The following is a 72089-nucleotide window of genomic DNA, read 5'->3' on the forward strand; positions in this document are numbered from 1 at the left end:
TTTTATATTACGACGATATACATCTGTATTTTAACATAAGTTTCATTTGTACATGTAAAACACTTTTACATTTATTCGTTTGAAAGATTGATTAAAAAAAAAAGAATAAAATGTGAACAATTAAAAAGAAATATATAAAAAAAGGACAGACGTCTCGTAGTAATCATAAAATTTTCTTTCGTTTTATCGTAAAATGTATGTGACCGAGAGATTCTTCTTCTCGTTCATCCGATAACAAGATAAAAATTGTTCTCTTTTGCAACGTAACTACTTGCGGTCGGTCTCAATACCAAGTAGATGTCGTTCTCTCTTTTCCTCGCACACACACACACACACACACATAAAAACACATACATACACATCTCGATTTATAGTTTTATACCTGTGTGCCGGGAAAGAAGAGCTACCTCTCCTAGACAAGATTTACTGCGGCACGCCCGTCTCAATTGCGGAACAAATTTATCTTCTCTGCGGTCAGCAGCCTCCCCATTGCTTCCTAGCCTCAATCTTGGTTCCGCTTCTCCTGAAATATTGGCTTACACCCGAGCTCGAAAGTTACTTGACAAACGAATCGATGTACCGACAACAGGGTGGGGAGTCGAGGGGAACGGGAAAGAGAAGGTAAAGCGTAAAGGAGGAAAAAAGAAAGATTGACCTTACCCGCGTTAAAGAGAGAACTTGAAAGAGAGAGAGAGAGAGAGAGAGAGAGAGAGAGAGAGAGAGAGAGAGAGGGAGAAAGGGAGAAAAAAAGGGAAAGGGAAAAAAAAGAAGGGACGGTCCCTACGGAACGACAGACAGGCCTGTTGTAAACTTTCCCGCACCGTGATGCGTCGAGAAAGGAGAACTCTCGCAGGAGAGGACGACAGGTTCGCGCCTGTAAATTGTGTTCCCGACATGCAATTAGCTCTCGACGATATCTACCTCGCGCTTTTACCTCGACGAGGACGAACGAACGAACGAAGGAACGAACGAACGCATGCACCACTACTATAATATACTACACTCGAAGCCCGTTCCTTCCGAGTCGAGGTAACTCGTAAAGACCACGAAAAACGTCTCTGAAGAAGAAGAAGAAAAGTGGTCGACGTATTTCAGCACGGCAACGTCGATGTGTTTCAAGCCGCGTCAAAGGACGAATAAACGTGATGCGATTAATAGCAACTTCGAAACCGGAATGCGGTAGTAGGGTCTCCCGATAAGTTTCTACGATGCTTAGAACGTTTACTAAACCTTTTACTTCGAGTTTTCTTTCTTTATTTCTTTTTCTAATCTTTCAATGTATTTGTCTTTCTTTTTTTTCTTCTTCTTCTTCTTCTTCTTTTATTTCCTTTTTTAGACATCGTTAGTCCTTATCGTTGTCGTCGAAGTTTGTACACACGTATAATACACACGTAGTATTCTTTAGCAAGCATATTGTGCTACTGCTATCTAAGAGCAAAGGGAAGAAATGAGAAAGAAATAAAGAAATAGGAGAAAAGAATTAATGGCTCGTGTTTTTCTTACCTTTCGGAGGAAGGCCAGGGCATTTCGAGAAATTACCGACTATCTTCCCCTATTATTCCAAGCTTGATATTGTAATTTATTGTATTATGTCCTCTGCACGTTTCACTCACGTGCTCTGCGTAAATTTCTGCGAAGAACCTTTTCATCGAGGACCTTTCTCGAGGAAAACTGGTCGCAATATCAAGAATTACCTGCCACTTGATGGATGCTCTTGTTTCATCGGATCTAAACGAGTGATTGTTCGCTGCGCTTCGAATAATTCATCTTTTTTCTTTCTCCTCCCCACCCATATTTTATTTTTATTTATTTCACATTTTTCCCTTTTTCTTTTTTTTCTTTTCTTTTCTTTCCATATAAAGTCGATTTTATTTTAAAACAAATTGCGTTAAGTTTCTTCTATCAAAATGACGTCGAGTTAATGGATTCTATATAATACTGTTCCCCATAAACAGAGGATATATCTAAGCGTAAAAATAATGCGAAACAAAGGAGTAATATTTTCCGAGAATATTGCGTGTCAAAATTCGATAATTTTTTTTCGTTTTCACTCGTAGCATTATTATATCCTTTTCCCTTACGTGTCATCTCAGATAAAGTGGACATTTCAATTCGTCGCAGTTGAGATAGACAGAATAGTAACTCTTTCGAATTGATTGTGACATACTGTCGTGTTACGTGTAAAAGAAAGAGAGAGAAAGAGAAAGAAAGTAGCACTTCCACAAACATAAGCTTGGGAACGGTCGTTCTAAGCGTTAAAGCAAGGCAGGTAAGCAAGCAGGCAGGCAGGTAGGCCCAAAGACTTTATTTCTTTTTCGTGACGTGCGTTACGCGTACTTAGGTATACACTAACTATACTAACGTTCGCGCGTTCATTGGCATTCCGAATCATTCTAGATTCTTGGAGTTTGGCGCGGACGCGCGTTGAGAATGATACATTATTTCCCATGCGAATGTTTCTTTACTACGTAATGGGCAATAAATAACATAAATTAATGCCTTATTCCAGACATGTCGGTTATTTATACCCCGGAATAACTTTATCCCCGGCGCGTGATTACCGGCAGGCACGCAGCCCTGCGATTTACTCCTTTCCTTTCCTTTTTTTTTTTCCTTTCCTTTTTTCTTTTTCTTTTTCTTTTTCTTTCTTTTTTACTTTCTCTCCCTCTGCTTCACTCTTTGTCTCTCTTTCTCGTCTACCTAACTTCTCTTACTCTCTATCTTTTACTTTTCTCGGCTTCCCTTTTCTGCATTAGCGAGCATGGTGCACTCCTATGGTGGCAACGTTTCTCGCTGTTGTACACAACACGCGACACTGACCAAAGCTCGTTAAGCTCTTTGAGAAATCATATTTCCTTTATCTTATTATATCTATTTATCGAATTTATAAAATGTTATAATTATGATGGAAAATTTTTATTCGACCTAACTTTTTTTTCGTTTACAGTTTCTTTTTTCTTAACGCGTGAGAATAAAAAAAAAAAAGAAGAAAACTTATTATTCGTCAGTGACTAGGAACGTTAAAACAATTCAAAATATTAATAGAGTACAGTACTGTGTATTAATTATACTTGAAATAATTGTTAATTAATCGAAGGAAATGTGTATTGTAATTTAAAAGCACTATGTATAGTTTGCACGCATCGTTTTGGTCGAAATTTACCGTTGGACTAGTTTTTTTGTTCTCTACGAAAGTTCTTTTATCGAATGTTGTTTACATGACTTTCCAAATAAGGAAATTCTATCTATTACGAATATTATTCTCGTTACACACATGCGCAACGTTTGGAAGGGCACATAAACAAAATTTAATAAAAGAATTTTCATAGAAGAGAAAGTGCCAGTCTCAAGGTGAATTTCGAGGAAGACGGTTGACAGAACATATACTCCGAGCTTTTATACAACAATAAACATTTCTATCGATTAATTAACAATTATTTTAATACTCTAATACACTCTCTTTATATTACTGATTGTTTAAATTTATATATACTGGTTAAAATATTACATTACCTATTAACGTATTTTAAATGGAAAATAATTTTAATATGTTTTTTTATTTTGTTTTTAGTTGATTGTTTTTAATTCGGTTCCATTACTTGGCTGAAATATAAACATAACATATTCCGATTATTTACATTGTTTTTTAATTATATAACTATGTGTATAACGAGAATAATATTCGTAATAAATAGAATTTACGATTATAATGTTTGAATTTTAGCATATAATTATATACTTACATTGTTTTTACATAAGTCTTTAATATTGTATCACACACGGCTAGTTTGATAAATGATAAAGTGATACAAAGTTCGTGTCTACGACAGTCAAGTATTCGTAAGTGTTGAGAAACATTTTGTGTATTAAAAAGTTGTGATCCCGATATTTCTTCGAAATTGAAGTTATATGAATACCGAGACGTACAGTTTGGTAACTTAATTCTGGCCATCTGTGTGTAATTCGTCGTGGAAAACAGACGATGCTTGGTAAAAACTTAATAACTTTTTATGTTTCTTAGAAATAGGGCAAGATAAAAAAAAACACAGTGTGTCAGTTTCAATCGAATACTTGAAAAATCTTGTTGAATGGTTTTGAAGGTTCGATTATACGAGTTGATAGAAAGTATCTTTAGATGGCAGTGAGTACGCCAAACGTTGAACAGCCGGTAAGACCGTTATCTACTTTCCTACGTATAGTGCATCCCCTCGGTGTTTAATGCACTCGTCGTTGCATACAAGGAGAGTCGCGAGAAACTGTATATCTGAAAATCTCTATTAGATTTGAAGATACGAAATATAATTCAATCGGAATTAGAATATTATTTTTCTTTGCATAATTGTAGCTAAACATCTAAACGAGTTCAACGGTGTAACATTATTCTTCTTTTTTTCTTTTTTTTTTTTGTATTACCCTAGTTAAAGTATATACCTTTTTTTCATACTTGAACGGATTATACATGTTAACATATATTTAAATGGCCATTAAAATTTATGGGAAAAAAGATGTAATCGATATACCGGATGAATAGAATAAATGATCGATGTTAAAGAACCACAACGTTGTTATTAAAGACAGTACACTTTAACGAACTGAAGAAGAAAAAGAAAAAAAAGAAGAAGATGAAGATGAAGAAGAAGAAGAAGAAGAAAAAAAATGTCCAACATTTAAATTACTCGATGTCGTTCCAACGAAAGCGTCTATATCATCGGTCAGATTAATGTCACTTCAAATTGAACACCCCGATGCCGACAATCGGCGCACGCGACTTATGCGTGGCCCGACGGACTCTCCCGCATATCTTTCCCGTCAGTTCGATAACCATGAATATGTAGAAACTACTCGGCCGAGAAGAGTCATGTGAATTTAACGATAAATCGTTCAATAAATTATTCATTTCTATTATAAATTTGTATGGACAATACAAATTCGAGCTTGGTAATAATTAGTGTAGTTAGGTATTATTGTTATTATTATTATTGTTATTATTATTATTATTTGATTTTTTTCTCTAGCCTTTTTTTTTTTATATATATATATATAATGCAGGTCGTTTAAGCAAATCAGCTATGCTCGTTAAGTATATCTCTCGTTATGATCGTTACCATATATCTTCCTTCATTATACGTCTACAGTTTGAAAAGAAACGACGTTACGTCGAGATGAGGTATATCGTTAAAAGGCCGTTTCGAAATACTTGACGCGTATGTAGATTATAAGAGCTCCTCCTTTAAGGGTTAAGCGTTAACTGCATATTCCATTCGATCTAACCGATAACGAGTCTCTCTTTCTCTTTCTCTCTCTTATATATCCAGACATATAGTATATGTTATTATACATAAATGTGTTTACACTTGTGCCATAGATAAGAATAATGAAAAATCAGTTTGATTTAGATCGATTTAAACGATCTATCGAACGATGAAAAATTTTCATTCATCTCATTTTGAATCGAACGGATCTTCGCTTGTTTTTTTTTTTTTTTCTTAAACATTTGATAATGATACGAGAACGGGGAAGGGGGAAACTTAGTTCGTGTTTCGTATTAGTCGAGAAAGAGACTTCTTTATGTGCGGCCCTGGATTTCGACGGTGAGTTATGGACTCAACGGCTCAACGTGCACGTTGCGGCATTAATTCGGTCTATCGCTCGAACAAACACATGTCGGATTACTCGTCGCGCTCTGTTGGTGTCTACAAGTATGTATATAACGACGAGGAACCCGTGGGTGGAGATGAAAAGAGGAAGAAGAAGAAGAAAATACACTCCAATGGTAGGAAGAGAGAAGAGAAGAGAAGAAACAAGAATAAGAAATAGAAGAAGATGAAGATGACGAAAAAGAAGAAGAAGAAGAAGAAGAAGAAGAGAAATCGAACGAAAAAGGAAAGCGAAGAGATCGAGACAAGTCTGTTCTTTCATTAATCAACGATTAAGCCTCTAGCCTCGTCCTTTATGAATTATTATGATACCACATCTCACGACATCGCCATCAGTCACGACCTGTCGTGTATCTCAGTAACTATCTCCCGGGCCGCCTGGCAGACGTGTTTACATTTATCACCGTCATCTTTTCAGCATGCTTGATTTATCTTCGGAGCATTATCATCTGGCACTTTGACATTTTGTTTAAATGGATAAAAGTGGTTAATGTCGTTTCTCCTTGAGAGGGATGGAGCTTTGCGGCTGGAAGATTGCGGATATAGTTACTAACTCAGTATGTGTGTATGTATCTATGTATGTATGTAAGGTTTCTCTATATGTTGATACGTATTTATTATATTATAATATGTTATATGATTTTGCTATTTTGATAATGGTTTACTTTTTTTATTTTTTTTTTAGCAAAACTATCGATGCAACGATTGCATTTGTTTTAAACGCGAGCTAATTTTCTTCCGTATATTATTATAATTCTAATTGCATGTGCAATCATCCTAATAAGCCCCCCTCTCTCTTCTCGTAAGTAACATATGTAATTCTATTTTCGTTTATAATCAGTGTAAATATCATTTTATTATTATATTATATTTATTCTTGAGAAAACGCATATTTTTTTTACAATTCTACATGTTGGAAGAGGAAATAATATAAGTTAAAAAATATAATACCCAACGAGTCATTCTTTTTAATGTTATTTTAGGATTATAATTATGAAAGAAAATAAAATTGGTCAAGGAATAATTATAGTGCAACATTAAAATGCAACTATAATATATAACTGCGATAAAGGAGTTTTAAAAGCCATTAACAGTAATTTTAAAAAGCTATATTGTTCTTTAACTTATGCATACACATGCATAATAAATTTTACAAAATTATTATAACAATTTTCTTGAATATTATATTATCTTGATTTTTATAAAATAAACTTAAGTATTTTTAACAAAATATCGCTAATTATACGCGATAAAATTTCGCAGTAATACATTGGCCGTTTATATATTAAAAATTGAATCGATATTTAAAAAAGAAATGTGAAATATATTTTCGTGAAACACGAAGGAGAGAAGATACGTCATTTATAATTCGTAATAAATTGCCCTATTTCTTTAAAAATATCACACATTTCATCGAACATTTAAACCATTAAAATATACATTTGTATTTACATCTGTGTTCGATGGAAAAAGATCGAATGAAATACTGAAACGAAGATAATTTGTAAGAAGAAACGTATTATACTTTGCCTGTTAGATTTTTATGCAATTTTTTTTTAATAGAGACTCATTTACCACGATACGTATCACTATGCGTCAATACAAATCGTAAGGATAACGCCATTAATCGAGTGCAGTGACGTTTTGACGCATACCGATACAATATTTTTTTTCCCGTAGCGTAATCAATATCCGTTGTCAGATCAATAATGTCGCTCGAGTCAATCAAAAACTTTAGCATCCATGAGGTCGGTGATGACGTTGATTGCTTGGATTTCCTATCATTACCAAAGTTTTACGTCACACGTGAAGAACGAAATGCAACAAAACAAAAAAGGTTCGATCGTTTATTGTCTGATTTAAATTTCAAAGTTATTTCTATATTTATCCATTAAAATATAAATTTATCATCAGTTTCTTCTCTCTTATAGTGATGAAATGTTAAGAAATCGTGTTGTAGTTTGTCGAGAATAAAATATCTTTATCGTGTAATATATATATAAAAAGAAAAAAAAAACAGAACGTCTCTACATTAATCCTATTTTATTCGACACAGGTATAGTGTATTATTAATATTATTCTACTATATTTATGAAGACACATGGGTACTATATAGCACATTAAAAGTTTAAAGAATTTATACAAATTTCAAATTAATTGAATTTTGTATTTGTATCTATAGAAGCGTTGAATTTTAAAATATTTTGACTGATCGCTAACTAAATGAAAAGGGTTAAGATTGATAAATATTCATGCATTTTAACAAGGCTCATTGACGATCGTGTTAATGCTTTCAAAATGAGTAAGAAACGAGTTAAACGACAGTAAAACATTCAACGCATTTCGATAGTTCGATATTCCTTTTATACGCAATGTCCAAAATATTTTAGATATCATCGTAAAATTTCTTCCATAGTTATATAGTCTTATTTTTTCATTGACTTTCACGCGGGGGGGGGGAGGAGAGGGGAAGGGGTTAGGAAGAAGTTAACCGTGAATTCAAATTCGTGTTCTCGATCGAATTTATACGAACCCTATACGTTTACGTTAGCGTCTTTTACACAGATACACATATATATACATACACAACGGTTTTATTCTATACGTTTCGGATTTTCGTACCGCTGCCCGATAAATCTGTCGACATTAATAATCATAAGTGTAAGTTATTGTCGGACCAATGGACCAATAAAAGCGACGGAGAAGTTAATGCCGGGACCAGCGGAGTGGGGATTAATGCTAATCAAGAATAAATTATAATTATACTAACACCCTCCGCATCGAGTCCCTCGGCCTCTCTCTCTCTCTCTCTTTCTCTTTTTTTCTATCTCTCTTCTTTCACTTGGAGGTTTCTCTGGAGGTTCCCGACTTCGGGTCTTTACCGAGAGCTCGACAAGTTAGCTAAAGAAGGTAGGTAGGAGAAGGAGACCATGGGAGAAAGGGGAGAAAGGAGGAAGGGAGGGAGGGAGGGATGGCCTTAATTTATTGGACGACCGAAAAGACATTGCGCGTAAGCGCATAATTTGTGTTTATCAGGATCCGGCCATTTACTCGTGAAACATATTACCGGTTTATCTGCCGACTTGGATAGCTATTTTATTGTAGGGATGTTTATCGTATATGGCAGCCTCGGAATATATGTACGATGACGGTGCACGCGCGTATGCATACATACATACATACATACATAGATACATATATACATATATACATACGTATATGAATATCTATACACACGCGTAGAAGCATCTCGTAGCAGAACGCAGTTAGTCGTATAAGTGCCCGTGGGGCACTTAATGCCGCTTTTAAATGCCGTATATATTTCCGGCTCAAAGCTGTCGAATGCGTTTTACCAAGTTGAAACTTCCCTCCTTCCCTCCCTCCCTCCCTCCCACCTACCCTTTCCTCTCTATGCGATATCGCGGGTTTGCCGCGTTTAGAAATTATGTCATATTCAAAAGGATAATCTTCTTCTAAAACGACGTCGTATTTATCGTTTAATCTTCAATGCGAATTCATTCCCGATTCGTTCGTGCGATTTTTGTTTTAAAGGAGAAATACGTCCGGTGGGAGGAGAGGGGGGATCGGTTGATTCGATTATCTCTAGGCGCCAATGACGAATAGAGAGGAGGGTAAGCGTTTTAATCTTCTTCTTCTACTTCTTTCATATTTCCCAACATCCACCACCATCACGACCACTTAACGTCGTCTAGGCGGAAATGAAATTTCGATATTTTCCTTATTTCATCACCAAAGAACCTTAAGTTTGCTTATTTTATCATATCCGAATCCTATTTACATTTGACGTTTTTTTTTCTAACGATTGTCGGTTATTTCAAGAAAAATTAGACATAGATAAGGACTGTGTCGAGTGTACAAAGGTTATCTAATCGACAGTTTTTCCGAATTTATTTTTTACGAATTTTCATGCAGCCTTTTTCTACAGTGGAAGAGTCGTAAATTATATTTTAATTAATTAGATTGATATTTCAAAATTGTAATACATTATTTATCTTCCCTTGTATCATTGTAAAAGAAACAACATTTGATCTTGTTGCGATCGATTTTGACTACATTTAAGTTATCATTTTCTAATACAAGACATATATTATATGTTATCTATCTTTACCTGTCATCATTTTACATTCGCAAGAAAGTTGCCAGTATACCAAGGTATCAGCGGAGTTATCAAAATATATCTATCAAAAACAATACTACAGCCGCATGCTACAGAGTTTATGTCAGTTATTCGAGTTGCGATAACGGAAGGAAGGCAAATAGGAAATAACGAAATATCGCTTTAACCGCGAGTGACGCTTTTATCAATAAAGACAAAAAAAAAAGAAATGAATGAAAGAGAAAGAGGAAGAGTTTGATATGAAGCTTTCAAGAAGCCCATTTCATTCATAATACTCCACACATCAATCGACCGATCATTTTTATGTCTCGACGATTGATCAGGACGTTACCCCGTTTTGCGTATCGCATCGGACCGTGATGAAAATTTTCATCATAGAATGCACGGATTGATTGGGGTCAATCATTGTACGAAATAGAATGACTCGTTATTTATCTTGTAACAAATATCCTTCTTTGATATATAAATTCAAGAAATATGCGAAAATTTTGTTAGTGTTAATTTGTTAGTCGTAATTAAAGGCTTAAGACTAATTCACATAGTTTTCGATAGATAATTATGTATATCATATACGGTTATCTCTCGAATAACAAGGTTGTTAGTTTAAAAAATAGTTGTATTATAAGAAACAAAAAATATATTAGTATTACGTAGATGTAGCAGACTATGTATATTTTGTTTGGTTGAAACTAGGAAAAAAAAAAAGTGATAGGAAAAAGATAAATTGTTCAAGGTAGACTATACATCACGATTACATAAATGTTATACTGCATCAACGTAAGTACGAACTTGAAAATATGAAAATGCATGTCATGTGTTAATTATTTGACATTTAAAAAGTATTAACTAAATAAATGAAAAATGTTAATTATTATTTCTGGACATATCATAAAAGCGATAAGATGATACGTGAGGTCGTTTTTACAAAGTATAGAGGTTGATTCATATTTCACGCGATTGTGCATGCACGTGCATTATAACAGAAGTTCTTGTACTTTTTTATTTGGCAATTTCTTTTCAAAGTCGCAGTCATACTATGCGTGTAACGTTGCAAAACTGATTAAATGAATTAATTTGTTAGTTTGACTATTATTTCTACGATCCTTTGATTCGTTTAATAAAAAAAATAAAACCGATAAAATATACGAAGTATATCGCGAAAAAGAATCTATTTGTGCAATTACAATGTATAAATAATTATGCAAGCGAATTAAAGTGACGTCCTCGGATCGATAGAATAATTAAACACGAAATAGATAGAAGAAAGTTAACAATATGCGATATATCATGAAATTATCATTTGACGCTTACGAAGCACGATAAAAAAGCACTTTTAGGTCAAGCTATGACATAGTTGCGAGTCTCAGTTTCTAAATCGTTCGATAAGAAAATAATAATAATAACCACACGTTGCTTCTCCGTTTGTATATAGTATTTTTTTTATTTTTTAAATATATATATATATATATATATACATATATTTTTGTTTCGATAAGAAAATTACTTTATACGTCCCATAAAAAAATCAGGAATATCGGGATAAGTTGAACGTGAAGATAATTCAAAATTGCGTCGAGATCGGACGTCGGAAGGTAAAAGGTTTGCTTTTATATAGTTTCATGCACGAACTTGAGGAACGAACAAGATATTACTCATACATCGCGTTGAACCCGGTACTGCTGGTGCTGGTGCTGGTGCTAGTGCTGCTGTCAGTGGGGTTGTAGTAGTGATGGCGATGGTGATGGTGTTGGTGTTGGTGCTTGGATCACGCAACGCCGGCTTTTAGAGAGTCTTAAAGAGTCGTTGATCAGAGGCGAGGTTATCTCTTGTCTCTCTGCGAAAGCCGCTCGAATGAAAGGCACCGACAACGTCCAGCAGCGGGCCATACATCACTCGAGTCTTGTGTAAATAAGCTCAGCCCTGCTCGCGCCTTTCCCTCCTTCTTACGATCTTCCCTTCCTCCTTCTATTCCTCATCCTCCCACTCAACCTCTATCAAATAAGAGAAAGAAAGAAAGAAAGAAAGAAAGAAAGCGAGACAGAGATGGTCTCTCATCCCCAACGGAAGTAGCGTAAACCTTCCGTGGCAAGTTCGTTCCGTACTCGTACTCGTAGGTGAATAAGAAAACTTATTTGCATTTCACGAAACATACGGGGAAAAAAAAAAAAGAAAAAAAAGTCTATCGTCCTATTTTAAAGATACCGTGTCTGTTTTATTTTAAAATCAACAAATTTTTACTGACCGTTAACGTTTCAACAGTTTACGCAACAGATTCTAATAACAAATTACTGTTCATACAATGATAATGATTGTTCATCGCTATGTCAACCGATTAATAAACTATCGATCGATACAATGTTGAGTTAAATTATTAATTTTTCTAAACGATCGTTATTTCATTTGAAACAAAATACTAGGAAGACAATGTGGGTAATAGTAAATATCGGAGATACCGGAGTCGGTTTATCGGCTACTCGAATTAGCCCACTTTCGAAGGAGTTTCGTAGGATGCAAATGGACTGACGTGAGTGAAAGGGGTTGTGAAAAGGCGTTAAAGGTTAAACCGCGCTAGATATCGTTCAGAAGGGAATAATTGGAAGCGTCTCGCTCGATTCGAAAACCACAGAATACATTTGGACGAACTCGTGGATGAGTGGCGAGCTTTCGAGTCTCTGGATACGTTCAGTAGAGTAGCACGGCAGAGCTCAACGAATCTCTGCCGGGTTTGGAATTTGCGCGTGGTTCGGGGGCTAGAGATATAGTAGCTGGAACCAACAATGGAACTGGGAGCTGTTAGAGAGAGAGTGAGAGAGAGAGAGGGAGAGAGAGAGAGAGGGAGAGATACTCGTGCATCGAGAGGACTCCGCAAGTGGTCCCACATTCCAGTAACGTCGAATCGACGATCGGCAAGAGTGCCAAGGGGTACAAGAGGGTGAGAGAACTCGAAATGCGAACGCTTATAGAGAAACGGGACAACGGGAAGAGACCACGAGTGCGGTTTCGCGCCACCGTGTGCATACCATTTCTCTCTCTCTCTCTCACTCTTTAGGTTTCATCATAATCCTTCTCTTTCTACCATACCGAGTTGATTGTAGTCTCTTTGGGCTAACGGATCGGCCAATTTTCGAGATATGTTAAGACCCTCCACAATGTTATCCTGTCGAAAGCTACCTTCTATCTCTCTTTACATTGGAATATGACACCACGAAGCGGACCTTTCGAAAGCGGTGCTGCGCGCATTATCAAGTCACCGAATCGTATTCCATGTTTCAATGCGTGCTTCCCAAAACCAAATTCTGATCCTTCCGAAGCTGGTAGAGTAATAGTATAGCGTTTAAGCTTTCGACTATTCGATAGGACTACACGAAGAACACGTCGTTTCATTTGCGGATATTTCAAGCTCGTTGTTACGTAGAATATATGGATACATAGACGCATAGATATGATGATGTTGGATTATGAGTTAATCGAGGAATCATTGACGTTTATTGTCTTCTATGTGTGATTCTCGTAATATCATTCGAGGATTGTGTTGGTACCCCACGAAAATCATTAGAAATAATATTATTTGACATAAGAAAAAAAAGGGATTGATAGTACAGGTTTTAGTTAACTAAAATAAAAGATTAATCGGGCAACAAAGGAAATAACCATATATTGCCGAATACTCGATGTAGAAAGAGTGCGAATGTATATAAGAAATGTTTTTCTCTCTTTACTCTTGGTAGTAGTTGGACATCGTTCGATCGAAGGAAAGAATCGGAAAGAAGAATGGAAGGTTCGCAAACGATCATTGATCGTCGAGAGTCAGAGCACGAATTTCGATCGAAACTGGGCGGCGACGACGACGAAGACGACGACGACGACGAGGAACCCTTTTACCCGTGCATGTTACCAATGTACGTCGATGAGAAAGAAAGAGATAGCGTTAGGGAGAAAGAGAAGTGGAAGAAGCGGCTTCGATGAACAGAGGGCCGTATTGTTTGTCGCAAGAGGCATTCCCCGATGTCGGCCGTCACCGGAAACATTCATTACAGCGCGTCCCCCGCCAGGAATCACTAATGTATTCGACGTCAACGACGTGGACGTGGACGTGGACGTGGACGTGGATGTTCGTCCTGTTGCCAAGCTTTCAAGGACCCACGGCGCTACGCGGAATCGGGAATTCATATTAGGATAAAAAAGTTCAGACCGCTGGACCCGGCAGAGAGCTCTTGTTACATGACAAAGAGAAAAAAGGATTAGAGAAACGCCTAAACTTTCGATCCTCCCTTTTCGCGTTCCTTTCCACGTTCCATCGTTTTAACTCGAATTTTGTTCGAACTCTTCGTCATCGTTACTTTCGTTTTCTTTCATTCACTCCTTCGCATTCAATTGCGAGATTATGCAAGAAAACTGGTTATGATTGTAAGTGAGCAATATAAAAAAAAAAAGAAAGAAAAAGAAAAAGAAACGAGTGCATTTCAAATAAGGGATAGGTATTTAAATATTCCAATATGTAGATGCGAATTTATGAAATAATTAAAAGTAGGCAATTTCAATCTTAACAACGTGTTATTTAATACACGTTTCGCGATAACTAAATCACGGAACTGTGATTATTTAAAGTACCTAATATGTAATATACATATCTCGAGAAAAATACATATTCATGAAGGAATCGAGCTAACGAGACGCAATTATCATGGAAAAATATTAATACTGTTTCTTTGCGTTACATTGCCATAATTACATATTGTTGCTAATGGTATCTTGATAACCCACGAATAGCATTTTGACTATATCTCGACAATGATCTTTTCATAACTCGTTCAAATATGGACTTGATAAGATTATTAATAAAAACTTACTGATTTATATATTCGAATATTATTCTTGGAATGATTCGTTCAATGAAATGAGATACGCAAAGAAAAAGTAGGTCACGACGCTAATAAAATATATTCATGATAAAAACAAATTCTTCATAAATAAAAGTATCCTTCTTAGGACTTAGAAAGTGTTATATACGTAAGATTTGAATGCAGTTCTTGGTAAGTTGTCGATCGATAATGTTTCAAGTATTACTTATAGTTTATTCGTTTATTCGTGCGCGCGGGCAAACGTACTCGGTATCATCCAATCGTCCTCGTTTTCGTCCTCGTTGTGTCGTAGCGCCTCGGCTGAAACCTCGTAAAACCAGAAACGACCAATTAAACGAAACGAGGAGAGCACTGATGCATTCTCTGGCTGGTTGCCTGCCTGCTTGCTTGCCTGCCGCCGGCATTACCTACAGGTTATACGACTCGCAGAATTACCCTCAAATTACACAGTTGGTACCGATGTGTGCACTTTGCCTTTTTCCTCTTCCTCTTCCTTTTCCTCTTCCTCTACCCTTCTCGTGTCCTGCCCTGCCTTTCTTTTTCGCGTATACTTACGCGTTGAAATAACAAACGACTCGCTAAGATACAACAATACTGGCCCAGCACCATCACCTCCGCAATTTTCCCTGTCATCTCTCCTGTCATCCCGTTTTTCTTTCCCTACGATCGAAATACGTGCGAATAAGAGAATGGGGAATGTGAAAGAGAAAGGGTGGAAACAAAAGAATGATCGCTCACTAGGGTGGTGCATACTCGTGTCGGTTAACTACTGATGAGTGATCAGTTACGAAGAAAGTGTGACGGTTACAATGAACATTTCGTACATTTCCGAGCACTTATTCTTCGATTTGGACTGGTCGATTTAACGGGAGAAGTCATAAAGCATGTTGAGCATGCTTCGAAAGACTCGACTTCGGTCGTTTCTCTTTGTCACGAAGAGAGGGAGATAAAAGATAGATATATAGGAATGGTACGAGGTGTTGCACACTTTTAGCAGTCTATTTTATATACCAATGAAATAATTTATTTGTTCACACATAGGATAATAATTTCAATGAAAAATATTTCCCCCCCCCCCCATTTAACATAACATTCTTTAAGGTGTATAAAAAGAAAACAAAAAAAAAAGAAAGAAAGATAAGGAATAAAAGTAAAGGAAAAGGATATATATCGTTTGCGTCATAAGGGATCTAAAGAGAAATTATTCATAATGTAATTTGTATAATAATCTATTTAATTCCATTGACAAACTATCTCGCTATTACTATGTTACGACAATTATTACAACCTAATGGGAAAAATATATACATATGTGTTTCTATCTTAATCCAAAAGCATTCAATTTAATATCATGACTTATGGCTCATTAATATATCATAAAATGAAATGAATGATATTAAATGCCTGCATGCTAAATAGGATCGTATTTCTTTGAAGATGGAGCAATGATGACGAAACGAGAACGAGCTGGTGGTGGTGGTGTTAGTGGTGATGTCGGGGAAATGATCGTTCATGCATATCGATTTAGTTATCTAAGGAAAATCGATCGACTCGATGATAACGCGTATGTGCAAATTACGATCAGCGTATCGGGGGAAAAATAGTACGGAGTTGAGGAAGTCATAAAGAAAAAGCAATGAGAGCACATTAACATGTCGAGCAATGGTGGTGGTGGTAGTAGTAGTAGTAGTAGTAGTAGTAGTAGTAGTAGTAGTAGTCGGCTGACTTTAATAGGATCGTCGATAAATCATCGTCGTCGCCCCTAACGGACGCATAAACTCCGACTCTCGTCGAGTCTTCACCGAGAGTAGCGATTAATTGTAGGTTTAATGATTCGTCGGTGCTAAAACGAGCCTCGTGTGCACGGCATAGTGTTCGTTCGAAACGAAAGAGGATATCCGCAGTAAGATGTATACATATTTACGTATGTATCTATTACGTGCGTATTGCATCTAAATTATGGTTTTTGATAGAAAGAAAGAGAGAGAGAGAGAAAGAGAGAAAGAGAGACAGATAGTGACAGGATAAATATGATATTTCAAAAAGTCTATAAAACTTGTACTTTTCAAACTAAGATAATCGTAGCAACCTATTATATATCGTTCCAATGTAGACATCTTTCATAATGTTTCTTGGTATATAGTAAGAAACTGAATATTCTTACGATGCCAACTACAATCGAGGACAATAGAATGATATTTATTATACTACATCGACTTCAGTTATCTAGTAGATGTGCAGACGCTCTGGAACGAGTAGTACGATTGCATGTTAAACAAAGTAACACGAGAGTATTGATATTTTATTTTTGAAATAAAATACGAGACGTGTCAAAGTCAAAAACTATTGCAAGAATTATGTATCTAAAGTAATGAGAAAATTTTAATAATAAGTGTAATTGTTTGATATCATACGTTTGAAAAATGATTCAATAGTGAACCCGTTGAAAAGTATTTGATTCTGTAGAATCGGTAGCACAGGTTTATCCAGTAAACCCCATAGTTAATACAGTTTACAAAACTCCGTTTGGTCGATGGGTTTTCTTGAAGCATCTCTCTATGTAGACGCTGGACATCGATCATTCCGCGAAGCTTTCACCATCATCGTCGTCGTCGTGATATCGCTTGTACACACCCGCTTACTTACACGTAGACACGTTAGTAGAATACGCATAAGAGAACGCATTCTACGTACATACGTACATACGTAGGATATACCTATGTATATATGAACGTAGGAAACGCGAGCAGAGGGTTTAATATTGCTAGCCGAGATAGAAGCAATAAATGCTTGTCAAGTAAATCAGGATGAAGCACCATCGAGGAGCGCGTAATGGCCGCATTAAGTGAATAACTCACGGTTGCAGTGTCAGAGCCCGGGCGCAGTGTGAAGTGTGCGTTGGACTGTTAGGAACGGTTAGGGGTGATAGCGATGCCATCAAACAGCTTTACGGCGTTAAGTGCTGCTGCTGAGACCGGTCGCTGAGGCATTACCAACCTAATTTCTGCCAAATACCAGGCGTATGTCTGAGCTCTGCCGTTTCGAGAAACTGCCGTCTAACCTCCTTCAGGATATTCTCATTTGATCTGTTAAATGTTAGAATGAGTACGGAGAACCGAAATCAATTTCTAACGAGATTTACAAGGAAATATATATATTTATTCTCATCTCTTTCTATTTTACCTATCCTTTCATTCGATGTCGTTTCAAAAGACGTAGCACATATGCATTACATTTCTATATCCCGTTCCTCTCCCCGCTTCACCATTCAAAACGCATTTCGATGTTTATGACGCGCTGGTAATGACTCGCGAATAGAGTAACGTAATCAGCAAAGTCCCGGTGAAATTACGCTAAAGAAAAATATTATTTAAAAAAGATGCAATAAAATTCGAGGATATGCGTAGAATAATTTTTTTTAGAATTCACGTATACATATATATATACTTTAGTTCGTTAAACTGAAATTGTTTTCAAAGAAATACATATTTCACGTATTTTAGCTCGATATTTCTATTAGAATTCTACAAATTCGCCGGTGTCGCATAAATTACACGGGATCAAGTGATTCGATTAAAATAAATTACGTCGATTGGTTTAAATCCATTACGTTAGCACAATTATTTAAGTGACTTTCTTAAAATCTATTATTTTTATCTAACTATAAGATCATTCTCTCAATTCGCTAGAAAATTTTCGTATATCATTAAATAATGTAGTAGAAAAGTGTCTTCAGTGCTTAAATATTTAAAAACGTTTGAACGATAGCGAATGAATTCGCGGTTGAATTTATGATCGGTGGAGTGGAAAATATTTCCACTCGCTCAATTTTTCCTTTCATTCAATGTTAAAAACGAAAATAGTTGTGTGGAAATAGTCGAAAATTTTCGATTCGTTTATTTCGGATAGGTGCACGCACAGATTCGCGAGAAGGACACTATCTGCGTTCACCCTTTTGGATTCGTCTTTTCACCTTTGTCCGGCTCTTTTCTTCTCTTCTTTCCTTTTATGGCGTATTTTATGGTGTAGTCGGCGAACGACTGTGAGTATCATCGCTTGTTTCCCTTCGTGTTGTTTCATATATTCTCATTGGAATAAGCCATCTTGCAATGTTAGTCGGGGTGTGCTGGCTAACACATGTAACTTTTTGCGTTTGTATCGTCGTTGTATTCTTTTCCTTTTTCTTTTCTTCTTCTTCCTCTTTTTCTTCTCCTTCTTAACGCCGTTGTCGTTATTGGCTGCTATCTGTACTTGCAAGATAAGGTTTCCTTCGTGGAAATTCAGCATCGTTTCTGAGTACATTACAGACTATCGAATACCTACTTACCCCTTCGTTCGAGTGCACTCACCGTTCTTCTTCTTCTTCTTCTTCTTCTTCTTTCCTCTTTTGCGCGTCTTCATATCGGTTTCTCCTTATAAAAGGAAAACATGATTTCTAAAAGGCAAACATGATTAACGAGGCAATAAATGACGAGACTTTTATTTCTTTTTCTTTTTATATATATATTCCAATACGAAAAGAATATTTTTCTAAAGATGTTACCGTTTAATTTTACAGATACATAAGTATAATGAAAAAAAAAGAAAAGAGAGAAATAAAACATATATATATATAAACGAATGCTTGTGTTAACGATATTTTATTTACTTTCATTTCAGTTAGGTACTCCGTGAGTTTCATTTGAAACATTTATTGGCACTCCTTTAAGACGTCTTAACGTTTTATCTTATTTTTCATTCCGATAGTTCAGTCATCGTTTAACGTTACCAACGTATTAATCTGTCGTAACAGGTTACCTTATATCGCGATTGGAATTTATATACGAATTCTCTTTTTCCGTAATATTACGATAGATATGAAATTTTCTTCGCGCGTATATCAACTTAAGGTTTTACCGTTCTTTTTTAAAATCCTCTTAATGTCTACATTCCGATGCAATAATGGGAATATTCCATCGAATTTATGCAGCCTCCGTGTCACGTTATTGAGATATTTTTACACGCTCGTTAATATTTCCCATAACCGATATCAACATCTTACATACATTTCTTTTGTTTTTTTTTTTTTATTAATTTGCGTTTAAAATGATAAAATGTAAGATAAAATATTGTAATAATTACATAAGAGGTTTTTTTCCGAACAGATGAGAAAATACGTAATAAGTATATAATAATATATTACATTTGGTATAGAAAGTAGAAAATTCGAAAGGGTGTGTAGATGAAAAAAAAAAAAAAGAAAAAGAGCACAAAAGTATATTAGCAGGAAGAGATAGGTTCACTTAAATATTGGCAAACGCATGCGTGCAGTTACACGCAATAACGCGTTCTACGTTCTTAAAGTAATAAATTTCCTAGAGAAAGATCACCGAGTTTAGATTAAAAACGATTCGTTACTCTACGAAACACTACCACCACCATCACCACCAACTAACCATAGGTCGTTCAAGAAAAATTTGAATAATATCGAACATTAGCGAGCAACGTGGGTTTACACGAAAGCCAGTCAGCCAGTCAGCCGCTAGGATGTTGCATCGAGTCGCATCGTTCTTATACTTCCATTATACTTTTTTTATTTTTTCTTATTTTCCCCGTTCCATTTCTTATCCTCTCGTCGGTCTTTCCTCTCTTTCCTGCTTTCGTTCAATCCCCGTTCCCTGCCGCCGCCCCAACTGCCTCGTGGTATCAGTGACACGGAAAACATGGCAGTTCGACGGCGCGCAGAGAGAAGTCGATGTAGCAGGAAAACAAGCGTAAGAGCGCAGGAACCGTGGAATATATTTATAGCCGCCTCGAGCTATTAAGATAATTTATCGGGGCCATTACCGAACAAACGAGAGCATTAATCTATTCTAGCTTCATAAAGAGAACTTCGTCGACGATTTTGTAGCCCGCGCGCCAAACGAGCACTTCGGAGTAAATTGATGGATCCCCCTGACCTGACGGAGGACCCTCCGTAAATTGCTCGTAAATTTTTATTTATTCCACCACAAATAAAAGTCTCTCGTAAGAGAAGTGAGTGAGAAAGAGAGAAGGAAAAAAGAGTGGTGGGGTGGAGGGAGGGGTTTGAGGAGGAGAAGAAGAAGAAGGAAGAAAGAAAGGAAGGAGGGGTAAAAGATGGTTCTTGGACTCCTGCTAGGACGATTCTCATAGAGTGCACGCATACGCACGCACACGTATTAGCTCTCTCTTTTTCTATCTTTTTTCTTCGTAGATCTGTCTGGTGGAGTTCGTCGATCGACGATCGTTAATAGAAGTCCGAGGGTTCTCATCCATCGCGAGTTCTCTTTCTCTCTCTCTCTGTTTGGCATGACACCTCGACTTTACGATTCTTCGATATTTATGTCGAGCGTCGGGTCGCCCCTGTCTTCCGTTTGAAACGTACTTTATGCGATCCTCTAGCGCAGCAGCCGTCGTTTTAACGAACTTTACGAGCGAAATGTGTCTGGAATGTATAACTATAATATTATAACGCTGTAAGCTCGGATCCACCGTAACAGTAGTAGGTTGCCAAGATAATTTGGCGATGAAACGATGCGTCGGATATCTCTTTCCTTCGATAGGGAAGGGATGGGGGAAGGAGGAGGAGGGAAGAAGAAGAAAGGTGAGGATCGCAATAAAATCGTCATCCTTGATCTCTTTCTTAAGAGATTAGCTATTGAATCTTCCTAACGAAGTCGTCGTCGAGAGCCAAACAGTTAGGGAGAGAGAGAGAGAGAGAGAGAGAGTTTCTAAAGACACCTAGTAATCGAGCATGTACTGGAAGTCAAAGATGGCCGACGTTAGGAAAAAGTGGAAAGTGGCGCGACAGGTGATGGATCGTGGCATCGTCGTTAACGCGTTCGCGTTGTCGTCGTCTTCGAAGCTAAATCCGTTACGCAGGAAGCAAGCTCGATTATTTCTCGACGTACACACACATATATATATATATAATATATATATGTATACGTAGACACGTAAAGAGGAATCCGCGTAAGAGAGTCGTAGGCACGTAGGCAATACATCCGCCTACGGCGACTATCCGCAACCATGACGCCGGAAAGGATCGCGTTGAATCCCAGTGGCGTGACAGGGCTGCCTACGCGCGGCTGTATCTGCATTGATCAAAGCAGCAATTACTGTCATCGTAATATTACTCGGGACGTTACTCACGTCGCGGGGGCACCGAGAGAAAGAGAGAAGGGGGGTGGGCAGAACTACGACGATAGCAGCGCCACCGAGAGACCGAGCCGCGAAAAAGCTGCTGCTGCGCCAGCACCGCGCGACAATGCCACGTTGGCACCGCACACACCACCACCACCACCACCAACTACTGCTGATCGCAGCGCCAACTTCCAAGCTCGACTTCCTCCAGCCAGCGAGCCAGCCAGCCAGCCAACGTTTAAACGCTACGCCGCGCCGTATGTGTGTAAGCCTTGGGCGTAGACCGGGTAATGATTTCCCGGAATCCGCGTTTGATGTGGCGGGGCGTTATTGGTTTTCTCTGGAAGCACAGCCAATTTTTCACGCAGCTCGTTTCTGACCCCGACAATGATTTGCTGCTGCTGCTGCTGCTTCGCGTTTAAGAGCCGCACGAAACGGCTGCGAACCCGCTATATCCTCTTACATTTTTTTTTTCTCTTTTACTAAAATATAATATAATTGTATACCATGCCACCAGTACCTACGATCATTCTTTTATATTATTCTAATTGTAATTTTGGACGCGTCATAAATTTAAACATTTCTTGACAGATCATTCGTCAAAAGAAATGGTTAGTAACGAACGATTTAGATGACGTATAGGATCTAAATCTATTAGCGATAGATTCGCTGAAAAATGTAATCATTTCGAATATCCACATCTATTGGGGTAGTTCGACGGTGATTTACGATCTGGAAAACATAAATATCGCTTTCTTTCCGAGCTAGTATATGACCGTATAGATTTGGAACGGTTTGTCCAATCTTCTGAAAACTAACCACTCGCCGCTCGTGACTGGACTTTAAGCAGAAATGGCAAAGAATAGATCCAAATGGTAGGTAGGAATGGAACATTGGAAGTATTGCTGATGTTAGATGATAAATTCGATTCGATCGGGATGAAAAGAAGAGGAATACGATAGGGACATATGGTTGGTCAATATACGTCAAAGTATGGTCGGAGTTGCTTTGCTCGTTCAACGTGTGCTTTCATGAAATTCTTGCGGAGTAAGCTTGAAAGCTGCATCTAATAATGGAATAGTCGCACGGGGTCAGATACGTAAAAACACGCCGAAGATTTATGGAGCACCACGCTTCGCTCAGCGTGATGCTCCATGGGATCCCCTGGAAAGCTTAGTCCTCGGTCTGTTCGTCGTCTTAGTTGTCGTCGTTGTCGTCACAGGACGTCAATGGCAGCAACAGCAGCAGCAGCACCAGCAGGTTCTCTCTCAGTATCGGTTACAAACGTGCACTACCGCATGACAGAAATAAATAACGTTACAAAAAGTTCTTTTTTAAAGACGAGATTCATGGTTCGGAACACAGGCAGGGGGTACCAATTGATTTTTTTGACTTTTCGGTTTTTTCCTTTGAACCATAGTTATCCGATATTCGACGGTTCAAATGAGGCAAACAAATGAGAAACGCCCCTTTTTTTTTGATATTTTTTATGCTTAAGCATCGTTTTATCCAATTTTCTTTTGTAGACTACGAATATATGGATTAGGATTTTTAAAGATTTGCTTTCTTCGCATACAAAAGAGGAAAGCAGAAAAAATTGTCTTTTATTTGCATTGCGAGAACTAGACGGAACCTTTCCAATTTGAAGAAAACGATATGTCTACCTATTATTTTAGGACGATATTTTTTGAAGGGAAACAAACATTCTCGAACGCGACCGAAAGAACATATATTTCTTTCTTTGAACGAAAATAATAAATCACAAGGGAGACACTTCTTTCTTACCATTAACATTCGACAAATATTTCTTTCGGGGAAACTTTGAAAAAAAAAAGAAAAAGAAAAAAAAAGGCGAAGCTCTTAATCATCCACGTGAAATGTTTAAATCCTGACGAAAGTAAGATTCTTGTAAGAACGTGTGTTTAAGACGGGAAGCAACAAACAGGTCAGCTCGATGATATCTCCCAATCGACAGCGGCATTACAAGCACGAAACACGAGTTCTCCGAGAGAGTCTTGGACAACTCGCGAGAAACTGGGGATACAAAAAAAAAATTAAAGATTGTCGGCGCGCGCGCACGTAAACGAGCTTGTAAAGTGTACTTCCGCGAGCGGTATATGCCGGAAGGTTGATGTGTGGTGTGTGGTGGTGCGTGCGTCCAGTTCGCGTCAGCTTCTTGAGAAACATTGTCCGGGAGTTATGCGTTGGCAGTGTAAGAAGCACCGAAGAACGAGTGCTTGGATTCTTAAGATTCTAGAAAGGAGCCGAGCTCGGATCTTTCGCGCTTAGAGTAGTAGGTATCCTATGGCGTGGGTTCGCTCATACCTGTGTTCAAGGAAGTCACGAAAATATGTGGGAGGTCTTTATTCCTAAGGTAGGAAGGTAGGAAGGAAGGAAGGAAGGATAGAAGGATAGAAGGATAGAAGGAGGACGATGCCATCGATGTCGCCGACGACGAGGTCGACTAGAAAGAAGAGAAACAAGATAAAACGAATGGGGGGAGGATAAGATGAAGAAAAAGAAGAAATACGGTCCGCGCTTGTAGCCACGGGCATGAAGGGAACAGAGATATGTTCTCTCTCTCTTTCTCTTTATGTATAAAGCGCAGAGAGCTCCATCTATTTTCGCCTCTCCCTGTTCCAAGCAGAAGCGGGATGATTTATGCGAAGCGAGTGCCGCGGCTCCGCGCCGCGGGAGAATTCTCGCTTTCTGCTCTCCACCCAGCCATGTCGCCAGGGTGGCGGACTGTGTCCCGGACTTGTGTCCCGGACTACGTCCCGGACTGTCTCACCCTACGTTGTGTTTCTGAGCGCGCGCGCGCCCGCGACCCTGCCACACACTCTCACTATCTTCGGTTCTCTCTTCTCTCTTTCTTCTTCTTTCTCGGCATAAGAGAGACGATTACGATGCATCTTTCTTAAATGACGTGCGACTACCGACCTTTCCCTCCTTTTTATTTTTTTTCCCATCTTCCTTTCGCACTCTGTCCCTCCTTTCCTTCTTTATTTTTCACCCCCTCCCTACCCCGCCCGCCTTTTTTTCCCCTCTTGCTTTCATAAGCAAGCAAGGGGAAAAGAAACTAATCAAAGAGCAACGGCGTAGTCTTTTGAAAGTTCTACGTCTACAAGGAACGACACCCGGAGGGGTGATATTTGAAAAATATGTTTCCGGATAGGAAGAAATTAATGGTGTTAGATTAATTGGATAATGGTGAAGGGTAATTAGAACGACTCCGATTTTAAGAATTTATTGTCGTTGGGAATGATATTTTGGTCATTTTTTTCATTGCAAAATATTTGTAATACCGAATTCATAAAATACTTCAAATTGTTGGTAAAATTCGTTAACGATTTAGAATAAAAAATATGGCAACGTAGTAAACTTAAAGATTAAAGTAAATGTTGGGTACGCGTGGCGCTTGTATCGTACCTAAGGCTATCTTTGGAAAAGAGAAGAAGCGCTCTAAATTACCTTCGATGAGTAGACCGGTAACAAAGGCACGTGTTTTGCTTCTTCACTCCGGCTCCATTTATCTCCAGGAACACAATGCGCCTCGGATTTGACACATCTATCAGGACACAATGCTTGGCCCAACCCGCCCGATTCTTTACCTTTCTACCCTCCTTCCGCTTCTTCTTCTTCTTCTTCTTCTTCTACTACTATTACTTTTCTCTTCTACTTGCAAGAAAGACCTAGCCTTACCAAGAGAATCATCTTCCTCGAGCCTGAAGGGAAGACCACGAGCGAGTGACTGGGACAGAAATTATGACCGATATCCTTGACAATGTTTCTGCCGTAATTGTCCCTTTTTTTGTCCCCAGTTACCCTCGATCAAGCGGTATCAACGAAATAGTACACTCGAGTAAACCATTTCTCAAAGCAAGTTATAATGACTGATATATAACGTAACAAGTAGTTGCGTGCATATTTCAAAAATTTAATACTTTTTCTATATATATATATATATTATATATTTGGGGAAAAAATAATCCTAACGTTTAATATCATTTTGACGTAGACTTGATTTGAAATAATTTGACTATTTTGAAAAAATCGAAGATTTCGTGTTCTTGATTAGAAATCAAGCATATCTGAATAAATAAGTATTCTATTTTATAGATAAATATATCTTTATAAATCGTAGAGTATTATTTGTTCTAGAACGACGAGGAAAAAAAATAATATGATTAGAATGAGTAAAACGATTTTATCGAGAGACATCGACGACTATTATAACGATGTTGTCGTCGTGGTAACTTTATCGAAAGGGTAGATGTAAAGATACCAACAGGGGAAGGTTCGTAAATTAACGGTAGTTCGGGTCAAAGCAAGCCGCTAAGCCGGTGAATCGTCATTATCGCGCTCACGAGTGGTGACGCTGATAGATGCCGTCTCTAAATGATGATGGATGGCTCGTATAACTGTCGCAATATACAGCTACCCGACGTGCTTCGTATCTTGATTTACTATCCGTTCTTTCGCCATTTTGCAATTCCCCATACGCAAAAGTACCTACGTCTGCCACTGTCATTATCGTCGTTCGCTTCTTTCTTAATTAACTGCGACCTGTCACGGGAAGGCGGAGTTACAAAAGGAAAGAGGATGAATGTACGTGTACATATATATGCACTTACGTGTGTATACGTTAAAGAAAACGAAAAGAAAAGGAAAAGAAAGAAAAATATGCAAGAAACACGACGGCAATGACGTCGTATCCGATAAAATAAAAAAATCACCAAGATAAAGTTGGACTCTAAGAGGCAGGCAAGCAGGCAAGCTGGCAGGCAAGCAGGCAGGCAGACGTTACGTCGTTTCTTGTCCCTTTTCTCGCGACTTAAAAGAAGGTAACGCGTCATTTCCGCGCGAGAATGTTTCACCAACGCGTTGATCGCTAAATATCCTACCCCTACATCCCTACGAAAATAGTTTCGTTTACGTTAATTCATTCAAACAGATATATTTATTTGGATCTCATTAAAAACGAAAATGGTCTGATCGTTTTTAAATTTAAACGAATGAACCCAGGGATCCTCGAATTCGTCGACGAAACTAAACGAAACGAAACGCGACGACAATTATAATGACGAAAAATTTATCCGAATGAAGACGTTCCGAAGGATGGTGGTGGTGGTGGGGGAGGGTTAGGGGAACTCGTGAGAAATGAATGAAGTCTAAAGTCGTTTCGAGAATGAGAAATCGCGCGAATTCAAGATTTCACGAGGATATTTTGTTCGTTTTATCGGCATCTCGGCAAGAGATGGCAAGAGATCTCGTCGTCCCGGAAAGATGTATCGACGCGATCCGTTCCCGGATAAGCTTTCGAAGAAAGCGAAAGAGAAAGAAAGAAAGAAAGAAAAAAAGGGGGAAAAAAAATCAAAGGAGAGAACGGTAGATAGAGAGTTGTTCGACGCGCAAACGTCGTAGGGTGGTAGGAGGAGGAGGTGGGGGGTTTGTAATAAACGAGAGCTTTTTAGTCGAAACGGCTTTGAGGGATCGAGCTGATTCGCGTATCGCGTGCAGATGCTTCCCCTTTCCCCCGTTTCCTCCCTCCTTCTGCCCATCTCTGTTCCTCACTTGTATTCCTCTTTCCTCCCTTCCTCTTTCTCTGTTAGTCTCACATATCGGTCCCTTTTCGTTTACCACGCTCCAACCACGAAACATCATTCATCATTCTGATGCATAGGCTTCCATAACACTCGACGGCGACTGGTCAGGCAGGCAGGCAGGCGACCGTGCCAACCCGCAGATATTTCCTTCTCGTGGCTGCTAAATTAACGCCTCGTCATTAGCAGCTTGCCGGTTCGAACCGATCCGCCCAAACTTCGTCCCACGCTTTTTCTCGTACTACCTTAACTCTCTTCCTAACCCCTCGTGTTCTCTCATTTCCTCTTCTTCTTATTATTATTCTTATTTTTATTCTTATTCTTATTCTTTTTCCTTTTCTTTTTCTATTTATTTGTTTATCTATATCATACTTTATAGTCATACTCTCTTTTATTATAATCCGACTGGAAGTCTAAAGAATAATTGTTTCAAGGAAAGCAGCTTTTACGACTTTATCGCTTTTCCGAGAACATGATTTCTTTTTCCTTTTTTTTTTTTTACATTTTGCAGTACCAAGAAAAATCATTTCTATCCGTTTGTTATCCTTAAACGAGCGGGAAACACTTATATAACAGGAAATAATACGCTCGGTTGAAACTCATTTACGCGAATGTCTTTTCTACTTATTATCCGAAAGAATTAATAGATTGTAATAAAAATATTAATGGCAATTTTTACAGACTTGTTTCTTCATAAAGGGAACGTAAGGTATCGTCGTGTTAACATTTTATTTTTTATTTTTATTAATACGAATATAACAAAGTTAATATTAAAATTGAAAGATTTTGGGGACAAATTTTTGGTTCTTTTTATTGAAGTAAATGGATCGTATGATCGTCTAGCATATGAGAAATGCCATAAAAATCGTAATTCATGCATATGTTCCCTCGTTCGTTCGTTTACTGGTATTTGTGAGGGTAGGTAGTTGGTCTTTTCCGATTTATCGGTCGCAATAATTTACGAAGAGAAGGCAACTAAGCAGACAATGTAACAGTCCAGTGATCGATCGTACCGCAGTGATACGTCGTCGTGGGATTAGCTGAGACGTCAAAATGGACTTACCGGGTACTTATCTCTTCACCCTGAAACTCAAGGATTACACTGGAAAAGAATATAAATGAGAATGTTACCTCCTCTCCTTTCTTTCCACCGTGTGCTTTCTCTTATCTGACGCGGTTATTTTTCTTCGAGCACACCAGGAAAGATGCATCGTCGAGGATTCCCGTCATAAAGAACAGGCCGATTACGAATCTCGACGCGTCGTCGCATCCACGACAAGGTTTAACAGCCGGAACGGACTTCGAACGACTATGTAAAATCGAGCCTGGATCTGGATATGATGCTCACGAGGAAACTAAAGAAACAAAATATATAAATTAAACGAAAAAAAACTTCGTCCCTCTTATTGCATTCGTTTACACTTGATCTATGATATCAACAACAAAAATATATCTACCAATAAAATGATCGATTTTTTAACTTATAATTTTACAACAATTTGTATTTAGTTTTGAACGAAAAAGAAAAAACACAGTTCGAGATGAAAATCAATTGAAAAATCGAAACTTGAATGAATTGAGAAAATTGGAAAGTATCTAACTAATATATTAAAAGGGTAAAGGAAACATCGAAAAGATAGATTTCACTCGCTAATGATTGTCGACGGTTCGGCAGCAAGAGATTAACATCAACATCATTCACCTCCTTTGTTTTTTACTCGCAATCGATAGAAATTTTCGACGAGAGAAAGCGGATTCGGTAATATAGTCTTGGAAGGAACGTTAAAGTACATACAGACCACCACTACCGATCGATAGCGGATCGATAGCCTATCGATAGTCGATCGATCTCAAGAATCGATCTCGGGAAACGAAAGGGGTTACGTTTGGAAAGCCTTGACCTTTGATTTTCTATCGAGCCGCTTTAACGTCAATCGGTTGGCAAGAGACCGAAGGAGTAAGCAAGCAAGCAAGCAAGCAAGCAAAGCAAAGCAAAGCAAAGCAAACGCTCGTGCGTTCTCTGGCTGTCCTGATCGGATGCTCACCCGTCCGTCCGTCCGTCCAGTCCGTCCCGTCCTGTCCGTTCGTTCAGATTGGAATCTGGTTGGGGCTTAATGACGGCTCGAGACGGACAGGTATCGAAGCGGCAGCAACAGCACAAGCCGGTGCAGGAGTTCTCTAGCAAAGGAAAGAGAGAGAGAGAGAGAGAGGGAAAGAGAGAAAGAGGGAGAAAGAGGGAGGGAGACGTGTCACATCAACGGTGCCGCGAGATCTACGGCCGCGGTTTTACCGAGCGAGGACAGGCGATGAATTCTTTTCGTTTTGGTACCTCCTTCTCTTCTTCCTGTTCTTCCTTCCTTCTACCAACTGTCTCGATCTGTTTCCGGATAACGACCAATGCTGATTCGCGACCTAACAAAGGTCTTTACGTTAAACGAAATCAAACAAGAGATCTTTGAAATTATTCGAAGTTTGATTATTTTTTAAAACCCCCCCCCCCCCCCGACCCTTTTCCAAGTCAAGATTTTTTTCTTACATACTTAGAGAAAATTAAGGGGAAATATTTATTTATTTATTAAAGAAATGTACTTTGTCTATTACGTAGAGGAGGGCTGAGAAAATTCAGAGCATACAATTAAGAGTGGGTGCAAATTTTTTGGTGTCAAAATTTTGTTCTTCTAACTTAAGAAAAAATAAATCAGAAGTATGACTTATTTATTAACGCAAGTGATGAACCGATATTCTACGAAACTAGTAAAATACGATGTCATTGCTAAGCTTAGAATTTCTTTAAATAGTGTACGAGTTTGTAACGTAATTCAAACGTCGAGCGGACGATAAAATTCGTGTAAACGTTGCTACTTTCAACGAGTCTGTTAAATAGCGCCGCTGACAAAATTACTTAAGGCTTAAATGATTCTCTCAACGCGTCGCGAGGTAGACAGAGAGACGGAGAGAGATAGAGAGAGAAAGAGAGAGATCGTATTACCTTTTTTGTAACTACGGACATTGTAGAATGTTGCAAGAAACAGATTGGAGAGTGTGTGAATGAGAAAGAAAAAGAAAGAGAGAGAGGTAAAGGCGATAAAATCATTAGACAAGCTCGATACCTAGCACCTACCGGTGCTTTTCTATTTATGCACGATGAGAGAGAGAGAGAGAGAGAGAGAGAGTAAGAAAGAAGAAGAAGAAAGGAAGGGTGGGAGAAGGGATGGTGGTATCTACGTCAATCCGTTTGCCTTAGACTTTACTCTTTCTACGAAACACGCGTTGGTAAGGACTCGTAAAGAAAGAGAAAGAAAGAGAGAGAGAGTCAGAATTCTTCCAAAGGCGCGAGACAAAGAAGAGAAATAGAAAGAGGAAGAGAAAGGGGGTAAAGAAAGAAGAAGTAAAGAAGAAGAAGAAGAAGGTGGATTGAGAAGGGGGAATAATATTTATTATCGTCCGTTAGGGAAGGGACTGAACGGACTGAGCGTTGTGTGTATACGCGTATATAAATTAACGAGACGCGTAGACGGCGCGGGCAATAGATAGCGGCCTTAAATAGTAAATAGAGAATTCCAGTAGCCAGACGGGAGGTAGAATGGATCAAAGGGCGCCGACTTACGTTAGAAACTCTCCAACCAAAGGCACAGAACCCTCTCTTCTTTCTCTTTTATAGGATAGAATGAAAAAGAGAAAGAGAAAGAGAAACGGAAAAGAGAAAGAGAAGAGTTTCGGAGGAAAGAAGAAGAGGTAGGTAATAGATTGCCTCTTTCTGACTTTTATCGTAGCAGAAAAAGCTTGTCAGATCCAACGTTCTGGAGTCCCGCGCTCTTTATTACGCGCGCTATGTGCTGTATAGAGGCGTTTCTCGTTCGTACAATCCGAGTGGTAGTCGTCGCGTGTACTAAAGTATGACAAATAAAAAGAAAAAGAAAAAGAAAAAGAAGAAGAAAAATCGTCCCGGAAAAAGGGGCTTCCACGTAAAATGAGTTACGGAAATACTTGGACCGTTGAAACATCCCACGGACTATCGCTGACTGATTTTAGAAAAAGTTTCTCTGTCGTATAATATAAGTTGGATACTCGTCAAGGAAAGGAAAACTCGTGGACCCCTTTTCTAGTTTCTAGTTTGTTACGAATTTTTATTATATCGTTAGTACTGACGCATACGTGTGTCATGGTTGTTTCTCTTTCTTTCCTTTTTCTTTTTTTTTTAGATTCTTCCACTTTGCGAAATATCAGTTAATTTCTATCAAATACTAGCACACTACCGGCGATCATGATCTTTCGAAATGAGTTTTGTCGATTAGAGAGTAGTAAGTAAGGTAGAATTTTGTACCTTTCTATCCCGACTAGAGAATCTAATTAACGTCAATCGTAGTCTGTCATTAAGTTGGGATCAATGAACGATATACGCGGTAGCTATCTTCTAAAATCCTCGCCTATGCGATTTCCATAGATCGCTCATTATCATTCTAAACGTCTCGTCATTCCGTCGTCGGTACTCGTTGTCGGTTCCCGTCTCGTTGTCTCGGTGGATGAGCGAAATCGTGAAGGGCTAGGAAGATAAAAGGGGACCCGACGAAGGCATCCTCTCGAGCGTCTTCTTGAAGCCTTCATGGGGCCCCGAACGGGAACAATCGGTTGATTGCTGACCGTTGGACGTCAGCGAAACGGAGATTTCAAGATATTCCATAAATGTAAGATCTTGGAGAATGACCGGAGGAGCCTTGGCTTGGCACAGGAAAGAAAGGAATAACAAGAAGAAGAAGAAGAAGAAGTAGGAGAAGGGAGTGGGAAAGGGAAAGAGATAGAGAACGAGCACGTAGCACGAGAGGGCCATCAATCCTCGCGGGACGTAGACGAACAGCCGTGGTCCACGGCAAAGCTGCCGACATCAGTCGTCGTCGTCGTCGTCGTCTTCGTCCTCGTCGTCTTCGTTGTCTTCTTCTCTGTCCTTCGTAATGCGTAAGAGAAGGGAAGAAAGACGCGTAGACGCGCCGGTAGAAGCCGCTACTTAGCAAGCAGGCATGTGTCTTAAAACCCGATGGAGTCTGGGTTTCGTTCCCCTCCTCGAAGGATATCAAAGGGCCGCGCCTCCTTTGGAATTCACCAGTTGTTAACATTTAACAGTGATGCCTCTCCGCAATTTTTGTCGCGCATCGCTGACATTTCTCCATGAATGCTTCTTTCCCTCCCCCCTTTCCCCATCCCCTTTCCGCTCTCTTATGCTAGCGGGCCTCCCGAGCTCCTAACGAAACGATTTAAATCAACGTAAACCGTCGGGTAAGACTCGCTACTATCTCTTTCTCATTCATTTTTCTTAACTTTACTTTCCTGACTTTTGTATTCCAGTTACATTCATCACATTAGCAAATTTTTCATCGCGTTCCTCTCTCTCTCTCTTTGTCTCTCTTTGTTTTTCTCACGTTGCATATTATTTCTTTACGACTTTAACAAGTCGTCCTCAATTTGTATCGTCTTTTAAAGAGAATAAAAGTTTTCGAACGAATAGAAAAGAAACTCGGTAAAATAAGAGGGAGATCCTTTTTTTGTTTCGTTTGTGTTAATCGTCTTTCTAGAAAATTCATAATCACTTTTACCCGTATATTTTCTTTTTCTTTCCTTTTTTTTCTGTCGACCACAGTGATAAATATTCGAAGAGGGGTACAGCAGATCGACGTACGCGGAATGGGATGTTAAAGCGGGAAAGATTTAGCGCCTTTAAAATTACGAACCATTCCCTGGGGGGGTCGTCGGTAACTAGAACCGAGAGACTCGTCCGTCTCGGGATGGAGGTAAAACGCAAGGAGGAAAAGGTTACAGGGGTAACTTGTGAATCCTCTGGCTCTCGTAACGTTTTCGCGAAGACAAGCAGGAGTTGCAGAGGTGGACCCGACGTCTTTACGACGAGTATTCGTCTCTATAAAACTGTCTCGCACTCTTCCCGCGTATTCTCTCTCTTCCCTTTATTCGCCAAACTCCGACGAAGACTACACAAACGACTATACACAACTGTGATACAATGTCGGACGCGGAAAGGAGGAAAAGCGCGAGTGTTGTACGTATTCTTCTCTTCTTGACGTCTTCTCTACCAGAAACGAGAAGAAAGGACAATGGGCGGGTGGTGGTACATACATATGTTACCGGAAACCAAGAATTATAAACTTTATTTTGACAATTTATCTTACAAAGGTTGACGTACTTACGACTACGTTCCTTATCCGATCTACGTAATATATCTTCATTTTCGAGATTTTCTTACCAAGATTCAACCTATTCGTAAGATTCATTCTAAAATAATCAATCATGAGATTCAATCTTTTTTCTTGGCTTTAAACATTACACGATGGGTTATATAAATCGAATATATAGGGTGTATCTAAATAGCGAGTACACAATCGAGCTAGGAGGTAATTCTACGTAGTTATTTCTTTTAATTAATTATTTTTCTCGTGTTCGCGATGACATTTTTTATTTTGTTTCCCTAAGAGATACGATTCTTTTAAAAATTTTTCTCTTTAACTTAACGTCGAGAGTGTTAAAAACGTTATGTCTCTAAAAACTAGAGAACTAAAAAGCATCTAGTAGTTTAGCGAGTAGACGAGGACGTTTGAAATTCTTTCGTCGTAAGTTTTACGGTTTTAGTAAGAGATTTACGAGTTTCGGCCGCGATGTGACCACTAGTCCTTTAACATCATTAGCGAGTGGAAGTTTTTTTGAAACTGCTGCGAAGGTTCTCTCTTACTCTCGCTTCTGAAGGACCTGTACCGGATCCATCCTTTCTGTCAACCGAGAAGAATCGTTGGCGAGACCATTCGTGAGATGCTCTCGTGCGCATGCCACCACGGTATGCGAGTTCTCGGTTAAGTTCGGATATAAGACAAGCGCGTTAGAAAAAGTTTAATCGGCTTCCCAATGACACGGAACATGTCTTCGAAGGGATAGAAGGAAGGACCGGTGTATCCGGTTCGCCGAGAGTACGGCGTCGTTTCTCGTCGGAAGAATACTAGAGCGTCGTTATTTCTCGTTCAACTTCGTTCAACAAGAATTTACAGAAAATTGCTACTTATGTATCAAGATATATCACTTGTTTCTTATGTTTTTTATTAGATTTCAAAATCTACTATTTGTGGGATTAATATCTATCAAATTATCTTTTTTCAATAATTTACAATGAAATACTTATTTTGTCTTTTTAAACGCCCATTTATATATATATGTGTGTAATAAAGCTTAGAAATAGGTTGAGAAACATCTCTTAATGTCTTTTTGTACTTTCGTGGAAAGGACGTTACTATCGTAAATTACTAACGTTGGAGAATAGAAGCAGCTGTTTGACCACGACCAGTCGTTTTGATTTATTACGTGTTGATGGAGTTGGACTAATAAAAGACGACAGTTCTGTTTTTAACTTAGGAGGAACGTTTTGTGATATGCTTTTTTTTAAACCTCTATTCGTTATATACATATATATATGTATACACACACATTCGCGCGTATATGTGTATATAATGCATATAATATATCTGTTTTCGGTCGTAAAAACTATTACGGTAATGAATGCAGGATTTAAGTTGTAATTTACGGTTTTTATTTTGAAAGTATAATAAAAAGCATTTATGTGTTTTAGTCAATCTTAAATTAAAGTTGAAAATTCATGACTAACTGGGAGACAAGATTAGCATACCAGTTTATTTCAGTTCAATTGAAAGAACATATACCATGACCATCTAACATTTAACATTTTATTCGTACAAAGAAATATACATATTATAATAAATATGATCGTGTGTTCGAAATTTTAATATTGATTTGCAATGATGTTCAAATCGTTTATTTCGATGACGATTGTGTTCTTAATAAAAAGAATTAATATTTGTCATATAAATTGTGAATATTACGTATAACTTATTGTCTCGTTGTTCCATAAATTTTCTAGTTCGAGCAGTTATTTTCCTAAATCTTTTGAGTGAGTTATTATTTTTAACGACTATCGCGGGATATATAAAAATATTCTGTTATTTTGTTTCGATATTCTTCCTCTTGCTTGTCACGATAATCGATTAAAAATAAAAAAAATACATATGAATGATTTAATCTTAATCCGTCGACATTTCGTTTCTCAGTTATTTTCCTATTCATTTTTATTCTCTTTCTCTGCTTTTATTTTTCTTTTTCGTAAAGCCGTATTTAATACTTGGCCAACGATGATATATGTTTCGTGGACGTCTTTAAAGTTTAAAGGCATCGTAAATCGTTTGGAAGCTTATCGGACTTCGAGGATACGTTCCCAGCTGGACATAGAAACGCTGTTAGAGTGTTAGCCTATTCTATTATCAATGGTGACTTCAACGCCGATATGCGATTGGTATCTTCATCGCTCGTGTATTTTTTGCGTTCGTAATGACCAACCTATTTCACGTTTACGAGCACGCGTGAATTCGTGATGAACGAAAATAAAAATAATGGTTAGAGAGAAAAAAGAACGGAAAAAGGGTGACAGATAGACGGAGAATTGGAGAATAAGAGAGATAGAGAAGAGACAGCGTAAGAAAGAAAAGAGAGGGTAGAAAAAGAAATAATTGAACGAACAGTTAGAAAGAGAGAGAAATGTTTGCGTGACAGATAAACCTAAAAACCGGAAGGATATTAATCATGCGCTCGTTTTCACCTCTTCCAGACACGACTTATTTGTGGTCAGTTTTCATTCCTTAGTATGAAAGACTAGAATTTCACCTTTCTCAATGCAGTTCTTGGATAAGACTGCACCGATATTTCATTCCTCGTCGATTTCAAACGACGTCGTATAAATTGTCTTTGAAAAAAAAAAAAGAAAACAAATTTCCGGATCGTCGAGTTATTTTTCGAATTTTTATCAATGACGTTAAGTAAATACGATCCTGCTTTTTCATGAATGATCGATCAAAAATATTAAAATATATTAAAGGTTGGCCGAGTTTATATAACCAGTCTTGAAAAAGAAATTTATAGGACAGTATCCTTTATACAAATATGATTTTATTAGTGAAACGACAAAATATCGATCTTAATTAAAATCATGTTCTATAAGTCTGTTAATAGTTACAGTTACGTTTTAATTAGGCTAACAGGATTATGCATAATACGATATGGGTCGTTATATTCCGTGCTTATGATATGATACGAGATATGCAGGAAACAGGAAGAAATAAAACATACAGTACCAACATTATAATCAACTCGTATAGCTAAAACCTCTTGGACAAAGATACGATCGGATATTTGCATAAATGAAGATGTATATCTCATTTGATCGTATAGCTAGAAAACTAGGAACCCAAATAGGAAAGTATGAAAAAGTTTCTTCTCTCGTGATGCAGTAATGAAAAAAAATAAAACGACAATGTTGTTAATCGCAAATGGTAACAAGAAATATTAAGACATAGGCCTAGACTGTCCCTTTGTATCGTCGCGCGAAGTACCTACGTAAAAGTAAAAGGTTGCAGTCTTTCAAACTGCGAAAGACTCGGAAAGAGAAAAAGAAAGAGAGAGAGAGAGAGAGAGAGAGAAAGAAAGAAAGAAAGAAAGAAAGAAAGAAAGAAAGAAAGAAAGAAAGAGAGTCCGCACCTCGTCGTCCGCACGTTGTCGTCCGCACGTCGGCTGCACGTCGCGCGCGCTAAATATAAAAGCACGGGGCTCGCGGGCACGCACCGACAGCGGCAGCAGCAGCAGCAGCAGCAACAGAAACAGCAGCACCACCAGCACCAGCAGCACCGCCTAGCGTTCCGTGCCTACGCCATCTTGCATGGAAGAGTCATTTGCGTTGGCCCGGCCCACAGAGGGCAGCCTGGCTCCGCCTCCGGTTGCCCGCTTCTACATAAGCAGAACCATCTTTATTACCCGCAGGCACTAACCGTAAAGGAATCGGAGACTTGCTCTCTTGCGAGAGAGGGCGAAAGAGGAAAAGGGAGGAAGAAAGAGATAGATGGATAGTGCGGGTTGCCGGAGCGGGTGGGGAGGGGGCAAAAGCGGAGAAAGACAGATGGAGAGAGAGAGAGAGAGGGKGAGAGGGAGAGGGAAGGGTTGAAAGAAGGGAGAGAGAGAGAGAGAGAGAACTGGACCGGTCTTACACACAGAGGCGCCGCACTTCGTGTAGAGAGACGAAGAGTACGAAAAGGGGGACACACAGTACGTTTCTCCTGTTCGTGTTTCTTCGAGATCGACCGCTCGTTTCGGGGATCGGCCGAAGAATTATGGTATAAAGTGGTAGGGCATGACGGTGCCGTAGGCATAGTTTGTCTTTATAACGTCTGCGTGGCCGCGGCGGAACATCAAACGAGCCGCTGATGGCTCAAAGTGCCTGACCGGGATATAAATCCACGGCCCACCTCGGCTCGTCCGCCCAGGACGAGTCTCTCTTTCTCTCTCTCTCTCTCTCCCTCTCTCTCCCTTTCTACTTCTCCTTATTCTCTTCGTGCACTTTTTCTACTCTTTTTCCTTCCACTCCTTTATTTCACCCCTCCACACCCGCCTTCTTTCCATCTACCGGGCTCCTCATCCCCCTCCCGCCCACCTATATCCTCGTCGTCGCAACTCTTTACGAGGGAACACACGCTTGTCCTTTCTTTCCTGCCCTTCGCCACGGATATCCCGATCCTTCCGTTCTGCTTTAACGCTTTCCGCCACCCCAGTGTTTTCGATCTTCGTGCTTCTCATCACGAAATCTTGTGAAACTTCGGTCTATGTCTTCTTCAATGCCGCTGTGTTTTGTTTAGTGACTATTTCTTACACAAATTAGTGAGATCAAAGAGTTACGATGAGGGTTTTACTTTGCTTAAATTAGTGACTTTCCAATGGTGACAATCATTCATAGATAATATATAGGACTTGTTAAGATTTTGGTGTCGGCGAAATATGATCGATAATTTGTTTTTTTATTTAAAAAAAAAAAAAAACAAACAAACAAATGAAACAATATAAAAAAATATTCACTTTGTTAATTAGAGATTTTAGATAAAAAAAAAAAATATTTATCCCGATAGATTCACGTGAAGAGAACTTAATGCAGAGATAAGAGGGTGGAGGTCGTCGCAAAGTGACGTCAGTTATCAAAAGGGCGCGGTGTTAGAAGGACACGCGGTAGTTTTGTCGCGGAAGATATCGGACAAATGGGGTTGTTCCGTAGACAGGCGGGTTATCTCGGTCGGCCGTCGAGTAGCCACCCTACTAAATCACTCGGTTCGAGTCCACGACCTCTGCCGCCGTTATCCCTAACAACCTTTATAGCCAGAGAGCTTTGATGTAGTCCCGTACTACTTTCTTTCTAACCTTTCAAAAGTCGCTCAGTATAATTGATGTTCATCGCTTATATTAGGTGCTACGAACGAATTATTACTTTTCCTTTATTTTTCCCATTTCATTAGCGCGTATACAAATTGACATATCGATTGAAATACGCGAGAAGCGTGAACATTTCAATGTAGATCACGTTTTTAAATAAGACACACGACAAAAATAAAGATATACTTTACAAAAATATTTATATAGAAATGTATTTATTTTTCATTCAATAGATTCAAAATTGTTAAAGAAAAAAGATAGCAGAATCTTAACAATATTTTATATAAAGAATAATATAATTTATAAATATCGTATATATCATACGATAGAACGACTGAATTTTAATCCAACATAATATGTAGTATTTTTTTTTTCAATATAACCAATGAATACTTTACTAGATCCCTTTTTCCCCAAAAAACGTAAACTTCCTAAGAGGTCTTGACAGTGAAAGCACACGTTGAACGAAACGTAGAACAGTTTGTAAATAAATTCGCAACGCTTTTCTACGTTGAAGAAGAGCCAAAACGGAAATGATAGGAGGTATAGAAAGAGAGAGAGAGAGAAAATGTAAAAAATCGAGAAAGAAAAAGCGGGACGTATAGCTGTGGTCGATCGTGACGAGAAGGTTAAGGGACGAAAGGCGAATGGCGAAATAAAAAGGGGGGAAAGTCTTTGGTCGTAGGGAAAGAAAGACGGGGAGGGGAAATACACGATGTTTCCGTAGCGGAACTGGCTTGTTTACCGGCACAGACACTATTGGCTTCTCATTCGAGTCTCGGAATTGCGAGCGCGCTCACATTCACTGAGCATAAAGGCACAGGGATATTGCTTCCCTTTGTGCACGCGCGAACGCCGTTTCCTTAATTTATTTATCTTTGTCAGCGGGCGGCGGCTGCTGCTGTTGCTGCTGCAGCCTCACGCCACACACATACGCACACACACAGCCAGATACGCAGCACGCACACTTTCTCTCTCTCTTATCCTTACATTATTCCTACCATTGGATGGTTTACGTTGAGCCAAGCTGATTCCGAGCCTTTGAGAATTGACTTCGACTCGCCGCCAGCGTCGACCCTCACAAAACACAAATTCTTCCCTTCAAATGCTTTCTCTCTGTCTCTCTCTCTCTCTCTTTTTCTGAAGTCTTTCTTATAATTCTGAACGACGTTCGCGCCAGAATTCATTTCGACGTCGATCGTTAACACGGCCATTGAAAGAAATTATTTTGGCAGCTGGTTTTACGTGATTCACACACAATGTCTAGTATGATTGGATTTCGAGAAAATTAAATTTCGTTTATCATTTATCTTTCATTTGTCATGCCGAAAGAACAGATGTTAAGCATTGAATCGTGCTAAGCTTTAATATACAAATCTCGACTCCGTATATATAATATATTCCAGACAGATCAAACGAATTTCTTATTACGAATGATAAGTCACTATCATTTATACGTTTTGAACAATTATTGTCCTAGCAGATATTCTTGATAATATATCCAAGTATATCAAAGAACGACAGCTTTGTTCGTGTCAGACGTAAAACTACTGTATATCGAATAATCGATCTTTCAACGGAACATTCAACATACCCCTTACGGTATTCTATTCTTTGCAACCCTTCTAGACTCTCATATTTATCAAACGCACGTTGGAGTACCAAAAAAGAGAGCTGCTGCACGTTGACGGAAACGCTTATTGCGTCCACAAACAGCTTCGTCACCGGGGTAGAAATTAATCAACTAGAAGGACGGGACCGAGATTATCAGCTTTCGCTTCAACACTGCGGTTTTGTCCGGCCGAGATCCCTGAAGGCCGAGATCTCTGCCAGTCTCTCCCTCGCTGGCATTAGGAAGTTGGATGGCGTTGGCTGAGCTAGAATGGATTGTTGCCCTCGGGGGTGTAGGTGGATAGGAACGAATTGAGAAAGGGTGGGTTTCTCTATCTATCTATCTATCTATCTCTCTCTCTCTCTCTCTCTTTCTCTCGTTCGCTCTTTCATTCCCTTATTCGTTCCCTCACGTTGTCCGCCTTACTTTTATCCTGCCTAGCTCGTAAAGCGATCGAGCGTTTATTCGCCATACTACCGAGGACAAAGTGGCCTGCGCTCCCTGTCGACTGCCGCTATTTGTCTCCCAAAGAGGAAATCTAAAACTGTGACTATCCTTTTTCGGTATAACGCAAACACTATGAATGATAAACGGGATTCACGAGGAGCAGTTTAATAAGATGATTTGTACCGTCGGGGCGTCAAGGCATTTCTAGATTTTTAACAGACATTCGATCATTCGGTGTGTTGTCGGAGTTCAACGAGAGTCATCAATCTTTGAGAAATATTATTTCGAAAAGATGTTCGGGCATCTGACGTAATTAATTATTTGTAATTTAAGTCTTATCGTCAATTAGTTAAATGAACGATATGAAAGGGATATTGAATGATGCCATAAAGGCGTCACTTAAATAGATTTGAAGTATCGTCTCTACTAGGGGGTTTTAAGTTGCGAAGGATCAACGGTAGGAAAGGTGATCGTTTCGTTCGACGTTCGAATCGATCGATGGTAGTGACTAATCGCGAGTCGGAACCGCTCTTCATCCTCAAGGCGGACAAGGAGACGAACGAAGCACCTCTAATTGCCGGTATCACTCTGGCGCACTTCTTCGCGGGCATTTATCACCGAGGATGTACCTACTGGCGAAAGTCGAAAGAAGACGAAGAAGAAGAAGAAGCAGGAGGATCGGAGAAGAATGAGGAGGACGAGGACGAGGACGAGGACGAGAAGAAAAGTAGGAGGAGGAGGAGGAGTCGACGGTTCGGCTTTCGAATCTCTCTTTCTCTCGGGTCGTGTTGCTCTCCTGCTCGGTTGCTTGGTTGCTTGCTCACTCGCTCTCCCTGGCAAGCTGGATTGGTATCGGAGCGATATATCTCGGGATTGGCTTCGCAGTGGCGGATAGTCCGCATCGAAGCAACGATAGGGGAAAGGGGTGCCACCTTGATAAACGAGCTCATAAATAACGGTAACGTCTCCACCGAAAACTCGGCCGGGTAAATGTATATCCGGGCCCCGGGAGAGGTGTAGCGGAACGCACGGAACACCGAGAGAGAAACAGGGGCGTGCTCGTTTGTGCGCGCGCAACTCGCGCGAGATGGTGGCGCCGCGCGGCGGCGAATAACGTAGACCGAGCTCCTTCGTAAGCTCTCTAACGGAGAGCGCGGCTAATTTAAGATCCTATTGAGATATTTATGGGATCATAAAGCGGAACTGGCTGCTTCTATCGCCGGCAGCCATGCATGAGTCGCGCGCGACCCACAGCCAAGCGGTAGTTTGTATCTTTGTTTATAACCGACGTACCAACGACCAAGTCCGAGACCCATCCAAAGAGCGCGTACGCTTTATTTCGGTACGCTCGATCAAATAAGTCCGAGCCGCCAACGAGGATGCGCTCGGCCCGAATTTATTGGCTCGCGCGGAACTTAAATCGCGTGGGCAGTAGCATCCAACGCATCTCTTTACCTCTACCATTCTTCTTGACTCTTCCTTGTCGATATGTTTCGGATTATATCTCGCGAGATGATGCTTTTCTACGCGCACGAAGTCCATACAACAACGAAATGTCAACAAATGAACGCGTGCACTGGTTAATGTTTAGAAGAGTTATCGGAACGCAGCTGTATTCGACAAACTCTCTCTCTCTCTCACTCTCTCTCTGCCATGGTAATCCTTAGAAAAGACACACGGGTATGACTCGACGATCGTAAAAACGTTCAATTTATTTCTCTTTCGGCGATCGTAAACTATTCCACGATGTTTCACCGATTAAAAGGATATTCTCGCGGGAGAAAATTTTTCTCAGAGAAAAGTCGAAAAGTATCTTTTTCTTTTTTTTTTTTTTTCAAGCGGAATTAAGAACCTCGAAGAAGATCGCCCGAGTACGATAGAGACTCAAAAGTTTGCTCACGAAGGCTCACAGTCGTCCGATTTTCGGAACTCATCTAAATAATTCTAAACAGTCCCTCTGGCGAAGTTCTTTTAAGCATTTCGCCTCTTATCGAGATGCTTACCACGGTTCCTCGAAGGAAGGTCGGAGAGCGTTAACGTCGGACGCGCTATTTCGGTTCGCGCCGTATCCGCTCGTAAAAGTCGCCCAAGGCGTGGGCATCCATCCTAATTAACAACCATGGAACCAGGTAGGGGACCATCTGATACCGCAGCGAGTATAATCCGCTCGTTACCAACACGAAGGCCACACGGAGAAACGTTCGACTCTACACACCACGGTTCTTCCTCTCTCGACCTGGCGAGCCGATAGACTTTGCGTCTTCCTTTCTTCGAGAGAGTTACCTTCCAAACCTATCGCTACGTCGTAATTCTCTGTTGCATTCTCTTGCCCTTGACCTAACGAGCTTTTATCTTTTACTTTCTCTTTCCCTGTAGTACCTATCAACCAATTATCTCCTATAATAAAATCAATTAATAACGGATACAAAAGAACCGAGATGGCGGTGGTTAAAAAGTTACGCGACAAATGTATTTTGAAAAAGGTTTAAAGGTTCGATCGCGTGCGAAAAGGGGATCGAACGAGATGAGCGAGAGGTGGGACGCGCGGACGTGGCAGATAAATAAGACGCATCGCTTTGGGAGTCGTAGCATCGAGATACGTACGAAAGGGGAAGATCAATGCGACGTCGCTGTCGACTCGAATATATACGAGGGATTTTCACGAGTCTCGCTTCACGTTACGCTCGCGCAGAAACATTGGCTCTCTCTCTCTTTCTCTCTCTCTCTTTCTCTCTCTCCCTCATTCGGCTGTTTTAAATCAGTATCAATCGTAATTTTTAATCCGTGGCAGATCGACGTGCCGATGCCTAAAAGAGTAACGAGCTGCCGAGAGAGAGAGATTGGAAAAGATAGGAAGAGATAGGGGGAGATGAAAAGAGATAGAACGAGGATAGAACTCTCTTCCAGCTCTACTAGAATAAAATCGTAAGACTTATCCTTAATAAATCAAGTATCCTATTCGAACGTCCGTTGGCAGGCATGTAACGGAACGAAGTATGGCGGCGGTAGTCGATGGTGGCTCTACCTATCGGTCCGTCGTAGAAGGTAATCCCGTAAGTCGTAAAACGTGTCAGAATGTCCAACAAACACCTACTCATTAGCCCAGGTAGGCCGGACCGCGCGGCGCGCGGAGCGCTAAGATTGCACAAACACGCATTAACTCGGTGTGGGTAAGTTATGGTTCGGGAGAGAGCATAATTCACTCGAGCGAAGAAAGTGTTGGTTTACCTTCTTCGAGCTGTTCGTGTGAGGGCTCCGACTCCTCGTTATTTTATCGGGTGCTGGCCGGCACGTACGTCTCGGAGCTAATTGAAATCCACGTTCTTAAATTCGGGTAGACTTTGTCCGCATCTGGGAGACTTATTCTTCTCGAGTTGAACGTCGCCACTGAGAAAATAAGAGAGAAGGAAAGAAAGAAAGATAAATAGAGAAACTTTTGCGAAAAGGTAAGCCCGGTCAAGAGGATTAAGGACGATATCCCGGAGATCTTCGTTTTTCGCTTGGATTTGTTGCTGACGTAACGTACCTCCGCCGCACAGGCTTGTCCCTGCGATACATTAATGGCGTCAAACCGAGGATAGATTTATCTTTAGGGATGTACAAGGGTCGGAGAACTCCAAGTGAGATCTAATAAACGATACGCGATAAGGATTCCTATAATCCCGGATAAAAACGTTCGATGAAATTGTTCCTTGTATTGTTTGTCTTAAAACGAATGTTATTTAATGCATCTATCATTTCAGTCGAATTCTCTCATTTTCCTCAATTAAATTCCATTAATAGTACAATTACAAGAAGTCGTCGCTTAACCGTGAAAAAAAATTGCAAAAGTTATTTAAGCTTATTCAAAGATAGCAAACGTTTCCGAAAGAAGAACGATCCAATTTCAACGACCCCTTTGAACTGTAAATAAAATGAATGAAACGAAGAAAGAAAGAAAGAAATAAGTAAGTATCTTTCGCAAATTGTCCAGACTATATTCGCTTATTAAATTTCAAGAAGTCGTGCCTCTAAAGTCCTTATCTCTAGCGACTTCTTGTGCCAAGGAGAGGGAGGGAGGAGGATCGTGTAACGAGCGGAATGATTTGCGTCGAAGCTCACGATCGATCTATCTTTCGGATCGAGTTTTGTTCAGAGAGTAGAAGAGTGCAACGGCTTCGAGTTGTGTTCACCGATGGTAGAATACATATACACAGAGAGAAGAGAACTGGTGTTGCTGTTAGAGAGTGGTGCTGCCGTAGCCGGTGCTGTTGCTGTTGCTTTCTCTACCCACACGTCGTCGCAGTCTTCTTCGTGGTACCTCTTCCGGTTCTTTTCGCGCTTGCGCGTGCGCCTACACGGAGAACGGTAGTACGTGTAGGTATAGAGAGCCCAGGAAGGCGTGCAAAAGTTCCTCTCGCTCTGGCACAGCAACAGCAAAAGCAACAGCAACAGCAGCCGCCTCTCGTACGAAGAGAACCGATAGACATCTTCGCCGACTCTCCCGCCGCCGTCTAACTAATTGGCTACTGAATTACTGGGCGACATGACCAGTTATTGCTTCGTGCCTCACCTCGCTCGAGTATATCGGAGCTTGAATCTTGCGGTTCGAAGAGCCATAGAACCAACGTCTCTCTCTCTCTCTCTCTCTCCCTCTTTCGCTTGCTTGCTCGATCCTTTTCTCGTACCTAGCCGTTTCTCTCTACTATCTGAACCACCTCTCTTTCTCTTACTCGGTTCGGGTTAATGACGACTCGTAATACAGCGACGCTCGTGAAACCACCGCTCGTAATGGCCTGGGAGTGCTCCCCACCGGAACGACATACATATTTATCTAAGTGCGGTGTCTTTACGCCGTTAAAATGCGCTCGATGGCAAACAGTATCGTTCGAATCCGTCTCGAACAATCTTTTCGCACGATTTTAAGTATGTATATATATATATATATATATATATATACATATACTTATCAAGAATAAATCAAATTGTTCGACGATATTTTATTCTATACGTTGTTATATCTTCTTAATTTAACGTTGATCATATTTAGTATGTTCTCCCATGTCACCACACGGATCGTATTAAAAATATTATTTATTTTATCGTATATATATTATCTTGGGGGGGGGGGGAATCAAATTGCATTTATGTATCCGCGTGATATTTGTAAGAAGACGATGCAAAAGTTTCAATCTTTCTTTTTATTCTTATTTTTTAAATAACTATCCGACAAACACAGTTGAGAAAAGTGTCGTATCATAGGGGTGTGGTCGTCGTGTAATATCTGCTCGTAACCAATGTTATTAACCCTCGATGTCAGTACCCATTCAAACGAAATTATGAGAGAGTCGTAATAAATTAAGAAAGATATTACCCAGGGGATAATAAATTAATAACTTTTACTAAGCGGGACGAATCGTGGCAATAAAAGTGACGATATTATACGTTTGCAGCTTTTGACAAGTGCTCATGGATAAACCTAATCGAGAGAACTCGTAGATTTACGCAGGCAGTACACGTTCCCGTATAACTGTTCTTCCGCGTACGACTTTCCTCTTGCAAAGCCCGTATACCTTTCGAACGCGCGATACCGTCCGGTAAAAGCCTAACGATGTAAAAAAAGATCCATGGGCAATATAAGAGAGAATCATTCTTATTTTTCCTTTTTTACAACGTTACGGAACGTGTAAATACAAAGTTTAAAAAGTTAAGACACGTGTGAACTTACGTATTACTAATGCATTTGTCTAAAACCATACGATATCGTTCCGTAAACGATGACGATGATAATAATGATGACATATATGATACTGGCAATAATAATAAAAAACAATTACGTCACGTAGGGTCAATTCGAGGATAACTGAAATGTCCGAATAAAAATATACGATGGGCGTATATTATTTCTTGCGGGCAACCTGTTATATTATATGATGATACAGTATTACGAGAATCGCTGGAACTCGAATTCGAACGGTTAAAATGTATTTCGATAAAATATAATATATCTGCGAGCTCGAATTCTCGTAGTTATAATCGGAGAGAGAATTTTACAGCACGCAAAGGGGAATATGGTGGTCGCGTTAGAGTGAAGTAGAAATAAAAAGAAACAAAAAAAAACAAACTAAAAAACAAAAAAAGAAAAAGAGAAAAGAACGAAAGGAAAGAGAGAAGCGTGCCGTCAAGAGAAGAGCTAGTAGCACTCGATATAGAAACACAGCGGGTTTTCTCCTTTCGAAGGGGGGCTTTACGTGCGGGCGAGTTAAGGTACGAGTACAAACCGAGGTACCCCTCGGTGATATACGACTTTGTGGGTGCTCGCACGATACGCCAAGCACTAAAAGGCTTAACGAGCATCTTCGTATGCCATGGCAGTCCAGAGTAAACAGGACGTGGCTTATCTTGTCACGAAAAATCTGCGGAGGGAAGCTCCTGGCTGCTCGCTGCCACTTATTTTTCTTTCTCGGTCTTCTCTCTCTCTCTTTCTCTCCCTCACATTTTTGTCTTTTTCTTTCTCTTTCTCTCTCTCTCTCTCTCTCTCTCTCTCTCTCTCCCTCTCTCTCTCTCTCACCTATTCTTACCCTTTTTTCATAATGTTACCAGCAAACACAAGACCTTTTCGTTACGCTGCCCGCACTCCAACTATTTCGGATTTTCGTCTAAAAACTTTTGCCCCGGTCTTTGACTTTTTCTTTTTCTTTTTTTTTTTCAACCTACGCCAAACTCGTCTCGTCCAACCCCTTCAAAGCGATTACGAGTTCTTAATGTTTGTACACTCACGTTCGAGGATTCTAACGAGCCCCGAGTAATTGCTAATTTGTAATTAAGTTTCCCTTCCGTGGCGATGAAGGTGGTTTCGCTTCGTCGGTGAAGTTCATGAGAATGAAATTCGAAACGATGTCTGCATGTGACTCGGTTTAAGAATTTCTTCTCTCTCTCTTTCTCTCTTTTTCTCTCTCTGTTTGAGAAAGTCCGGACGTTTTTATCTGATTCGGTAATCTCTTGACGATTTTATTTGATACATATAAAGCCAGTTTGTGAACATTTATTCGAAGGAAACAAAAACAAATAAACTAATGGCGAGTAAGGAATTAGCGATAAACGAGAATGAATATCGGTGTGAAACGATTTCGCGTTAAATTCCACGACACTATTTCTCGTCTATTATATCGGCTTTTCGACAGCTTTGCTCCAGCTATCCGAGATTTATCTCGACCACTATAAGGATTTCGATAGGAGGAGGAGGAGGAGGAGGAGGAGGAAAAGGAGGGTGGGGAGGAGAGATTCACGGGCTTCTCGCGGTCGAGTTTATTCGCGCGCATTTACATGATGCTTTCTAATTAACATTCGACACGTTATCCGTCGATTCTATTTTATACCGTTACCACCAGCAATTACCTACATTTACCGGAAATTATTATCTCTAACGCTTCATTATCTCTTAATGAAGCAACGCGGTATCGGACGAGAGTGCCGATGGAGACGTCGCTCGACTAATTGCCGGCCCTCTCTCTCTCCCCCGCCCCTTTCCCTTTCCCATCCCTCTCGTCGTCGCGACAACCGAAGGCTAATGTCCGAGCTACGATCGATTCTAGATACGCTCAATTACGCATCTAACACGCTTCCAAGTATAATAATCATAACGATATCAACAAATTGCCGATTAAATTTTTTACCGTTCTAACGAGGTGAAAGAACCAACTTGACGGTAGACCAATTTTTTGTATGTTTGTTTTTTAATTCTACCAGGACCTCTACACCAGATCTTCTTATTCATTATCTACTACGTAGATACCCTTATTTGTATTTATCGTTAATAATTATTTTATCGATATCGTCGTTGGAAAATGTTGATACATTTAAAAAGAGAGATTATAAGCAAAAAGAAAACTTTAAGAACCGACCATATTAAGACGAATTTATATGCGAAATTATTTATGCCAAATGAAATTTGTCGAGAACCGAAACCAGATCGTCTACTTCTTCTTCGATAAGACCAAGGATTCGAAATAAAAGTCGACACGGTTAGTAAGAATAAATTCCATTTTGGGATACGGAACATCGATTTTTTTTCTTCTTCTTCTTTTTTTTCTCTTCTCTTTGCTATATAAAAATATATATTTCCGACATTCGAGGACCGACGACTAAGGATTTACCTTCGGTAATTCCTTTTTATAAAGGTCTCGTGGTAACTGGCGATCGTTACCAAAGCTACGACGAAATCTATTTTTCAAATCGTTACTATCTTTGCGTGAGTTTGCTCGTTCGTTCGTTCGTTCGTTCGTTCCTTCCTTTACTATTCGATAATGTTAAACTATCGGGACAAGAAAATATATTATACCGGGTGTGTGCGCGCGCGTGTGCAGCACATTGCGTGTTCATAACGTTATGCCGTTTATAGCGAACTCTACTAAATTATACGATAAGTAGTCCATAATCCGTACCGGTGAATTACTATCCTCGTATAATACCACATTCGACGTGCAACGCGTCCGATAATTTCTCTTTTCGCCCACTCGCAAAGCCGTTCGATACGAATTACCGCCATTGCCGGTGCATTGCTCAAAGGAAGTGTCTTGCATCATCGTATTATGTATATATGTATACCTATATGTATGTATGTGCGTATGTATACTATTCGTTCGAGTGCGAAAGTGAACGATCAGGATGAAGAATTTTTTTGTTTTTTTTTGTTATTTCTCCTTCTCTTTTCTCTATATCTTCTTTTTCACTTACGGAAACTTTCTTTTTCGCTCTCGATTACACCGTTCTTATCTCACCTCGATATTACAGACGTTGTGATCGTTGCGTTCTCTCTTCTTCTCGTGATAATAAAATACATACAGAGTTAAAGTATAAGTACCTACGATCCTCCCAAGTGAAATAATCGACGAAGCATAACACGCCAAAGATAATGTCTTCGAGAAAATACTTTAAACGCATCGACCGACTGGCCATTCAATTTTCTTCATTTTATTCGATACGTTTATGATATCTTTTTAAATGACATTTACGAGATTTTAATCGTCGGTTATAAATGGAGAGTTATACGAAAAAAATATGACGGATAATTTTTCCTTAATGTCGTATCGGGAAAGGTAAAAAAATGTTAATTGCAATTGACGTATAGATTTATGCACATTTAAAGTAATTTTATGAAAATTGACACCTCGATCTGTTAATTGAATGTCTTTTAAGTACGTTTAATATTATTTTTGTCGGCTAACTCGATATCGCGTGAAAGTTTGTAATTCAAAAAAAAAAGAAAAAAAAAGAAAAAGAAAGAAATAAAGCGGCAAATAGCGAAGGTCGGCATATGTTACAACAATATTCTCATTCGCGCACTTTTACATTTTACATATGTTATTTTATAATACAATAAGGTTATAAATTCGACGGGAAAGTACCTCGTAGGACGAGTCAGTGTGGTGGCTTATTAATACGAGATGTCGTATTATCGAGGATCGTTCGAGTGGTGGTTTACCATGCAAACTGAATGAATACCAAACTGAATTCGAGTAGGTTAGCAAGGCGAGAAAACACAAAACTGGCCGAATATACCCTGTAAGGTTCAATAAAAAGAGAAAACTACAATTCGGAGTTGTGAATTTGACTGTAACTCCTCTAACTTGTGAATCCGATAAGTATATATGTCCGTGAATCCAAGTAAAATGTTGGAAGAATGGTTAACTCGACGTCTAGTTAACGTACGAAGGTAAGGAACATAACCGTTATCGTAACCATTCTCATTAAGGCGGCACGACCGTAAGCTTGCAGTTCTTTCGCCGAACGAGGCCTCAAAGCAAAAGAGAAGAATATAGTTGGAAGTCAATTTATTGAATTGAAAGCCACAGATATTTCTTTCTAACATTCAAATTAAACGAAGATTACATTTATTTAATGCTGATCTAAAGCTATAAATTCAAAGGTTCATTGATTATTCGTATATAGTAATGGATTTAAAGAATCGTATGTTTTAGAAAGAAAAAGAAAAAACATCAGAAACAATAGGATAAAGGGATAGAGTTTGAAATGTCGGTTAATAATTTATTCTTCGCGTTGGATATTCTCAGTTATTTGCGAAAATTAGGAAGAGAGGCAAACAAAATGATGAAAAAGTAACGACGTGTCCCGAAAATGAGAACCACTGATGGAGCCACCTGTACCGTCAAGTATGGGTGTACGTATCCATATTATAAATCCAGGAGATAATGACGACATGTTTATACTCTTCATTTGTATGCTAGGCGAGGAACTTCGTCCGTGGCCGCACACCAGACCAGCTCGTTCCTTGTCCGCATACGTCTGTCCGTTCGACCAGACAGCCGCCTGCCATCCTCAGTGGCGTAACACCTGTCTCCCCTTTTCTCTCCCTCTCTCTCTCTCTCTCTCTTTCTCTCTCTTTCTCTCTCTTTCTCTTCTTCCGACTCATCAGACTCTCCTTGACTTTGAATATTCGTATTTTTGCCGTGTCATAAATCTTCTACCTTACTTATAGGACATCATTTGTTATATTAAATTTTATCGTATAACGTATGAAATATATAAATTGTTATGTTAATTTATATATATATATGAATTTGAGAGTAATAGTAAAAATGAATAATAACCGAGTATAAATAATTTCAAGTAAGTACAGTTTGTATAGAGACTTTTAAATCTTGGGACTCAGGGATGTAAAGATTTCTACAGGATTGTAGAAATAAGAGATAAGCTCTTTATAGGAAGATTTAGGAAAAAAATTAATGATAGAAACCTTTTAGAAAAATCTACAGATTCGGATAAGACTCCGCAGGACCTAACGTGACATATACGATACGTCAAAACCGAAACATTTTCGATTTAGCAATCGAACAGCTGAACAGCTAAGAAGAATTTAATCCTTAATAAATATTGTATGTTTCGTTAAAAAGTTATTTTCGTAATAACATAAATTTGATGTTACACTTACGTGAATCGACACAAGTTTTTATTGATGAAAGATGGAAAAATTTGTGGGCCAGCAATCGAAAAGAATTGATAGATGGGTAAAAGGATACGGTTGTCAATCGTATCGATTTTACGGTGCAAATTTTAATCGTGGATAATTCGAGCGTAAACGCTTGAACCCTTTTGAAAGTTTAACTTTGACCGTCCGTGTGCGAATCGATTGATCCGAGGATGATCATCGGATTTATAAGTTTTTAATCATTGCTGTAGAATATCTTTGAAAAATTCCTTCTTGTCTCGAGGTCGTCTCCATATTGGTCCGTAGGACTTTCTCATAAAGCACAAGATTCTTACCGTTCGCGTATAAAATGGCTTTATTATACAAAATATATGCAAATTACCTTATTTACGATTATGGTCGCTAATTATATTGCGTACTTATACACAAAATGTCAACGTGGCTGCGCCGACGCGCCATACGTTTGACTTTTTACGAGCCACCGACGATACTACCGACTCTCGCATAAGCTTCACCCAGAAGAACTCAGTCTCTGTGTTCGCAAACTCTTACAGATATCATCCTACGTGTGAGAGGGCTATGCGTAACGTATATGTTACAGGCTTAACGATCGCAAAATAGTCCGACGGTTGGTTACATTTAGCCCTACCTATCGCGCGACAAGAACATTACCGCCAACGATATTGTCCGTTCTTTCTCTCCTTTTTTGTTTTTTTTTTATTTTTCTTCAAATGTAGAACGTGCTACAGGAACCATTATTGACTTCTTTTTCTTTTCACGAAATCAAGGATCCATCTCGAAAATTTTGAGATTTGTAAAATCTAGTCCCGACGAATGAAATTAAAAAAAAAAAAAAAGAAACGAAGTGCATTCTTTCTTATTCTTCTTTTTTTTTTATTAATAATAGGTACGATTAATTAATATTAATTGTCTACGTTGCAAAATTCGAAGAAGAAGAAAGTAACGCGTATTAAATTATATGTCTTTGACGAGACATATTGTATATATCTCTCTCTTAACTTTTTGATCAATAGTGTAAAGAATTAATTGACAGATAATAGATTTTTTTTTCCGATTCATCGATCGAACGAGCTCTAATGTAAGCTTAGCTTATATACCAACGTAAAAGATTTATGGCTTTCCGAGGTACGTTATTTAGGTATTTGCGTTCATTAAAACATATGACGATTGATGTCTAGATCCTTCGTAACGATAGATCTTTACCGAAGGTTAGATATTGATCCAGTCTTACTAGCCGGTCTTTTGCAAACTTTCCTTCGGCCGACTTGAAACGGATTTAGACGTTACTGGGTGGCAGATTGGACGTTTTATTGATTAATTAGTATCTATTTTATTGTTCTTTTTTTTTATTGTCTTCGCGTTAATTCGCATTTCTACTTGCTGCCGTTGAATGGTAACTTGAATAAGAGAGGTAATAAACTAAAAGTGAGAAATTTAATATACAATGAAATAAATAACGCGATTATAAAATTAATAAAGAGAAACAAAATCTACAACTTTATCGTGATTTCAATGTATGCACACTTAATTGGTGCTCTGGGATAACCGAACCGTTCTGTTCGATCCAATTAACTTCGTATTTTTATATCGTTCGAAAGCGAAGATGTAACTTTCTTATCTGAAACGTCGTTTCGTGTAAAGAGACGGTTATTTATGTGCCCGTTCGCGACTTGCGATCTTATCTGGATTAAAGGAAAAAAAAAAAAAAAAAGAAAAGAAAAATTGATCGTTTCGAAAAGACGATGGTTTATCTATGATTCATATTACGTCAGGCAAAAGGAATTACAAACGACACGAGTGTCTTTTATTATTATTTCCTTCGATTATTGATCTACAGAAGATTATATTATCCAAATGCTTATCACCGGATATAATTTATAACGATAATATATAAACGATAATATAAATAACGATTCTCCCTAATTGACGTAAGAAAAAAATAAAATTAGATCCGTCGTTTTATACTTTAATGGTGAAAAATATAAAAAGGAAAAATTATTCTAAATTAAAACGCGCGTATATCTACAAATATAGTCACGTAGAAAATTAGTATTTCTCTCTCTCTCACTTATATCTTTGCCGATTGATTGAAAATTCGAGCGTTTAATAGTACGCGTTGCCGTTTGAACTCGAGTTTTATTGTATCGCAATCGTAACGTTTGAAAAATAATCGAAACATTATACGCCGTTTTAATTCCAGCTGGAATATATAATATATACGGTCTGACAGATAGCCAGGCCTTATGTTACGTTCGTATTATTCGCGATTAAATGGGTACGCGTGCGAGAGAAGCGAGAAACGTTAGTTTAAGTACTTCTCGCGCGTACCGTTAACGAAACGACGATTATTTAAGAGATACGGTAGTATATGTTGTCCGTGTGCACGCTGTTCCTTGATTACAGTTCGCAAGGATGAATTATATACACTAACATATACACTAACACATATACGTACGTACACGCAAAATGAATCTGATTTTATAATAAGCTTTAACTGTGACTACGTTCGGACTTGGACTATCTGACTGCGCGTGCTACGGTAAATGATACATGGTGTAAAGCTCGATTAATGTGGAACTCGATTGTGAGAAGTAAAAGAACGAACTTCCCACGTTACGGACGAAAGAGACAGATGACGAGGAAACAGAAACCGTTCGTTTATTCTCAATGGTAATTTAGAGAGAAGACTTCCTATTTAAAGAATATTTAAGCGAAATAAATTCTCTTTCGATAGCTATCGTTCTTCGAAGCGTACCGTGATTGAAAACACTTGGATAGGATTAATACGGCTCATAAATCTTGATCTTTCATAATGATGGATGTGCCTTGTAATTTATCGATAGGAACTTGTAATGGGATTCCTTTAAATCGATAAATTGTTTTCGGAGCAAAGATACGGAAGACGAATTCGAAGGTTGTCGTTGAGTCGAGTCACATTTCTAAAAATAGAACCACCATATAAGTCGCGTTAATGCGATAATCTATGAATCGCGTAATGATATTTTTATGGAAGTGGGACCTTGACTAACGTCCAAATCCAAAAAAGATTCTTACGAGTTTGTCGTGATTAATCAAAACATTTTTAATTCGTCAAGTATATTTAAAAATTGTTCGTATTTCTTATTTCTATCTATATAGGAGAGTTTGTCACTTGAGAGTTATAATATGACAGGTTATTTAGTTTATTAGCTTATTAGACAGCTTATTTTATTCTTACATATACGAAAGGATTTATGAATAATTTATAAAAGACTTGATTTCTTTTGCATAGTAATAGACCTGACAAAAGTTCCACGTGACAAGGTACGATTTAATGCTCGAATATTAAAAAATGTCCGATATTATTGACAATATATTTGCTTCTCTCTTTTAATTTCTATTAAATTCGCGACACGTACGAACTTTATTACGAACTTCCATTCGTATTTAATTATAATCTATCCTCCTGATTTCCTTTTATCTTTTCACTTCTCCCCCATTAATTTGTTCCTTTTCGATCGAGATTATTTACATTTTAACAGTAGGATCAAAGGCAAAGTAAGTATGCATTACATATTAACGTTCTTCCTTGGTATTCATTAGAAAGCTTAACGTTAGACGAGGTACGCCTCTCTCGTCGTCTTCCTTTTCATTCAGCGATAATTTTACTGCGCGAATCGTCTTCCCCTCTCTCTCTCTCTCTCTCTCTCTCTCTCTCTGTTATCTCGATCGCGCGTAGCAAATTATACCATGCCGTGGAAGAGATGAGATTCCGGTTAATCCGTGCGCGACCGCCGTTTTCATGTCTCGCGGTGAGAGAGGAAAAGGAGAGGGGGTGGGGAGGTGGTGGTGATGAGAAAGAGTAAAAAAAGAAAAAAAAAAGGTAAGAGGGAGAGCTTGCGTCCCTTTAAATGCACGACATATAAATTTTCTCGTAGAAACGTTAACGTTATTTTCCAATGGGAACGGCAATGCAAACGATTCGGCTCGCGTTCTATCGCAACGCGACGTATGGCCGACGTATCTCAGAACTTTTACACGGTTAAACACGCGAATAAAGATAAAGGAAGGAGATATACGAAAATAAATATGAGCCAAACCCAAAGTGCATTCCGATCCCGAAGACACGCTCGATCGGCGTATCTAAACGGGGGACACGCCTTCAACGCGTGGAAGAAGAAACCCTTCTTAAACACCATCCAACTTTTTCATCCTCCCTTTTCATCTTTACTTCCTTTCTTCTTTATTCTCTTCCTTTCTTACTAATACGCGACGCTTCTTTATTCGGTTCCTTCGTTATCCTCGCACGTGTACAACAACGTGTGTGTAACCCCTCTCTTTTTCTCTTTCTTTCTCTCTTTCTTAAAAGTGTTCCAAACTGACAGCCACGTCTTCACGTTGGATTATCATCGGATATGTTAACTTTTTCATCTAAGATAATCTCTGAATTTACGGTACGTTCTTGCTCGAATGATATTGACGTGTCTCGTTCAAGAAAAATCTTATACGCGTTCGTTACTTCTTTTTTTCCTTTTTTTATTAAGCATTTCTTATTACCTTGCGTATTAAAAAAAAAAACCTTTCTTTTTTTTCTTTTTCTTTGTTCACCATCTTTAGCAGTAAACTCGTTGTTTCTGCAAAACCTTGGAAATTGTATTTTTAATTTTCGGATATCATTCTATAAGTAATGGACACGAGAGGATGGAACCAGTTTCGCAAAAATTTTCCCATATTTGTATTTAATTTGTCTCTATATGCTAGGACATATATGTATATGTATATATTATAATTTACGAATCTGACAATCAGGACTACGAATTGCTTGGTAATACAAGGTTACGAAGCTTAAACTTTTTAGGAAGAAGTTTATTTACGTTAATGCGTAAAATTAAATATGCGCATTCCATTGGATGTCCGATGTTGAAAACTAATCAAGAAAATTAGAATGATGCTCAAACGTGTAGTCAAATAAAATGAGAATTAAAATTCATCGAATATTGCCATTTAAAAGAATATAAAATCGGTAGAAATGTAAACGAATAGTCGCCGCTTTCGCATCTTCGTTTATTTTGAAAAATCCTTGGTCGCAAAAATAAAGTTTACCGTTAATTATGATAGGCGGTAGTAGTTTCATTTATCCAAGGTTAATCTGTTTTCATAAGAACTTCGTCGAATGGAAGTTGAAGTTTCCAGAAGATAAAGCTGGGAGATTCGAACAAAAAAATCTATCAAATCGATCAAAATTGTTTTCGGCTACTAAAAGAAATAAAATAAAAAACAAGTATAAAAATACTACACGTATAGTATATCTGTCAGTTTATGATAGTGAAAGAGAAGTTTATTGTATAAAGTCTATACTCAAGGCCGTGACAAGATTTGACCGAATAAAAAAGGATCCACCAAATGAAAAAATTGGGAAAGTCTTGTTCTAGGTTTTCTTTAATTTTCGAACCGTATTACAAAAAGGAAATTTTAATATATTCGCACGTTTACAAAACTTCGAGTTATAATCTAGCAACGTAGTATAACCTCCTATACGCTATCCAATATCATCCACGGTAGAACCGATTTTTAAAAAACAACGCAAAAGAAGGAAAATAACGTAGACTTTATGCATCTACGATCACGACATCGGTAGCGTTTACCTAACTGAAAAACACACGACCGATTATATACGTGTTCAACGTTCTACCATAATATTACATTCCTGTTTACTGACAACGTCGATCTTCAGAGTATCGGCGTTATCGCTCGCGATAACACGTTAGACCACCTGTTTGCTGACGCGTTATTCCACTCATCTTGATCGTTCGAAGCATCGTAGAAGCTCGACATGGCTCAGATCGTTCCTTTCAAGAAATCACGAAGAACAATTTTCGTGTATATATATTTCTGACAGCCCGAGATAAGATCTCATCGAGATGATTTAAGATTAACTTTATTTAACTTGGTTATACGGGGATCTGTTAATTATTTTGAAATCAATTGTGAGAAAAAAAAGATGATTAACGATAATGAAATAATAGATTGAACATTTACACGATCGCATTATTTTTCTTTTTTATCTTTCTTTCGCGTTACGTATTACATTTATATTTTTAATAAACCTTATAATAAACCCCCCACCCGCCCTTGGTAGTCTCATTCTCACATATCCCTTTTTTTTTCTCGCACATATAATAGATGGCGACTAAAATTCCTGTCAAGCGGTGATAATAATCAGTCGGACTTTGAACATCCGACGGTCCGAAAGAGGATCACAATGGAGTTAATTAAACGTCCTGATGATGGACGGGAGGGCAACTGCGATCGACCACCGCGTGGCCACCGTCAATGACTATTACGATTCCGCGGTGCAACGAGTTGTAGATATGCGAGCTGACCTAAGGGAACGACTGGAAAGAAGAAAAGAAACGAGACAGCTTACAAGAAGGAAAGAGATATGTATGTGAGTATTTGCTTATATGAAAAAAGATGAAAGAAGACAGATTGGGACAGGTAGATACACGAGAATAGCAACAGAGAGAGAGAGAGAGAGAGAGAGAGAGAAAGAGAGACGCACAATGTAGGTGACGGTTTCGTAGTCGCACCGTGAGAGAAAAAAAAAAGAAAAAAGAAAAGAAGAAAGGGTGAGTAAGGGTGGGCTCGTTTTGCTTTGTTTTCTGGCGTTTTGACGCTTTTCTTTTCTCTGACGTTGAAACGTGGCTACGGCGTCAGCGTCTCGGCTTCGTGTCGCGCTGAAATTGCTCAAATGGAAAGGAGCGTGTCATCGTCGGTACGTCCGCCCGTCACTCACCGACTCGCTCCTTTTCTCTCTCTCCCTCTCTTTCTTTCTCTTCGCAATCTCTTCTCGTTCTTCTCATGGTTGCTTCCTCGTCCCCATCCCCGTGGATCGTACCAACCTCTCGCGAATTCCCCAGATGCGGATCAACGTCCAACGCGCCGTCGCTAACAACAACGTCCGACCGTTTCTTCGAATTTAACGAACTTCCGTGAAAAGCGGTGACGTTCTCGCGTTATTCCCCCCCATTCCCCCGTTCTACCCAACCCTCTCCTTCCGAGTCATGTTCTTTCACCTTTTCTACGTTTACTTTTCTTCTTCTTTTTCTTTTTCTTCTTCTTCGATTTAACGTTATACGCATTACAAAATCCTACGACACATTTGATGACGTCTAATAACACGGAACACTAATCTTCCCACATTTTCTTACAAACTCATGTAATTGAGCGTATTTAAATTTTTACTAGCTTCGACCAGTTGTCAAGGTATATATTGACATTGACATAGAAGGAAAAAAAAAGGGGGGTTGTGTGTCGGTGGATATCCAGTCGATATTTCTCTCATGAAAATCGAACGGAACGCAGCTTTTCATTTTAGTTGAAAGGGAGTTAAAAGATAAAGCAACAAAATGAGGAAGAAAAAATGTTCCACGTATTATAGAATGTTGAAATAAAAGGTAGGAAAAGTGATATAAAAGAGAGGTAGCCCTGAGGACGTGTAATATCAACATTGTCACGGTAACATGATGGGAATTAACCAAGTTCGTTAGAAAGGGAACTGAAAATCGGTGATATTGCGGAGAACGAGGTTTCATTCGTGAATTCGAAGGTGAAAGGTTCTCTCGCTCGAAAGGCGTGCTCGTTCTCGTACTCTTTTCGTAAACATCCATTTCCATTTTCTATTTTAAACGAGGTTCGGGGTCTTTGAAATCGTCGCTAGACGGGCGCCTTTCACGTAGGGCCCGAGGTGGTGGTGTGGTGTTCGGTAGCTGATAAATCACGCCTGTCATACGCCAGGTGTCGTACGTTGGAGGGCGAAAGCATGCTCGTGCGCGCGCGCGCGCGCACTCATGCTCGTTTCACGTCGACAACGACAACGACAACGACGACAACGACGACGACGACGAGGACGACGACGACGACGACGACGATGTCACATCTACCACCTCGTGGAATCCGCTTTTACACGTCCAACCGAACAAATACAAATTACGTGGGAGTTCTCACGGAACGGTTCGTGTTTTACGCCTCGACAGACGTGATTTTCCGGATTCGCGAAATGAGGAATGAAAGATGCGGCTCTCCTCACTGCCGGAGGATTACTCGTACTATTTTTATGCTAGATATTCAGTTTCTATCTACGCATGATAGTTTGCGACATTTATTTGAAGTTTGGTTTCATTGCTCTAAGCGACTGACAACGGGGTCCAACTTTTTGCTTGTAATCTTATTTTCCTAGTTGGCAAAAAGATTACATCTACTAATACAATGGGTAATGGAAGAAAGTACGTGCACTTCGTACATTGGCCGACCCGTAAACCGGGGGCATTGACTTGTTAAAATATCAATTGCAAAATATCAACGATTAATGAAAAATATGAATTTTTTCGATTATTAATTATCGTGTCGGTTACACGATTGAATAATTTTTCTTGTATATTATTTAACGTTCCTTAGGAATAGTAAAATATATTATAACAGTACTTGGGGGGATTCGCAAAATTATCATTCGACGTTGTTAAAGCACATGTGGGTGTAAGAAGTAAAGGAAAGGCGTCGTCTCTGGTACACCAGCACGGCTCGTGTCTTCTCGTCAAAGAAACACGTTGTGCGTCGACGCGCCAAGAACACGGCTCGCGTACAACTCCGGTGCATAAACAAAATTTACTCGACGCCACGCTGCTATACACGCACGTGCGTTTGTCATATTTCAAAGTCAGCCAACGAGATCTGCGTAGTCTCGCGGTCGTCTTGGTCGTCATCGCAGTCGTCGTCGTCGTCGTAGTAGTCGTCATAGTCATAGCAGCCAACAATTTTGTGCCATCCAGCCGTGCTTTGAAGCTTGAGCCAGCGTAAAAACCGAGTCGGAGGAGCGAGCACCCTTAATGCGACTTCTCGGAGCTTACCCAGAAATATTTGCCAGCCGTAATAATATTTCAAGAGACGAACGAACTATTTCGTCGTTTATTTTTCCCAAACTGCGAAAAATTACATTTTATTCTCGTTTACTTTTTATTACGATAATCGTTGAACATTAAAGCAAATAATATACAAATTTCGTTTGGTAAAGTATAGGGACGACTGCTTGACAGGATTAATAAAATTATACGAAAATAAAATAAAATAATGAAACATAAGAGATCCGGACAAAGAAAATTCCTTCAAATGATAATTCGTTTCAATTCACATTTCTTGAATATTCCTTACAATACAAGATGCTTAATACAAGAATATTATATCTCAGATCGTTAGAAAATATTCGAGACGTCGTTGGAAACTCAAAATTGAAGTGCGAAGGAAGGTAATCCAGGAACGAATATAGAGAGGGTAGTAGTTCGTTGATTCTTGGCGAAGTACTCGGAAATATCAAGCGGATCGGGTGTCACGATCGGTTCTCGTGTCTGGATGGTTTCGTTCATACGCGAAGACGACATATCGGTCGGGAGGGTGGGAAAAAGAGATAGATAGAGACCAACCAAGACCGAGAAAAGGAAAGATGAGAAGAGATGTCTTCTGGCGTCTAAGAAGAGACGGGCGTCGCGTTGAAAGCAGACGGCCGAGTGACGAGACGCCGAGAAGACTCGTGTTCGCGTGGGAAACGAGACGTCGTCTCCGATTACGAGTCGCTTCCACGAAATTCTCCGCGAACTCGTGCCAGAGTCTCTGACATATATCGCGCTTCTACCAATTTCGTGACACTACGATACCCATCCTTCATTAACTATCTCTTACTCTCTCTCTCTCTTGCGAATATTCCATTTTGATTTCATATCATTTCTTTTTTCTCTATGATATCAATGTCCCTGCACATTGCATGTAAACCTAGGATTCACGAATCAATTTCGTGACACTGCGATACCTATCCTTCATTAACTATCTATCACTCGCTCTCTCTCGCGAATACTCCATTTTGATTTTTATATCATTTCGTTTGTTCTCTATGATATCAGTGTTCCTGACAACCCTACACATTGCATGTAAACTTAGGATTCACGAATAATGCATCTATTTCAGTTAATCTTCGCATTATTGATTCTTCTCAGTTTGTCTCGTGATACCAAAGTTGAAACACGTGCTTTTCTTGCATCGATGCAACTTATTTCTGACCCCTCCACCTCACCGAATTACATACATTGCAGTAGCATGTGTCACGAAACTTAGAAATCGATGCATGTATCGTAACATGTTTCAACGTGTGTAGGAACTTTTACGAGATTCTACCCTGCTTGACATAATAACAAAAGAAACAGGAAGAATAGGATCTCTAGGATTTGAATAGTATTGCAACTATGTAAGAGGAAAAGAATCTACAATTTTTGCCAAGATCTTTGCCAATATAAGGTCTTGAATATTTACTATGCGATCGTATATTTCTTTACAAATTCGACCAGCGCTTAACAGTAATATGTCCAATACGAATTTTTGTAACCCATCCATGAACCGTCGTCGATCTAGAAAAATAATATCTTTTGATAAAAATCAGGTATAGGAAAAGGAAAAAGTAATTGACATAGGGTGCCAGCGGATTTTCGGCTGAGCGAGGATAAAATAAAGAAAGACAGGCATGAATTTGTCGTGAAACGTTGAGGATCGATGAAAGCCTTTATTGAAATCTCCGAACGGAAAAGATGTCTGACGTGCGTCAAACGTCAGAAATTATCAGTCTGACTGGTTTGGAGGATAGGTCTTCGCAAGCCGACGTCGAAATGGCGAGGACGAAGTGTATCATTAGAACTCCCACTTTAATAACGCGATTTTCGTAGGATCTTAAGAAGTATAGAAGAAGGAGACGATATAAAAGAAGAGAAGAAAAAAAGGGGGACGATTCAGCTCTTCGTTTCTCTCTCGTTGGGCATTGTCATTACGGCCGATGGGTCCCGCGATCATTTCGTTGGAAATAATTAGCGGTCCTGGAGTCTTGTCGTAATGCAAAAGGGCCCCGGGGGAGGTCCAAGGGAGCGTAACGATAATAGTAGGGTGTCTGGCCTGATAATTCCGTCGAGGGTCGAACACAGGCCTCGAGAGAAGGCCTCTCTTTCTACATCTATATATATGTATGCACATATATAATATACTATATCGATGAATAGAGTGTAAGAGAAGCAACGACACCAACGTCATAAGCGGCGGGGATCCATTATCCTAGTTGAAATCGTTTCCGATCAAAGTTTGCTAGCAAAGTCGTCTCTTTTTTTCGGAGGACCGGCTACCCTAACTTTGGTAACAAGTCCAGGCGCCGTTTAAGTAGAGACTACGAAGCCGGCTTTTTCGAAATAAAAATATCGAAATTAAGGCTGTCTCAACAATCTCCTCCCGTCTCTTCCTATTTTATTTTCCCTCTTTCTCTCTTTCTCTCTTCTATTTTCTTCCGAGAATCTCATTTTATTTTTCAATCGGATTTCACCTCCCACTTAATACCAAGGTAACTCGAGCCGATTTATCACGAGGACGAAAGCGCGAGCACGCCATTACCCCGACCCTCTTCTCCCCCTCTCGACGAACGATCCTTTCCCGAATCGGAAATGCGAAATAGAGAGGAGCGTCGGAGCTTTCTCGATGCGTTTCGAGCTCTCGAGGAGTGATGTATCGTTCATCCTTTACCGAGTGGATTCGAAACGTATGCGGAACGCATTGATCGACGACCAAACGCCGCCACGGCAGAGCTTTGCATTTTTCAGAGCTTTGCATTTATCACCATCCCTTCCTTTCCTCCCACCCTTCCCTCCATCCTTCCTTCCTTTCTTCCTTCTCTCTTTTCCCCTTTTTCTTTCACTTTTTCTTTGTTCGACGGGTGAACGCGTTTCACGGCTAAGGGGATTGATCTTATGAATCAGCTAGAGGAGACATCTCGCAGATGCGACGTTACTTCCAATTTTATATATCTCTTTTTTTTTTGCTTCTCGCAAACGATCTCAACGAGTAAACTGGTCAGGATAAACGCGTTATTCTTTTATATAATATAATATAATATAATGCCTGTTGTGTCATTTGATAAAGTATAAGCAGCATCGAAAAATACGTAGGATCAAATTTTTAATCAAAGTTGAAACAAAATAAGAATCAGAAACATCTGTCTACGCGTTTTAACGTGTAATTTGACGAACTGAAAAATCATATATACCGTTTCCGTAATTGGTCATGCAGTACGCCAAAGGAAGAATAATGCACGAGAGGAAAAAGTATTGGAACGCGAGTACGACGGTGAACTAAGGTTTAAAAATACAAAAGAGCCGAGAGCATATAAAGAGAGCACGTCGACTTTTAAATTTGATTCCGGTGTATACAGACTGAATACGTAAGAGGATCTGCGTTCATACATACGAGACGCGAAAAAACAAAGCAAACTGCTAGTACGTGAAGTACTCGATATCGAGAATTTCGCATTTCAACGATGTGTTCTTTCTTTCTTTCTTCCTTTCTTTTTTTTCTTTTCCTCTTAAAGTTAGATTTAAAAATATTCCTTTTACGCGCACGGACGTTTACCTTCGTTAACGATTCAAACAACCCTACTTAAACTGCTAATTAACAAAATCTGCAAATGATTTCAAAGTTGTCGACGCTCGTTAACATAATCCTTTCGACAGTATGCCATTAATCAACCCTTTTCGAAGAACCCTCACGAGTTCGCGCCTACGAAACCCTAAACGTTTTTATCGAACGTACATATACATACATACATACATACATACGATCAAAGCATACTCGAATACGAGAATCAAAGTGAAACGATATATCAAAAATATCGTTCAAAAGACTCGTTTACTATCGCGAACGCGAATCAAGGATCAATATCGGTAGGTTGTGTTTCTGTTAAAATACTCGATTGAACACACATTTCATCGGATAAAATTCGTCGAAAGATGATGAATAAAGCTGAGTGGGCGGGGAGGGGGGAGGGGAGGGGGAGGAAAGAGAAGAGAGGGGATAACGAAAGGACTGAGCGAGTACAGCGAGATGAGATAGATGCATATGTGTATATTACAAAAGGGTATATAATAGTAAAGGTAAGGATATACGTTTGGGGGGGAGAGAAAAAAATATGCGGGGGAGAAATATGCGCGGCAATAACAAACTGCGGGGGATGGAGACGTAGGCAACCATAGGAAGCTGCTGGTGCAGCAGAGGCAAACTCGGCAAGAGCCTCGTTGGCTCATGTTTAAATCAGCGATAACGAGAAGCTTCGGTGACATATGTCACTGTCGCTGTCAGCCAGCTACACAATCAATATAGTCACCCGCCTTGTCTGTCTGTCCGTCCGTCCGTCCGTCCATCCGTCCATCCGTCCCGTGCGTCCCGTCCGTCCATCCGTTCGCCTGGCAGCTTTGCTCGCTCACTCGCTTCGCTTCGCTTCGTCTGCCGCTTTTCAACCTTCGCATGCATAGACCGTAGTATTCCATCTGATAATGTATTCGGTACGTGACTTCGTATTCGACAAATACAAGAACCGGGTCCGGCATCGGCATCGGCATCGGCATCGGCCACTACCACCTACCCCTTCCCCTTCCCCTCCCCCTCACCACTCCTCGTTTCGTATATATCCGTCCCCTTATTCGTTCGGTCTATCTTTCTACGCTTGCTACCCGAGTAACTTTGACAAGGGCCAAAGTATGTTTCGCCCGATGTAAAATCGAATCACGTAGCGGTACTTCTTCCTTTTCTTCTTTTTCATTTTCTTTTTCTTTTTCTTCTAGTACTTCTTCAACTTCTTATTCTTCCTACTCTCCTGTACTTTCCACCAAACTGAAAAGCCACTCATATCGGTTCGCTCGACAATATTTATGCTATTTTCTTCTTCTTCTTCTTCTTCTTCTTCTTCTCCATTGTCTTCTTTTTTCTATTCCCTTTTTTTCTTTTACTACTTGTCATCCCTGTCCCTTTTTACTGAAATCGTTTGATCCTTGACAAAATAATACAGATTTATTTTTTTTTATCTTTTTATAGGATTTAAAAATCTTATCTTTTTCTACTTGGACGTTTGCCCGACCAATTCGTATACAACTGGATTTAATATTCCTCTCGGTGCTTCTTTTCTTTTCTTTTTTTTTTATTGATAGAGACTGTTTAGGATATTCGAAAAGATAGACGAAGTAATAAACATGTCGAATTATATTTATATTCTCTTACCTGTCTCTTACCCCTCGATAATTTGGAAGTTTATTACGAATATGTACGAGAGGAATATGAACTACTGAAGGGTGACAAAACGAATGAACCCCCCTTTGAAATAACGAATATATTTTTCAGTCTTGCGTGATGCGATAAGTTGAAAGTTGCTCTATCATCTCGAGATAAACCGTTTCGATTAATCATTTTTTACCGTATTAATCTACTCTTGCAATCAGGTACCTTTTACGGTTTCTTTCAATGTCACGATTTTAATTATCCTTTATTTCATTTCGCCATCATCGCTTATTCTATCCTAACTCAATCTGAAACGAAATAAGGTTTCTATGTTGATCCATATCGATAATAAATTCTCTACGCGCGTCTCCGGTTATCTTCGCGTACCGTAAAAGATAAAATCGAAAAGTGTTGTTGCATTGCAAATCTGTTTCGTTATCTCGTGTCACGTAAATCTTGTTGCCTAAGAAATAATATCCATTAAAAAAGAAAAATATCCATACAAAAGTTGGCAAATCTCGGTTAATTTTGTTCGTCTACGATTTCAATTACAAATTATTATAGTGACGCTAACTAAGAGAGAAAGAAAGAAAGAGAAAGATCGTTACTCGAAGGGTAAATTTTAACGCTGTTGCAAAAGCCCATTTCATTCTTATTATTTCGTTTTCTTCAACTCGTATGACCACGCGTGGTCTTCTGGGTGATGACGATATGTATATAACGTTGGATACCTCCTTGTCATTCCGTACGAGGTTGCCGTGCATAAGAAATAAGGGTGGAAAGAAGAGACCGTCTATGATTTATTGCCTGTCGCAAATTCTGTTTCTCCGGCGTGCACGCCAACTACGTTTGCGTTCATCCATCTTTTTCTCTTTTACGGCTCACCGAACAGGCGGTCGGTCCCTTCATCCCCTCTCACCCCCTCGCTCTCTCTCTCTCTCTCACATAGGTGCTACGTCATTTGCTGTCTTGCTCGCTCACCCTCTTTGTTCCGCGCCATCTCTCAAAGTGACTGACTGCCACCTTTATTATCCGCTTGTCAGCATTTTTACACTTTTATCCTGCGCTCTAGTATCTATTGTCCCGAAACGAATTTGAAGACGTCTGACTTCGTTGAATTATCGTTCGAGAAAAAAAGATGAGCGACAAAAGCCATACCCGAACGAGGAGCTCGCTCGAAAAGGAATTGCGGTTTAACACGAACTCGAAATTCCATGAATGACGATCATAAATAACAGATTTTCTCGATCGTAATTACGGGTCCTTGTTGCAGTTTTTGATGACCAATCGATTTCTGTTTGTTCGAAGAGTTCTCCGCAAATTTAACCGTTTTTTGTTTTTTTTTTTTTATTATTGATCGGTTATTTTAATTTTATTATTAATTATTACAAAATAAAATTCTTTCTTTTTTTTTTGTTACGTTTATTTTTTGGGGACAATTTGTAAAAAATAATACAGCAGAGTCCCATATACGGTATTCCAAAAAAAACGAAAAAAGAAAGGTATTTTCGATTTTATTCTAAATAATTTCAAAAGTCAACGATGTGATCCCTGTAGAGTTATGAACTAACGTGATTCTCTTATGACATTCAACGTGTTAAAGCAATGGGAAACATTCAATGGACGATTTATGGGCTACGGAATAATTTGTTCGGCAACTTTCATTCATTGTTTGAAATCTTTTTTATATCTGAAATATGTCAACGAAGAATAGGACAGTCTATTAAATTCAAATTAATTATCTAAATAGCGGAAAAAGTTTGAATTATTAGTGCCTTTTGTTTGGCCCGTTCTCATTTTCAAGCTTTTCTTCAGATCACCCCATGATACACTATGACAATGTCCCGAAACATTAAGGACCAGTCAAAATAAATCTTCCAAATGTTATTTGACATTTTTTCCTTTCCGAAAAAAGACTTTCTTTTTATTTGTGTGTCAAATTTTTATTTATTGCGCTACCTTGGCTTGGCCCTTTGCAACTTTCTTAGACCTAATGAATTCTTCACAATCTCTTTGTAGTCAGAAATTTTACGAGCTGAACAAAAGGGTACAAATGACATTTTTGACTTTTTAAACTGCCTAATTACCCGATCACAGCGGGTCAGTATAAATCATTTTTTATTTATTCTTTTTAAGTTACAGATTACTAATATACGACGTATAAAAGTAAAAAAAAATAAAAAGGATATTATACCATTTTACAAATGATTACTTGTTCGACACAAATCATTTTTAAAGTTTGATACAAAAGACCATTGAAATGAATAGAAAAGTAAATACATAGAGGACAAAAATTGATTACCATGACATTTAAATATAACGTTTGACAAATCGGTGTTTCTTTTTTTTAATTTGAAAATACAAATACAATAAAGATATGGAACATTCTCGAATAGGCAGAAAGGAAAAGGTATTAGCTCGTGCTCCTCGTTATTGCCACATTAGCTTGGACAGATCGAAGAAAAGCAGTCCTATATGGGATCGTAACGATGTTTCGAATCGTTGCGAAAACACGCGGAGGTATAATTTATTTGGCAACATAGTTTACGCGCGAAACACGCACGTCAGTGGCACGTTTCAGGTCGATTCTTTTGTCGGCGGGCGGTAGCTGCCGACATTACGGAATCTTCGAACGGGTGTTTTATCTCTCTTTCTCTCTTACTCTCTTTTTCTCTGTTTCTATCTATTTCTCTCTCGCTCTCTCGTTCGTTCTCAAGAGCGCCTGCGGCGTAGATGAAAGGGAACCGTATTAGCCGTAAACTCATCCGTCAGTGTCAAAACGTCAAAGATCCGCCGTCGTGGCATTAGTGGCGCCGTAACTTCGTTCGACCTCTCTTCTTCTTTTTCTTCTTCTTCTTCTTCTTCGACTTCTTCCTCCTCCTGATCCCCTAACGTCCCCCCTTATTCCCCACACCCATTGCCGTTCACGACTTTGCCATAGTAAACGAGACTTTCAAGAGGAGTTTCCTCGTTTTTCTCCGCCCAACGATTCCAAGATTCGGATATTACGCGATTCAGAGATTTCGGGTGTTTCTTCTCGTCGAGATATCGAACGAGCCCGGGAACACTTTCTTTGATTTTTATTCCGAGAGAAACGTATTCGAGAACGATCTGTTTCTACGTAACTCGGATGATTTTCTTTGAAATTGGTTTTTTAGAATATCAAACAACTTGAGCCATGTTCCTATCCAATATATATATACGATCGAATACTTTTTTTTCAATTAAATATATATTTAAAATATATATTTTTTGGATATTATAATTGTTCTAATAAGTAACGGGTAAAAATATACTTGGCGTTAATAAAAAGAAAAAAGAAAAAACAATTCGTTAAAGTATCGAAACGTAAAAGTCACGCAAGACTCGTCAGAAAGCTCGTTAAGGAAAATCGATGTTGGCTGCCAAAGGAAGACGTACATATCCGATTCGTTTCGAACGTCTGCTCGTTGACAGAAGCAAGGATATATTATAATCGTTAATGACATCCCCGGGATCGTTAAAGAATTCCAAGATAAAATATGGATGGCGTGGCTGAGTAGAAAACGGCTTTATACGTTTCTCGAATACCGTACGGTCGCGTTCCTCGAGCTAATTATTGTTTACCGGTTGTTGCATACTTACGTACAATATATATATATATGTACATACGTGTTGCCGTGCACCAGGATGGCGTCATAATTCGTAGCAATTACCACAGTAACGCAGCTTGTACCACCGATCGGTTTATCTCGGCGAAAAGGTAAGCAGCCTCACCGTTCTTTCATCCAAACGCGAGACTCACGAGCACTCTCGAATAGCAAGGAAATTACATCCTGTTACGATCGAGCACAGCTAATATCGAATTTTATGATCGTTAAATTCTATATACTCTATATACCCTGTGCCTGCTGAACATAGATATAGGTACTCTCGATGCGCTTTATAAAACGGAAGGGCCAAACGAAACGAGCTTTCGAGGAACATAAGTGGTGTACTACGCGACGGCATCGAGCAATCCGATCGGTGTTCTCTTTTTCAGTCGTTTATCGATAGTCGAACGTGTTCGAGCCGATGACATTTTTGGTTGCGCGTATTCTGTTTCGAGAGGATACAGAAAAAGAGAGCAAGGGAACAAGAATTACGTTCGTCGTTTCGTTAAATATATTATTTCAATAATAAATAATAACAACCAAAATATTCATCTAAATCTTTTAAGCTTATTTGACTTAGAAAGGATAATCTATTTGAAAAGGTAAAAAAGATCGAAAATTGATAAAGTCGCTCGTTTGTCGTGATCGATCAAGAGAGCGGATAGATGGACGGGTTGAAAGAGAAAAAAAAAATATATATATATATATATATATAAAAAAGGAAAGAAATCGGACTCCCCGGGAGGAAAAAAAGAAACACGAACGTTAATCGATCTGGATGCAGCAACCATTCAGTCGGGATCGATCGTCCGTCTGTTCGTAAAATTGATCGTAACCGATGCGAAAGGCCGCGCAAGTTCTTTTCGCGTCTCGTAGCAGAAGAGTAAGTCCGGAAGCCAGAGGGAAGAAGAACATCTTCGCAAAACGAAAAAAGAAAGTGGAGAGAGAGAAGCGTCGAAGAATGGATAGTACCGCTGGTGGAGGTGGTGGTGGTGCTGGTGGTGGAGGTGGTGGTGGTGGAGGTGCAGGTGCTGGTGCCGCCGCAAAGTCGAGGCGCGCAATGCCCGGGCGATAATTAAAACGCTTTTACAAAACCGTAGGCAAACAGCGCTTAAGTGGCTGTCATTCGTTAGCCTCGGAGCGGGTTGGTAGTCGGTAAGTCGCTGAGCGAGCGATCAATCACTCCGAGACCCTCCCCGCCGACCCATTACATTTCTATTTTGAAAGCTGCTTATTAAGCGGGGCCGGCCGGAGAGACAGACAGGTTTCACGGTATAAAATATCGGGTTGCCGTGGCGGCAGGGACGACGACTACAACGACGACGACGACGACGACGACGACGACGGTTCCGTGTCGAGGCAGCAGCGCCGTGCCGCATATAGTTAGCGAGACAAGGACCGACTGAGAAAACGAGTGAGCGGGATCGAGACGAGGATAGAACGGTGGAGGGGTGAGCGCGCGAGAGAGAGAGAGGGGAAGAAAAGAGTGAGAGAAGCGGTGGAAGGGGAACGGCTGTAAAAGCGGTGAAATATCAAAGCCGGGATGGGAGCTGTCATCGTCGGGCCAACATCATGGGTGGCGTGTTGAATTAGAATGCCTTCCCACACCCCACGCAGGGCCGAACCCCACCGCGTTATCCCCACCACCAACGGCACCACCACCTTTCCCACTCCGCGGTCCCTCCATTGCTGCGAGCGTCGACTGCGTTCCCCCTCTCCCCTTGCAAGACCCCATTTGCCCGCGGAGTGGGGGCACGCTCGGCGCATATAACATACACAGGTTATGCACCCTCTTTAACGATGGTGGGGATAGAAGTGACCTTCCAAAGCGCCGCGAGACGGCGTTAGGAGCTTCGAGTGCTCCGTTCGACGAGGATTCGCCCGACGGTCCCAGCATTATTTTCCTGGATTTTCTACTGTGAACGTCGCTCGTGTCTAAGTCCTTATATTCGCGTCAGAGAGAGAGAGATAGAGGGAGATACCTAGGGGGAGAGAAAGACAGAGAAAGAGAGAGAGAGGATCGATCGACGGGCCACCGTATTCCGATTATACGGTGAGCGCACGTCCACCAACCGAGTCGGGAGAAGAGTTTCATTCGTTACACTGTACTTGGTTACTTTTATCGTTTTTTTTTTTATTCTTGGGCCTTGTTATTTACCCAAGTGTGATATTTGTGTGATTTAGTGCAGTGAATAATTGTCTTTACAAAAAAGTGCTTAACCCAAATGGTTGTGCTCGAGGAAGGCGGTATGCTGTCTACCGGACACAATCAGTACTTACAGCCGGATTATCTTTCTCCGCTTCCAACCACGGTTAGTAAGATATATTCGTCTGTCTTCGTAAAATACACGGGTTTTTCAATTTCAACGAGAAGAATCATACTCCGGACGATAATTATATTGGTTGTGATGAGCGCGAGCCGACGGATACCTTGAAACTTCGTCCGTTGTGAATTTCTCGTCTTCTGGATTTTTACAATGTTTTATGAAACCTATCGAAACTAGTTTCTTTGATGCAACGATGACGATTCGTTTTTCAAAGTATTTACAATTTTTTTTAATTAATCGGGTAGAAAAAACGAAATCTGATATTAGAAATTTTGTCAATTTTTAGATATGATATTCCTGGCTCCTAGAAAAT

At 39.4% G+C, this 72089-nt stretch overlaps 1 protein-coding gene and 2 long non-coding RNA genes across 3 annotated transcripts in view; 2 read left to right on the forward strand and 1 right to left on the reverse strand.

Moving 5' to 3' along the window:
* The first annotated feature begins 5800 nt into the window (after window positions 1–5800).
* On the forward strand, window positions 5801–6759 carry LOC106793610. The gene is made up of 3 exons (XR_001382444.1): window positions 5801–6222; window positions 6343–6459; window positions 6641–6759. It is a non-coding gene; the product is annotated as an uncharacterized LOC106793610 (long non-coding RNA).
* Window positions 6760–17038: 10279 nt separating this feature from the next.
* LOC106793609 lies at window positions 17039–52477 on the reverse strand. Its single transcript, XR_001382443.1, has 5 exons — window positions 52079–52477; window positions 51700–52004; window positions 36998–37243; window positions 28535–28758; window positions 17039–19092 (listed from the first exon to the last, which is right to left on the reverse strand). It is a non-coding gene; the product is annotated as an uncharacterized LOC106793609 (long non-coding RNA).
* Window positions 52478–70745: 18268 nt separating this feature from the next.
* The window catches only part of LOC106793605 (zinc finger protein Noc), a 3898-nt gene continuing 2554 nt past the window's right edge, over window positions 70746–72089 (forward strand). The window contains exon 1 of the mRNA XM_014760653.1: window positions 70746–71761. Within this exon, the coding sequence (XP_014616139.1) occupies window positions 71675–71761 (87 nt within the window). The 5' untranslated portion in view covers window positions 70746–71674. The remainder of the gene's footprint in view (window positions 71762–72089) is intronic.

This window comes from Polistes canadensis, unplaced genomic scaffold (genome assembly GCF_001313835.1).
Source record: "Polistes canadensis isolate GaletaPanama2010 unplaced genomic scaffold, ASM131383v1 scaffold_16, whole genome shotgun sequence".
Lineage (NCBI taxonomy): Eukaryota > Metazoa > Arthropoda > Insecta > Hymenoptera > Vespidae > Polistes > Polistes canadensis.